Source organism: Chenopodium quinoa, unplaced genomic scaffold, assembly GCF_001683475.1.
Source record: "Chenopodium quinoa cultivar QQ74 unplaced genomic scaffold, ASM168347v1, whole genome shotgun sequence".
Lineage (NCBI taxonomy): Eukaryota > Viridiplantae > Streptophyta > Magnoliopsida > Caryophyllales > Amaranthaceae > Chenopodium > Chenopodium quinoa.
The window spans coordinates 9,341,748-9,413,836 of NW_018744239.1; the positions used below are offsets into that span (position 1 = coordinate 9,341,748).

Consider the following 72,089-nt stretch of genomic DNA (forward strand, 5'->3'; position numbering starts at 1 on the left):
TTACAAGGAGAAGACCAAGAAGTGGCACAACAAGAATATCGTACCAAGAGAGTTCGCACCGGGAGATAAGGTTCTACTCTTTAACTCTAGACTTAAGCTCTTCCCAGGGAAGCTAAAATCTAGGTGGTTGGGTGCCTTTACTGTCACTAAGGTGATTAAATTTGGTTCGGTTGAGCTATTAAATGACAAGGGTGAAGAATTCAAGGTCAATTGTCAACAATTGAAGGTGTATCATGAAGGAACTACCAATGGAGTGGTGGATGAAATCCACCTAACTCCACTCTCATCTTAGAGCTAAGGTACAAAAGGTCGTTCGGGACCTTCATAAACCAGCGCTTTGCGGGAGGCAACCCGTACTTTATGCTTTCTAAACTAGCTTTTATTTTTATTTTTTTGTAGAGAGGTGAAGAGAGTGCAAATTTTACATGTGTGAAGTAAGTTGTGCAAGTTTTGATCATGAAGTAGGGAGATTTAAAGAGAAAAAGTCGAAGAAAATTACAAGTTTGGACTGGGTAGTGGCCCGATCGGGCAGAACTCGCCTGGTCGGGCGAGCAAGTGTAGCTGAGAAAAATCAATTTTCTCGCCTAATCGAGCGAGGCTGCCCGACCGGGCGCGTATGCGAACGAAAATTGAGATGCAGTTTAGCCCGATCGGGCACGAAAGAAGAGGAAAAAGGCGAGCAAAGAGTCGCTCGATCGTGGGACACTACCCGACCGGGCGCGCAAGCACTCGAAAGAAAATCAAGGTCACTCGCCCGATCCGGCAAAGGTGCCCAATCGGGCACATTTTTGGAGAAATCAAACTAACTCAAAAGAAATCTCAGGCGAACCATCGAGCAAATGTTCTCACATTGAGTTCACGCCCGATCGAGCGGAGCTTGCCTAACCGGGCGCGTAACCAAAGTTCTAAAAAGCTGGAAATTCGTCCAATCGGACGCGCCTTTTATCCGGGCATTTCAACCCTCTTTTCTTCTTGTTTATTTCACTTTCTTCTTTCTTTCATATTTTATCTTCACTTTCTCTCAGCTCTCTAAACTCCATTTTCAAATCTTCAAACTTCATCTTCCAATCAAGATCTCTTCTAATTTTCTCATCAAGCCTCAAAAATTTTACCATATTTAGAATCGTCTCACCTTCCTCTACATTTCCCACCTAATTTATCTTTGTTTTCTCAATCTTTTAGGAAACCCTAAAGATAGAAAATCCCAAGTTCATTAAAAACTAACTTTCAAATGAGTTCTAAGAGATCAAGAGGACAAAGAGTATAGCAATCAAGGCAACCAACAGCACCAATGGTTGACTCGGAGCTTCAAATCAGAGGGTGAGAGCAGGTGGTGGTTACTAGCTACGAGAAAAAGCAAAGGATGCTCAATCTCATCACTAGGCAGGTAATCGCTACCCGTTTTGCTCATCATCGTACTTTGATTACTATGGGAATTGATAAACGAGAAATTGCTTATGGGAATTGGCATGACTAGTTTCTTTGATATGCATTGAGACACTTATGATTATCTAACGGTAGAGTTTATTTCTACTTTTAGTTTAATAAAATCAAAATCAAATGTTTTTCATGTTCAATTTCGTTTGCTAAATAATGATGTGAGATTGTCTTTAAAAGATTTTGGTAAGTTGTTTAAGTTAAAAGCCGATAGACCACCCACTCCACCTAGGGAATTTAACGGTGAGGTTTACATGGCCCTTACGGGGGAAATTTTAGAAAGCCTCCAACATGCCAAAGCCACCATTATGCACCACCCCGTGCCAAAGTTTTGGCAACGTTTTGTAGGCCTCGCAATCTTTGGGAGGCATGAGCCGGCTAATCTTAGGGGGGATGAACTAGCCTCCTATTTGTACTCCGAGTGTGGGAAGCTTAACATCCCATTAAAGACGGCCCAACATTTTCAACGTAGTGCTAAGGCATCTGAAACACCGATGGTGAGAACCCCTATTTACTACGGTGGGTTAGTGACCCACATTGCGGTTAAATTGTTGGGATTTGAGCCTAATAACCATAAGAGGATGGATGGGAGTACCTTGATGGACCTAAGCTACTTAAGAGGGCTTAATTGGGTTCAACCTACACATAGTGTAAGTCAACTAAATGAGTTATGGTGGATAGTCCATAGAGAACCAAGTAGGAGAGACCGAGCTTTCAAATTGCCCAACCTCGCTATGACTAAGTTTGATAGGGGTAAGACATCTTATACCTATGTTATTGGCAATGACGGGGAAGCTCACGAAGCTCCTCAAACTCCACCACAATTCCATCCTCAACCTCCACCTCAATTTGAACCCTAACCCCAACCTTACATGCAAGACATCCCCTCATCTTTTCATGACTATAACATTGATCCAAATGCACCATATGACTTTTTGGCTTTTAGGGGCCAACTTAATAGGATTGAGAGAGGGCAAGGAAGGGTGGAGGGAATAGTTCAATCCTTGATACACGAGTGGGGTCACTTGATAGGAGGGTTGGATATGTTGAGCAAAACCTAGGGAGGGGTTTATATCCCATGTATGATGATTATGCACGTCGAGGTGCTATTCCCCCCGAAGCTATGCTTCCCGGTTGGTTTCAACCTCCTCAAGGAGGAAACACCGGCCCTAGTGTTTATGGTTCTTATATGGACTACTCTTCAATCCATGGCTATGGGGCCGATGTTCCTTTTGGAGGGTTAGGTGGGAATGTGGATCCTAACTATTTTGCAGGTAGTTCGGGTCATGGAGGTGCTGGTTCTAGCCATGGAGGTGGTGGTGGCTACGCTAGGATGGATCCGGATGATGATAATGATGAGTAGCTACTCGTAGCTACACTCCCAAGTCAATGAGGGCATTGCATGATTTGGCTTGGGGGAGATGGTTTTGTATTGTTGGGTTTCGTAGTGACCCACACTACGCAGAAAGAAACCCGCCAAGACCCGCCCCCATGATAAATGCAATTAACAAGCAAAACATAATTAAACACAAGAAAGGATAAAAGATTATACCTTTGACGCGTGCTTCGCTCAACAATGAGCTCTTACTTGAACCCCGAAAATACAAGGTCTCCAACGGGATCGTACCCTCGAACCCGACCCGAGCGTCCTAAGTCTCAAAGGTTAGTCGAGACCTGGACAAATAAAACTATGAGTTTTACGAATCAAGGTTTACTCAAATCAAGAGTTGCCTTTTAATTCCACTCAAGGTTGTGTTTTCCAAATACCCAAACTTTGGTATTTATAGGGAAATGAACCCTTGAACTTCATTTCCCAAACAATGTAGGAGAATGAATAATTTTGATAATTACTTTAATTCCAAATTAAATTAATAATTAAATCAATCACAATGCAACAAGTGTCAAGGAGAGAGAGAGAGTTAGGTAAGGACCAAAGGCTTGGGGTGACCATTGCCTTGATCCCCAAGCCATTGCTCCAAGCAATGGTCCCCTCATCCAAAACCGGCATAGGAGGGATGTTGGGCTGGCAGCCAGCTAGGCACGCCAGCTAGTGCTGCCAGCTAGCACTAGCTAGCAAGCCCCGCATCACCCTAGCCAGCATATGCGTGTTGTGCTGGGCGATGCTTGTGCTTCTGCTGCGTGCTAGTGCTAGTGCTAGGCGCTGCTAGCTGCCAGCGCTGGCCCTTGCCTCTCTCTCCATAGCACACGTACACGCAGGGCAGTCGCACTCATAACCTCCTCGCACTCCCAGTCCCACGCACAAGCACAGGCCCTCTCGCACAGCCAGCACACCCAGGCCAGCTAGCCCCTCACGCACGCAAGGCCTGGCATGCGTGCTGCTAGCGAGCTACGCATGCTGGGCTTGGAGTTGGGCGATGGTGCACACGCACACGTACAGAGCGAGGCTCGTGCTGATACTGCGATGGTACTAGGCACACACGCACACACACATATGCAAGTGCCCAGCACTGCGATGGCTGTGGTTGGTGCGTGTGGCCTGTGATGGCTTGCGATGAACCCTAGGAACATTCACACGCACACACGCATAGGCCTAGCCATGCGATAGTGCTGTGCATGGTACGTGTGGCCTACGATGGTGCTTCCATGCCATGCGAAAGCGGCGATGGGCTGCCTTGTGCACCTAGCACGCATGGCGCGCCTAGCACACCATGGTGCGCCTAGGCTTGTGATTGAAAGGAATGGTGTCCTTCCAACAAGTGTATTCTTCCGATAGAGGATTCAGAATTATTACAAAGTTAATTCTTAAGTAAGATCAAGTGATCGGAATGCCTAGGTGGAGGCCGCTTCCGATCAGTAATATCAAGGTACAATTGATATTACAGCTTAATCTTAACTGAACCCTTCGGGTCAAACCCAATCGAATCACCGATCTAAGATGATGAATTCATCCAAAAGGATTTAATGACTCGACAGAGTTATATGAACACAGACGTCGGATATCGAGTCTAGGGCGTCAAGGCCGAGCGTCACAAAATCACAAGCGACAAGTACGAGCGTAGCCGTAGCACCACAATGGTCTAACCATGTGGATTCTAGGCTAGTTAGAGCTAGCATGCACCTATCATGGCTAGGCGTAAGCCTAAGCACACTAGGTGTGCTAGGCGCACCATCGCAACCCATCGAACCATCGCAGCACAAGCACAGCACCATCGCATGGCTATGCCAATGCGTGTGTGCGTATGCTTATGCCTTAGCCTATTGCATCATCATAGCAAGCATGCCTGCGCACATGCGTGCCTTCGACATGGCACTGCATCGCAGCATGCGTGCCTGGGTGTTAGGCACCATTGCAGGCCCCTCGCACAAGCACAGCACCATGGTAGGCCTTGTGTGCGTGTGCGTGTGCGTGGAAGGCATCGCAGCAGCAGCAGCATGCGAGTATATGCGAGTCTGGTGCGTGTGGCTGGCGAGGCAAGGTGGCCAGCATGCGTCGCTTGCTATCAACACGCATGTTGGCTATGCGAGCATGTGCGAGATAGGGTAGGCAGCAGCACCACGCATGCATGTGCCTAAGTGTGTCCGATGCCCTGGCAGCAGCGCCCAGCGCCCAGCACAAGGCGTGGCTCGCTAGCAGCACGCAAGTGCTGGGAGGGCTGGGTGATGCGTGCTGTGCGTGCGATGGAGGTGCTGAGCAGCAAGGCAGTGCTAACTGGCACCGCTAGCTGGCAGCCAACCAGCCCTCCTTGAGCCGGTTTTGTGCTTGCTTGTGGGGACCAATCAAGGGCCTTGGGGAGCAAGGCAAATGGTTCCCCCACCTAGCCTTTGCCATCACTCATTAGCATGTGATTGTGCCACTTGTCGCAATGTGATTAAGTTGATTATTTATTTAATTTGGAATTAAATAAATTGTTGATTTTACCAACTCTCCCACATTGATGGGAGATTGAAAATCAAGGATGCTCTTCCCTATAAATACCAAAGGCATGGGTATTGGGAAGATACAACCTTGAGTGAAATTAAAAAGGCAACTCTTGTAATTAGAGTAAACCTTTGATTCGTAAAACTCATAGTTTTGTTTGTCCGGGTCTTAACTAACAAGACTTGGGGCGCTCAAGTCGGGTCCGTCGGAGATCTCGTAGTTTCGGGATTTTGAAGTAAGAGCTCTTCGGGAGCGAAGCACGCAACAAAGGTATAATTCTTGTTCTTAGTCTTGCTTAATTATGTTTATTATGCCTGTTAATTGCTTTAATTAAGGGGCGGATCTTGGGAAGTTTCCTTCCGCGTAGTGTCGGGTCACTACGAAACCCTACAGCGATGATCTAGCCTAGCCTAGCTACGGCTATGCTCGTACTTGTTTCTTGTGATTTTGCGAAGCTTGGTCTTGACACCCTAGGCTCGATATCTGAGGTCTATATTCGTAAAACTTCGTCGAATCATTAAATCCTTCGGATTAATTCGTCGTCTCGGATCGATTGTTCGATTGGTTTCAACCCGAAGGGTTCAGTTAAGATTAAGATGTAATATTAATTGTACCTTTATATTACTGATCGGAAGCGACCTCCACCTAGGCATTCCGATCACTTAACCTTACTAAAAAATTAGCTCTGTAATAATTCTGAACCCTCTATCAGAATAATACACTTGTTGGAAGGACACCATTCCTTTCAATCTCCCACTTGTCCTTCAGGACAAGTGTGCATATGGTGTATAGCCCATTTCCTATGTCGCTTAATGTCTCTTCGTGAACTATAAGGTAAGATTCATCGTCATCCTTATTACGTTCAGAAGTGTTTCTCGATCTCCGAGTTCGACTGTCAATAAGCAGATGATTTCTAAAATCTATCTGAGCACGGCCATGCATTTTCACAGTCTCGCTCATCGAGCGGCCTTGTAAACAACAAAGACACATTCCCTATTGTTAATAGGGGGACATTCCCAGTCTTGCATTGTAAGTTTCTCTTACTAAGAGGACCTAATCTCCTGAGTGTTCCCGTTATGATCCCCAGTTACGGCAGACGTTAGGCAACATCAAAGAGACTAGTTCTAAAACAAGAAAACTTCACAATACTCATGGTCAAGGAAACGAGTTCCGATAGCTATAATGAGAAATGTACTTATGACCATTTTGAATCTCTTAAAGTACTCTCATAGGTCGATCCAGTGCAGTTCCAAACTTGCACTTGTGCAAATGATTTATGACCATCATGTCCTTGCAGCATAAGAAACGGTGCGGTAAATCATACTACATACTAATCTCTGGTGGTCATCAATCGTCCATCAGTTAGATGACCTCGATTAGGGATAATTTTCGATTTAAATATTCTATGTTCACTTAACAGGTGTTTCTTTATCCAAGACATGGTCTTGATACCCTGTTTTGAACATTTCCATAAATCGAATGGACTCATTATTTAATTCTATACCACAATTAAATAGCAATGGAGTGAATGATAATTTTGCACAAAATTAACTACTCCATTAATGAATGGTTTCAATACAGTGTCTTACATTAAAACAACCAGTTTAATTAAAACACATGTACTGGGAATTTCAAAGCCGGTCTCCCACGTGCTTGATTGCCATTGCCTCAACGTGCTTGTTGTGTTTCACTTGAGGCAAAGGATTATTCAAAGGATCGGCTACATTATCATATGTGTCAATCTTGCAAATTCATATTTCACCCTCGGATTTCCGTTCCCTTATCATGTGAAATCGCCTTTGGACATATTTGACCTTCTGGTGCTCTCTAGGCTCTCTAGCCTGAGCGATAGCTCCATTGTTGTCACAATAGAGATCTATCAGACCCTTAATGAAGGGTACAACACCAAGTTCACTGACGAACTTCCGAATCCAAACAGCCTCCTTAGCAGCTTCTGAAGTAGCCAAGTATTCGGCTTCAGTTGTAGAGTCTGCAGTTGTGCTCTGCTTGGCACTCTTCTAGGTAAATGCTCCTCCATTTAGGAAAACTATGTACCCTAAATGTGACTTGAAGTCGTCTCTGTTAGTCTGGAAGCTAGCGTCGGTGTAACCTTCAAAAACCAGATCTTTATGGCCACCATAAACCAGGAATTTATCCTTGTTCCTTTTCAGGTACTTCAGGATATTCTTGGTCGCAGTCCAATGCGCCTCTCTTGGGTTTGATTGGTATTGGCTCGTAGCACTCAAGGCATACGATACATCTGGCCTTGTACATATCATGGCATACATGATCGACCCAATTAGCAAAGCATATGGAATCTGATCCATTCTCTCTCGCTCAACAGGTGCCTGTGGACACTATTTCTTGCTGAGAGTTACGCCATGGGACATGGGTAGATGCCCTCTCTTGGTATACTCCATGTTGAATCGTGCCAGTACTTTATCAATATAAGTACTCTGGCTCAATACAATCATCCTCTTAAATCTATCCATGTAGTTCTTGATGCCTAATATGTACTGTGCCTCTCCTAAGTCCTTCATTGTAAAGCACTTTCCCAAATAGCCCTTTACGGACTCCAGTAATTTTGTGTTGTTTCCAATGAGTAGTATGTCATCGACATATAGGACTAGGAATGCGATGTCACTCCCACAGACCTTTTTGTATACACAAGATTCATCTGGATTCTGGATAAAACCAAACTTGCTAATGGCTTCATCAAATCGCAAATTCCAACTCCTGCTGGCTTGCTTTAGTCCATAAATGGACTTCTTAAGCTTGCAAACATTTCCAGCGTTGCTCGGATTGACAAAACCTTCTGGCTGTGTCATGTACACAGTTTCTTCCAAAATCCCATTTAGGAAGGCGGTTTTGACATCCATTTTCCATATTTCATAATCGTAATATGCATCAATCGCTAGAATAATCCGGACAGAATTTCGCATTGCAACCGGTGAAAAAGTTTCATCATAGTCAATCCCGTGGACTTGTCTATAACCTTTTGCCACCATTCTAGCCTTGTATATCGATACATTTCCATCCTTGTCTGTCTTCCATTTGAAGATCCATTTACAACCAATGGGTGTGTAACCCTCGGACAAATTCACCAAGTCTCAGACTTGATTTTCAGACATGGAGTCCATCTCGGATTTCATGGCTTCTTGCCATTTAGCAGAGTCGGGGCTCGTCATAGCTTGCTTGTTTGTCGCTGGCTCATCTCCATCCATAACTAGGATGTCCTGATCATCGGTTAAGACAATACCAAGGTATCTGTCTGGTTGAGATCTTTGTCGTTGCGACCTACAAAGGGTAATGGGTTGAGCATTTACATTGTCTGTTTGATTCTGACCAATCTTCCCAGCTGCTTCCAAAGCACTTAGATTGTCAGTTTTATCAGGTTGACATTGTTGCTCGTCCTCTTGAACTTCGTCGAGTTCGATTTTCCTCCCACTTATCATTTTGGAAAGGTGTTCCTTCTCCAAAAAGACACCATCACGAGCAACAAACACTTTGTTCTCGGATTTATTGTAGAAGTAATACCCTTTGGTTTCTCTTGGATATCCCACAAAGAAATACTTATCCAATTTGGGGTGAAGTTTATCCGAAATTAATCGCTTGACATATGCTTCACATCCCCAAATCTTGAGAAAAGACAACCTAGGAGGTTTCTTAGTCCATAATTCATATGGAGTCTTTTCAACGGCTTTTGACGAAGCGCGGTTCAGTGTTAGTGCCGCGGTTTGTGGCGCGTGTCCCCAGAAAAAGATAGGAAGTTTACCAAGACCCATCATTGATCGAACCATGTCTAACAAGGTTCGATTCCTCTGTTCGGACACTCCGTTCCATTGAGAAGTTCCGGGAGGCGTCAACTCTGAAAGAATACCATTTTCTTTCAAGTGATCGTCGAATTCATGGCTCAAATATTCTCCACCTCGATCCGATCAAAGTGCTTTAATTTTCTTGCCAAGTTGATTCTCAACTTCTTTCTGGAATTCTTTGAATCTATCAAAGGTTTCATATTTATTCGACATTAAGTAGATATAGCCATATCTACTAATGTTTGTTAACGAATTTGAATTCTTAGATGTCTTAGTTATTGGTATCATCGTTTGTCTAATCATATGTAAAAACATGCAATTTCCATTGAACATATATTTGCAAGACAATTTTGAAACAACTATTGTCAAAGTCTTACATGCAAAATAATTAGGTGTCCAACACCATAGATTATAGTATGTTCAAAAGCATGATGAAAAACTAAGATTAGTTTAATTACATGTCATAGACAAAATAGTGCATGCAAGCACGACCGAAAAACCATCTTCGTCGTCTACTTGTCCATGCACCAACACTTGATAAGCTTCTCACTTGGTCCCTGAAAAGGCAACATAAAGTGAGTCATACTTGGTATCTAATACCTATGATAAGCTTAATTCACAAGTGTTTAGGAAGATACCTGAGGCAGATGCTCCATTCCTCTCCTCTTCTTCCTTGAAGAACTTGCATTCTCTTTTGTAGTGGCCTTGCCCACCACAATAGAAGCAACGCATCTTCTCCTTGACCTTCTTGAACTCCCTTCTCCTTGCTCTTAAGGGCCTCTCGGTCATTCCACATGCGGTGGCTCGGCTGAGTAGTTGCACCACCTCCATTAAGGAGCGTGTCTCCTTTCCTGCAGCTATATGTACTCTAAGTGCATCATAGCCCGAGTGGAGCGAAGCAAGCAAGATATGTTTGAAGAGCCTACTCATTCCAAGCAAATGAGGTCGGAGGGGCATGCCGGGTCTCAATTTGGCATTGTAGACCTTGGTCCAAAGCCGACACCTTTCCTTAGCAAGATATCCCACGTTTGGTGGATTTATCCTCATGTTTGAGAGTGACCTAGTCAAGTCAAACACGAGTCCATCAAAGTTGCCATTGTCACTCTTGGTGACTCTTACATTGACACACGAGTGAGGTCACTTGATAGGAGGGTTGGGTATGTTGAGCGAAACCTAGGGAGGGGTTTATATCCCATGTATGATGATTATGCACGCCGAGGTGCTATTCCCCCCAAAGCTATGCTTCCTGGTTGGTTTCAACCTCCCCAAGGAGGAAACACCGGCCCTAGTGTTTATGGTTCTTATGTGGACTACTCTTCAATCCATGGCTATGGGGCCGATGTTCCTTTTGGAGGGTTAGGTGGGAATGTGGATCCTAACTATTTTGCAGGTAGTTCGGGTCATGGAGGTGCCGGTTCTAGCCATGGAGGTGGTGGTGGCTACGCTAGGATGGATCCGGATGATGATAATGATGAGTAGCTACTCGTAGCTACACTCCCAAGTCAATGAGGGCATTGCTTGATTTGGCTTGGGGGAGATGGTTTTGTATTGTTGGGTTTCGTAGTGACCCACACTACGCGGAAAGAAACCCGCCAAGACCCGCCTCCATAATAAATGCAATTAACAAGCAAAACATAATTAAAGACAAGAAAGGATAAAAGATTATACCTTTGACGCGTGCTTCGCTCAACAATGAGCTCTTACTTGAACCCCGAAAATACGAGGTCTCCAACAGGACCGTACCCTCGAACCCGAGCTGAGCGTCCTAAGTCCTGAAGGTTAGTCGAGACCCAGACAAATAAAACTATGAGTTATACGAATCAAGGTTTACTCAAATCAAGAGTTGCCTTTTAATTCCACTCAAGGTTGTGTTTCCCAAATACTTAAACTTTGGTATTTATAGGGAAATGAACCCTTGAAATTCATTTCCCACCCAATGTAGGAGAATGAATAATTTTGATAATAATTTAATTCCAAAATAAATTAATAATCAAATCAATCACAATGCAACAAGTGTCAAGGAGAGAGAGAGTTAGGTAAGGACCAATGGCTTGGGGGGACCATTGCCTTGATCCCCAAGCCATTGCTCCAAGCAATGGTCCCCTCATCCAAAACCGGCATAGGAGGGATGCTGGGCTGGCAGCCAGCCAGCAAGCCCCGCATTACCCCAGCCAGCATATGCGTGCTGTGCTTGGCGATGCTTGTGCTGTTGTTGCGTGCTAGTGCTAGTGCTAGGCGCTGCTAGCTGCCAGCGCTAGCCCATGCCTCTCTCGCCATCGCACACGCACATGCAGGGCAGTCGCACTCATAGCCCCTCGCACTCCTATTCCCACGCACATGCACAGGCCCTCTCGCACAGCCAGCACACCCAGGCCATCTAGCCCCTCACGCATGCAAGGCCTGGCATGCGTGCTGCTAGCGAGCCACGCATGCTGGGCTTGGTGCTGGGCGATGGTGCACACGCACACGCACAGAGCGAGGCTCGTGCTGCTGCTGCGATGGTGCGAGGCATACACGCACACGCACATACGTAAATGCCCAGCACTACGATGGTTGTGCTTGGTGCGTGTGGCCTACGATAGCTTGCGATGGCCCCTAGCACACGCACACACGCATAGGCTTAGCCATGCGATAGTGTTGTGCATGGTACGTGAGGCCTGCGATGGTGCTGCCATGCCATGCGAAGGCTGCGATGGGCTGCCTTGTGCACCTAGCACGCATGGCGCGCCTAACACACCATGGTGCGCCTAGCACACACATGGTGCGCCTAGGCTTGCAATGATCTAGCCTAGCCTAGTTACGACTATGCTCGTACTTGTTGCCTGTGATTTTGCGTCGCTTGATCTCGACGCCCTAGGCTCGATATCCGACCTCTATATTCGTAAAACTCCGTCGACTCATTAAATCCTTTGGATTAATTCGTCGTCTCGGATCAGTTGTTCGATTGGGTTCGACCCGAAGGGTTCAGTTAAGATTAAGGTGTAACATTAATTGTACCTTAATATTACTTTCGAAAGCGGCCTCCACCTAGGCATTCCGATCACTTGACCTTACTGAAGAATTAGCTCTGTAATAATTCTAAACCCTCTATCAGAATAATACACTTGTTGGAAGGACACCATTCCTTTCATGTATATATGGTATTCTTTCTCTCTTCTCTCTTTTATTGCTTTCTTAGGATTAGATTTTATTGCTTTCGTAAAAAAAAATGCAAAAATATGTTCCAATGACAAGATAAATCATGCTTCCCCGTACCCCTTGATGAAAATTGTTTGGAAAATTGTTTTGACTCTTGGTTATTGATGATAAACATTGTGGATTAGTTGGTCATGATTTGATGTTTGATTGCCTTGAAATAACATGCGTCAATTTTGCCAAACTACTTGTGAATATAGTGCTTGACTAGTTGATTTGGTAAGGAATGTGTGTTAGTTCCTGGTATATCAATGAAGTTGAGTATTGGTCTTTAACTATGAGTAATGTTTGTATTATTCACAATTATGCACAATGAGGAAGACGAAGGCGTTTCTTCTTTTAGGTGGCTTTCAGATGAAATTAGATACATTTGTTCCCTTCTTTCTACACATGTTGTTGCTTGTGCCCTTTTATTGTTTATCTAGTCACATTACAAGCCTATTTAAGCCTCATTGGTTACTAGTCCCAATCTTGGCTTGGGGGAGCTATTAGTTAGTGACATGAGGGAGTTGTAGTCTGCACATAATTTGCACAATGTGGTAAGAGGAGTAATTTGTTCTCTTGATATTGTGATTGGAAATAAATGAGAAATTGTTGTTCAAAGTTGAAAAATTCCAATGTGAGATAAAAAGGAAAAAATATAGCAAAGGGAAAAAAAATGATTGTTTCAAAGTTCAAGTGTTTTAATTAAAGGTTGCTCTAGAAAAAAATAATGAAAAAAATGAGAAAGAAAAAAATCAAGTTTGAAAAAAAAAAAGAGTTCAAAGTTTGTTTGATTACTCAAGTTTGTTTGATTACTCAAGTTTTATAATATCTTATTTGTATGAGTGAAATTGTAAGTGTGGAAATTTTGTAAAATATTGGATTGGTTGTTTAGTGATTTTTTTTTAGTTGAGTTATGATGGAGATGATTGTTCATTATTTATTTTTTACCTTGGTTAATTAGGGCTTGGCTTTCTTAAGCATGACTTTACTCTCACATTTTCCCAAATTTTTCCTACCCTTTACCTAAGCCTTACATTACAAGCTTTGAAGACCTTCTGGCCTTTACATAGAGTCGTGTGAATGTGAAAGTAGTTGTTTACCAATGCGAATAATGATTTGATATATTCCGAGTCGACTACTAGGTTGAGTGTATGTCTTTTAAACACACGAGTGGGTAAGTTGGGAGGGCATTGTTCACATTTAAAGGGGTTAGGATGGAGAGCGATCGAGTACATCTTTTACTCACCACATAAATGAGAGTTGAGTGTGTGAGCACTAGTCTTGAAATCTATATGCTCTTGTGGTTTGCTCTATTTGACAATTGTTAGGGAAGATTGGTAATTGGATGGATTTGAGTGATTGATTTTGATGCATGTTTGTTGGATTTGCCTTGAGTTGTATTATGGTTTTGAAATGGATTTGGGGTGAAGTTTTGATTTGTTTGATTCATTTCTTTTCTTAGGGACAATCAAGAGTTTGGCTTGGGGGAGTTTGATATATGTTTTTATATGCTATTTTATCCCCCATCCTACGTTCATTTTTATGCATATTTAAGCTTTGCGGGGCTATTTTTAGTACAAATGTGTGGTTTCGAGTGTTTTGTAGAGTTGGCATTTGTTTTGTAGGAATATCCCCGATTTTTTGGTGATTTCTATGGTCTTCCAGCCACTACGAGATATCGAAGCTATGATCACATTCATGACCGTCGTTTATAGCCCAAGACCGATTATTTCGGTGACTAAGGGCTTGGTCCGTGGAATTGGTCCAAGTAATGGACCAAGGAAGAGGAATTGGGCCATAAGTAATTGAAGCCCAAAAGAAGAAAAGATAAGGAAACTCGGCCTAGAAAAAGACCGAGCCCAATCGGGTGGATGCCCAGAAAGGCGGTGTGAAGAAAAAGTTAGATCCGATCGGGCGCGTGTTTCTCCAGAGGCGTTTAGGATTCGTGTTTTGAGTTAATTTTGGGTTTAGTATTTAAACTCTTTTTGTAAGCTTTATTGGGTACGTTTTTTTAGATTACAGTTTTCATTCTTAAGCTTTTAGAGAGATTTTAGTGAGAGATTATTGTTGAACTCAAGTTTTCCCCTTTTAGTGCAATTTCATATTTCCTTCATTCAGTATTATTTCTAATCTCCTTTATTGCTTTATTTATCGCTTTGATTTTAATTGCTTTGCTATTTTTGTGCTTTGATTTCAATCATGTCTTTTATATATGCTTTGATTAGTATAGATTTAAATATCTGTGAGTAATCGATCTCAAGGGTTCTTGGGGGATGTATAATTAATATGAAGGAATGAATTGTTTTTATTGATTATTGATATTTGCATGATAATTTCTTATTGAATTGTTTTAATTTTTTACAATTAGATTATGAATCGAGCAAATTTGATTTGATTATAAAAGTATAGCAATTTTAAATATATGAATCGAGCAGATGTTAATTTGGTTTAAAGGCTATTTTCAATAGGAACTTAGATTTAGTAAATTGCGAGAGCCTGTAAGATCTAGTTGATTAATAAATTGCGAGAGCCTGTTAATCATGTTATGTTTGCAATATTAATCGTTAATTGTTATGTTTTATCCCGGAGAATTAATTATTGCTGAACCTGTGATCCTAGGCTTTTTATTATTGATTTCTTCCTTAGTTTAATTCATACAAACCCTTATTTGTTTCTTGATAATTTAGATTATAATAATTAATTAGGAATAGAAGAACGTTGTTTCCCTGTGGATTTGACCCTACTTCCCTATCTATTTTAGTTAGTGGTTTTAGGAATTACTTTTGATTTGGTGATACGACTTTAGCCTGTCAACGTGGCACGCCACGTCACCCCTGTGAGGGGCAAATGATTTGGGTAAAAATACCCAGGCCACGTGGCCCAATCAGAAGGGGACACGTGTCTCCCCAAGAGAGGTCCAAAAAGGATCAATCACCAGTTGACATGTGGCACTCCCAATCAATAGGGAAAAAGGCGGCTTTCAAAGTCCCAAATCCCGAGAACATCGTAAAAATAGCGCAGCCCATTTACCTAGGTTGATGACCTAGAAAAGGTGGCACTGATTCCCATGACCCTATAAATAGGGAGATTTACCCAATTTGGGGACACGTTCATTTATTACAACACAATCAATTCTCTCAAATCAGATAAAACACGTGATCTCGGAATCCGAGAGGATCTACATTTACTTTCCGCAGTTTTTACAATCCTACGACTTTTACTAACTTGATCGTCGGAGGCGGAACTCCGCACAACCGAAGCTTCCGTTTGTTTGCAGGTACAGGCGAAGGGAATCTAGTCTTGGTGACGTAACTCTCCCACAGGACACATAAAAAAACCCCGAAACAACTCTCAAGAATGTGCTCAAAAGGCGTGCGTGATACCCAAGGTTGCAATTAGAAATCCTAAAAAAACACTTTTACTCATTTAGCATATGAAACTCATTTAGCATATGAATTTGGACACAACAACGCAATTCCCAAGATTGTGCGCAACACCTCGACACTATAATCCACAACACCATGCGCATCAATATTCAACCTTACACGCAATTTGTTAAGTACGGGTTGAGCAAACCTTAACCCTAGTTCCTTGCTGATAAAAAGATCCCTCATGCACCCCGAGTCGGATGTTCAAAATTTCGTGAACTAAGAATTCAGAAAACATAATTTTTCTCTTTTTCTACCCTACTTAACTTAACAAAAAACTTTCGAGCAATCCTTTCCTCTCTCTTTCTATATTTCTTCTCTACCTTTCAATTACTTCTGCAACCTATATTTCTCTCTCTTCACACCCACATGGATTTGATTTATTTTTTGAAAAATTACAACATGTCATGGTAATTATACATACCCGATAGTGATTCATGTGTTTACAATCCTTATCCACCCAAGCGATTTGAATCATAATTAAATCATTTCTTGGTAGAATAGGTAGACTCGGACCGATTCTAACAGTGATTTTATCGATTCTACTCTTGCAAAAAAGTTTGATTTTCCAAAGCACATAACATTGATTCCGAAGTTGAAATTGAGCTTATAATATATCGTTGGAAACCTCTTGAAGTCTTCTTGTAAACCCAATTAGAAGAAGATTATTATATTATGTAGATTTTATGATATAGCCAAAATGTGTAAGGATTGAATTTAGTATTTTGCTCATGTCGTATTTAATATTAATCGAAATTAAGCTTAAAAAATACCAATTTAAAAATCTTTTGAAATTATATCCAACCATTTGAATTGAATTTCATGGATATATAGAATAATTGATTCATTAGTTTTATGAGCTTAGATTTGGGCATATAAAAAAAAAATACTTTGTAACATAAGTTTGTTGTGGTTGTCATTCTTTAATTATCTCTTTGAATTGAACTAATTTGATACCTAGTTTTCCATTATCATTGGATTTTATATTAGAGCAAACAAATCTAAGTCTCAAAGACATAATTTTTTTCATAATTTACCATTGATTGTCTTGAACACTAGTGATAGAACTATTAGGTTATATGCACCAATATTCTATGACTTTATAGTGTATTTTTTTAGCGATATGCATGTGGAAATACTTTAAAACTATTTTAAGTTTGTATTCTCAATAATATGTTAAAAACATCATAAATTTTTATCATTCTCATTGCTTGAAAATTATATATTTAGTCATTTAGTAACATTTTCAAACCCAAATTTTCAATTTCGTAGAATCGTACGATTCGATTTTACCAATTCAATTCTATGCTTCTCACAGGTTCAAGTTAGAATCCTAATTCTGAGATACTATGTGTTTGAATGGTGAAAAAAATAGGGTTTGAGGTTGTGTTGTTTTGGAAGAAAAATGGTTAAGATTTGCAAAAGAAAAGGGGGGGAAGACAAGAAGAATTGAAGGTAAGAGAAAGGAGCGAAGGAAAAGTAATTGTTTATATATATATATAAATATATATATATATATATATAAAGTAAATAAACTGAAACCATTGTTAAGGAAGTAATCTAAAATAAACCATGGTTAACCAAGCAAGCTTAAAGTTAGATTATTAATAATCAAAACGGTTGAATTAATGTTTTTATCATTAGTCACAGTTGAGAATTGTTATAAGTAGAGAGCTACCAATGATTGCTAACAATGATAAAAAGTCAATATTACAAGATTAGTAATGACAATTTCTAATGTTTTTCATTTAAAGTCAAATTAATTGTGTATAAATAATTGCATAATTAAGTACTCACTTTTTAATTTATCATTTATTTTAATTGGGTCGTTACTTAACGCATGAAATTGGTTCCTAGTTCTCTCTTTGGAGTTGGTTTTCGTTAGAATTCGATTATATCTATAACTCAAACGTTAGGTTATCCAATCTATAATTTTAATTCATAAGGAACTTTGTTAAATCTTCTAAATACTCAAATTTGTAATTTTGAGCAAATTACTAATAAAAATAAATTCGGGAGGTTATATGTGTTCTCTATATTTATTTATTTTTAAATTAGAGATACTATGTGTTTGAATGGTGAAAAAAATAGGGTTTGAGGTTGGGTTGTTTTGGAAGAAAAATGGTTAAGATTTGCAAAAGAAAAGGGGGGAAGACAAGAAGAATTGAAGGTAAGAGAAAGGAGCGAAGGAAAAGTAATTGTTTATATATATATATATATATATATATATATATATATATATATATATATATATATATATATATATATATATATATATATATATATATATAAAGTAAATAAACTGAAACCATTGTTAAGGAAGTAATCTAAAATAAACCATGGTTAACCAAGCAAGCTTAAAGTTAGATTATTAATAATCAAAACGGTTGAATTAATGTTTTTATCATTAGTCACAGTTGAGAATTGTTATAAGTAGAGAGCTACCAATGATTGCTAACAATGATAAAAAGTCAATATTACAAGATTAGTAATGACAATTTCTAATGTTTGTCATTTAAAGTCAAATTAATTGTGTATAAATAATTGCATAATTAAGTACTCACTTTTTAATTTATCATTTATTTTAATTGGGTCGTTACTTAACGCATGAAATTGGTTCCTAGTTCTCTCTTTAGAGTTGGTTTTCGTTAGAATTCGATTATATCTATAACTCAAACGTTAGGTTATCCAATCTATAATTTTAATTCATAAGGAACTTTGTTAAATCTTCTAAATACTCAAGTTTGTAATTTTGAGCAAATTACTAATAAAAATAAATTCGGGAGGTTATATGTGTTCTCTATATTTATTTATTTTTAAATTAGGTGGGATTTGATTGGCCATGCGCTAAAACAACAAAACAATCATCTTAAGGGTCTCTCCATATCTTAGTGTACCTAATAGGGGTGAAAAAAAATTCCTAGCACCCAAAATTGGAACTAAAACTAATAGAATCCGCCTAGTCCAAAACAGAATCTAAATTAGACTTGATGGTTCTAATTCCAGGTAATAAAATTGAGAACTAATTGCAATTGTTTCTTCCAAAAGGAAAAATAATATTTTTGAGAGTTATTTGGCTCTCAAATTTTTTGGACCCGATTACTTGGCATACATTAATATATATGTCTTTAAATAAAACAAAAATATGTTGTATCTAGTTCATAAAATCGAAAAGGCATTAATAAACCTAGAAATAAATAGTTCAATGCATATAAAAATATGAGTATAAAGATCAACCGAAAAATTTAATGGACCAAAATAAATAGGAAAAATTGTCAAAAATAATCCTAACTTTACTCCGTCCGACCAAAATAATCCCAACTTTTGATTATTTTTTAGTAATCCCAACTTTATACTTCATCAGCCCAAAACAATCCCAAATGACCGATAACCCGTTAAACAGGTAATTTTTTTTAAAGGTTTAATTTTATTTTTATAAGAAAAATAGTTAATATTAATATTATTATCAACTACTTAATTTTTTTTTTTTTTTAAAAAAAAAAAAACACACCACATCCACCCAGCACCACCCCAAGCTCTCCCCTCTGGCTGGCGCCACCCCCTCCCCCCTCCTCTCGCCCGCACCAGACCCAGTGAACTACGATCGACCCCGTACCTACCTTCACCTGGCCGTCAATCCCACCCCCTTACGATTGAAATACCCAGATGGAATCATCGATTGATTTCCAGGCCAATAACATTGTTCGGTTTAGGGGTTCGCTAGTTCTCGTTCTACATGGGGCTGCCAGAAGAAGGGTTTCATTTGGCGAAAGAGATGACGGGGATTGCGATGACTGTGGTGGTGGCGCTTGTTCCGCTAGCTGAGCTTCATGATTAAGGAGAGAGAAATTTGAGATTGATTTGACCCATTGGGATTTAGGATTGAAGAGCTTCGTGATTTGGTAAGCATCACCATTTTTTATTGCATCTAAAGTAGAGAGGAGAGAGAAAGTGAAGGTTGAAGATGAGAGAGTAGACTAACTAGCTAGGGTGCTTGGAAGGCGGCCGACGCTTGGGAGGCAGGGAATTGGTTGGATTGGGCTGGGTATGTGTGGCGGTATGGGTGGATGGTGTTTTTTTTTTTTTTTTTTTCTTTTTTCTTTCATTTTTTTTAATTTTTTTTTAAAAAATTTCTTTTTTTTAACCAATCGTAGGATGACACGTGTCCGATAACTTGTAATAACAAGTTCAATGACCAGTTAGGACTGATTTGGGCAGATGGTTTATAAAGTTAGGATTATTAAAAAGTTAAAATTATTTTGGGCGGATAGAACAAAGTTGGGATTATTCTCGGCATTTTTTCCAAATAAATATTAGCATTGTATTATTTTTCAACAACTATACATATAACATGTTAACCTTACCCGGAACCAGTAAATGGTAATACCAAGTTCGGCTCCAAAATTTTAGGAACAAGTTGAACTGGTCAATGTTGATTTCGAATTTTAGGAACCAATCCCAACCAATTCGGTGTCCAATTTCTAAAATTATGATTGGGTACTCGATTTTCTCACCCCTAATATCTAATGTTTAACTCATAAAATGATACACTAAATGAATACTTATGACATTGTGAAAGGTATTATACATATTCCTTAAAAAGAAATAAAAAAATTTAAGAAAATGCACTATTACCCGAGGCTAGGCAAGAGTAAGATCTCTCTCTCTCTTTCTCTCTTTATTTTTTTTATTATTGTTTTTTTAATATTTCCTTCCTTTTCTTCTTTTTCTTTCATTTTCTCTCCTCTTCCCCCTATTTCTCTATCTTCAGCGGAGAAGAAGAAGAAGACACAAATGCTCTGGTCTTAATTTTCTTACTACCTCCATTTTATATTTTTTGCAACTTTGGCATATTTTATATCTCATAAATAATACCCTAAAGTTGCAAAAAATATGAAATGGAGGTAGTAATATTTTGCCTTTGAATTTAACCATCACAACTCCAAAACTACATTTTTCATACAGTAATTAAATTTGACCTTCATAGGTAGACTTGGCAATCGGGTCTTGGGTTGTGTACGGGTTGAATTTTAGGTTAGTTAAAGTTCAGGTCAACAAATAATCTATTTGGGTCGGGTCAGTTATTTTGGGTTTCGAGTCAATAGATAACCGGGTCGGGTTGGGTATCGGGTCGAGACTTTAGGTCAAGTTCGGATCGAGCCATGTTCAGATTGGGACAAGTTCGGGTCGTTTCTTTTAGGGTTGAGACATTGGTCAAGGTCGGATTGGTTAATTAATAATTATCAATTTTTTTTTTTTTTTGAGGAAATATAATTGGTAGTGTCAATATCATTGTTATTGTTGTCATCATTAATACAATAAAATTGTTATTATATTTGTTGTTCTTATAATAATTATAATACGGAGTATTAAATATAAAAAATATGTTCCTAATCGAGTGGAACTTTTTATGAATAATAACTAAAAAAATCTTATATATATACTATGTTTGTTGGTTTATTTTCAATCTTTTCACCCATTATTATAATAATTACACATTACAAAATATGCAAATTACACACTTACACGTTACAAAATAAATTATATACAAAAAGAAAGTCGAATTGGTTTAGGCTATTTTCAATTAAGATTGCAAATTACACACTTACACATTACAAAATATGCAACATGTTGATATGTCGTTGGTTTAATTTTTTCAATTATTTATATTGAAAGTTTTTTTTTACAAAAATATTATTTAAAGAAAAACAAACCAACCCTGCTCCACCCCTTCCTTACCCCCGATTTCTCCTTCCCTAGCAGCCTGAGTCCCACCCCTTCCTTCCTTTTCCCCGATAGCCACCCACACCCCCTCACGAACCCAGCCCCATTGCGAACGCAATTCCCCCACTCATACAGTGACTTGAAATGTGTGGTGCTCGAGTGTGGGGGTTTATCGAGTAGGAGTGGGGGTGGTTATGGTTATCTAGGGTGGGATGAGGTAATTTGAGTTAAGGGGATTTCGGTTAGGGGATTTTCGGGGTGTGGTGTGGGTTTTTGGGGAGGTAATTATGGTGCTGTAGTGGGGGTTTTTGGGGTAAGGTGGGGTTTTTGAAGAGGCAAAAGCTAGTTTTTGAGGAAGGGGTGGTTCAGGTGGTGGGGTGTCCATGGCAGGGTTGCATTTCAGGAGGCTAGTAGGTTTTCGAGGTGTTGGTGGTGTACTGGTGGCCATGGTGGGAGGAGGAAAACTAGGAAAAAAAATAATTTAACTGGTTAAGCATGTTATAGGTCAAAAGTACTGTTAAATAAAATCTATGTCAAATGTGGGATTGTTTTGGAATAAATCAAATGTTATATTATTTTTTGAAATCCGAGCAAAGGTGGGATTATTTATTCCAATTTTTCCTAAGTTTTATTCATTTGCATTTCACACAGTATTGTACAAATTTGACAATTATTGTTTATAATTTTGTTTTATACTACCTCCGCTTCCTATTACTCGCAACAATTATAAAAAATGGATGCTTCACACTACTCGCAACAAAGTATTTTTTTTCCTTTTTTAGTAAGTTTTTTGTGTGATTTTACAAAATTACCCTTACCTTTTTTATAACACCCTATTTAAACTACTGATTTTATCTTATTAACTTAAACCCTAACATTGATTAACTTAACCATTTCCACGAAATCATTCCCCTTCCATCTGATGCTAGGTGGTGGTGGTGGTGGTGGTAGGTGGTTTCGATGATGCTGGGTGGTGGTGGTGGTTGGTTTCGGTGCTGCTGGTGAAGGATTTATGTCTTCGTCAAGTGCAATTACTAGATATATCAAGGATCACTGTTATGGAGACAATTAGTTCATTCTTTTGGGTCGTCATTGTCTGTTGCTAGATATGATAAATGATCTTTGGGCTAGTCAAATAGTCCAAAGCCCAATAGAATGGATCCTATGAGGTCACACACAAGGGTATTGGATTGAACAAGTATGAGGCCCATTAATGGGACTCATGAGGTAATGACAAACCATGTAAGGAGTTGGGTTAGAGTAGTTAGAATTAAGTTAAGAGTTTAGGGTTCACATGGACTCTAATTATAGATGTGATATATACATAAAGTCCTTGCCTAGGTTTTGAGGAGACATCACAATTAATCATACAGTCAATTGTGAAGCAAGGCAACCAAACTCCCTAACACCATTCTCTCTCTCACGCACGCCCCTCCCTTCTCTCCCATCCGTACGGCCGCCCCTCCTTGGTGGCGCGTGGTGTTCGTGGTGGTTGTTTGTGGTTAGTTCGTTCCCCTCCTCTCTGTTGAAGGTTGATTGAAAGGGTTAGATCACAACTAACTAGCATTAGTGGAGGTTCAATTTGTGCTCGTGGACCAAGTAGAGGAATCACGTTTAGGGTTCTAATTCTCCTATTGTTCTTGCTCGATCACACGTGGAATCACGCTTCAAAGGTTAATTATATGTCATTTATGTGTTGTGCATAGATTTTGGTTATTAGATGCTTATGAATATGATTCATGAAATTCCGCTTAGAGTATCTAAAGTCCTACAGTGGTATTAGTTAGCCTTATGCATGTACACATATTGATATTAATTATTTGTTGTCCACAAATTTTAATTCAATTAAGAGTGAGAATAATTTAATTATGGGTCAATTATTATTTTAATTGTTGATTTAACATATAGAATCATTAAAGTGTTTAATTTTGCTCAATTTTAGCCTAGAATATGACCGTTTTTTCCCCCTTTAGATGCGAAATATTCGACCCCCCCCCCAACCCTAATTTTGAAAAATCCGAAACCCTAAATTTTGATTCGTGTTTTAGTTTTTGAATAATTTCTAATAGTTTATGTTTCATGAATTTAATTTATTTGATCTCATGTATAAATTGTGAATTTTGCATGATCAAATTATTTAATTTTAATGTAAAATTGAATAGGGAATTAATTTCACGAAGAACCCTAAATTTTGAGATTGAATGTGATTTGATTTTGAAATTAATTGGACCAATTTAATTTAATTTAATTTAATTATAACAAGTGTTGTTTAATTAAAATTAAAACTCAATAAAAAAACATTATTTTGGGGCTATTTTTGGGCGGCAGCTGCGGCTGGGTGGCGCAGCCACGGTGGCTGCCGCCGGTGGTGGTCCAAATGGGAGGGCTAGGGGTGGGCAGCAGGTCCGGTCAGGGGGCAGTAGGTCCAATCAAAGGTGGCAGCAACAGCAGCACCGTCCAATCAAAGGTGCTGCTGTTGCGAGTCGCTGCTTGCAGCGTACACCTCACGATGTACGACCACCGTGGCTGGCTTCGACTAGCCACACCACGGTGGCTGGCGCATTATTTCTCATACACACACACACACACACACACACACACACACATATATATATATATATATATATATATATATATATATATATATATATGTATATATGTATATATGTATACATGTATATGTATATACATGTATATACATATGTATATGTATATATACATATACATATATATATATATATATGTATATATATGTATATACATATATGTATATATATATGTATAGGGTCGGATCCGGTGAGAACCATCTTCTATGTGAGAACACATCCTATACGTGAGAACCAATCTCAGCCATCAAATTATATTCAATCCAACGCATGTGATTAATCACATAAAACTCCTAAAATCACACGTAACTGTCATCTCTCTCCACCTAGCTAACTAACTTCTCTCTCCACCACGAGCTTCATCAATGGCGCCTAATCAGTAACGCTGTTTCTCATTGCTTTAAATTGTAGGGTTTCGTAGTGACCCGACACTACGCGGAAGGAAACCCCCCAAGACCCGCCCCTTAATTAAAGCAATTAACAAGCATAATGAACTTAATCAAGCAAGACTAAGAACAAGAATTATACCTTTGTTGCGTGCTTCGCTCCCGAAGAGCTCTTACTTCAAAATCCCGAAACTACGAGATCTCCGACGGATCGTACCCTCGACCCGACCCGACCGTCCCAAGTCTTGAAGGTTAGTCAAGACCCGGAAAAAACAAAACTATGAGTTTTACGAATCAAAGGTTTACTCTAATTACAAGAGTTGCCTTTTTAATTCCACTCAAGGTTGTTTTTTTCCCAATACCATGCCTTTGGTATTTATAGGGAAATGCACCCTTGAACTTCATTTCCCAACCAATGTGGGAGAATGAATAATTTTGATAATTAATTTATTTCCAAAATAAATTATTAATTAAATTCAATCACAATGCAACAAGTGTCAAGGGGAGAGAGAAGGTTAGGTGAGGACCATGAATAGGTGGGGGGGGGGGGGGATCATTTCCTTGCTCCCCAAGGCTTTGCCCAAGCCTTGGTCCCCACCCCTCACAAAACCGCCCTAAGCAAGGGGCTGCTGCTAGCTAGCACGCCAGCTAGCAGTGCTAGCTAACCCAGCCAGCAGCCTCGCATCCCAGCCAGGCAGTGCATGCTTGGTGTTGGGCGATGCTTGGCGCTGGTGCGTGCTGGTGCTGGTGCTAGCCCTCGCCTCTCTCGCACATGCTCGCATAGCCATCATGCGTGCTGCTAGCGAGCCACGCATGCTGGCCCCTTGCCTCGCCAGCCACACGTCCCACCCTCGCACTACGCATCAGCCTTGCACCCCACACACATGCGCTACACGCTTTGCTAGCCCTACTAGTGCGCCTACGCACGCAAGGGCCTAGCATGCGTGCTGGGCGATGCTGCCAGGCACCCTCGCACTAGCATACATCAGCCAGTGCCTAGCACTGCTATACTTGGTGCGAGGCACACGCACACGTACACACACATGCACATGCGCCAGTGCTTAGCACTGCGATGGCTGTGCTTGGTGCGTGTGAGGCGCTTCCATGCGCACCTAGGCATCCAGGCAAGCACGTTGTTGTGTTGCGATGGTGCGCCTAGGCTGCGATGGTCAGCGATGGTGCCTAGGCATCATGCTAGGGCTGCGATAGCGCCTAGGCATGATGCTAGGGCTGCGATGGTAAGCGACGGTGTGCCTAGGCTGCGATGGTGCGCCTAGCACACCTAGTGTGCTTAGGCTTACGCCTAGCCATGCTAGGTGCATGCTAGCTCGAACTAGCCTAGCATCCACATGGTTAGACCATTTTGGTGCTACGGCTATGCTCGTACTTGTCGCTTGTGATTTTGCGACGCTCGGCCTCGACGCCCTAGGATCGATATTCGACGTCTGTATTCGTAAAACTATGTCGACTCATTAAATCCTTTCGGATTAATTCGTCGTCTCGGATCGGTGATTCGATTGGGTTCGACACGAAGGGTTCAGTTAAGATTAAGCTGTAATATCAATTGTACCTTGATATTACTGATCGGAAGCGGCCTCCACCTAGGAATTCTAATCACTTGATCTTACTGAAGAATTAACTCTGCAATAATTCTGAACCCTCTATCAGAAGAATACACTTGTTGGAAGGACACCATTCTGTTTCGGGGTTTTCTGATGTCCTGCGGGAGAGTTACAATTCCGAGACTGGAACCGGACGCCTGTACCTGCAAAATAATGGAGACTCCTGAGAGCTCCGCCTCCAACGGTCAAGTTAGTACCTGATTAAGGAGTAATTAATACGGAAATTAAAGTAATAAGATCTCTCTAGGTGAGAGTGTTTAATGTAGGTAATCTGCTTTGTTAGCGAGATTAGCCGGTTATTAGTGTTCCGTAATGTTTCTGTTCTGTTCCGTTCTTCAGGTGAGATTAGTTGCTTGATCAATTGCTCTCTCAATTGCTTGATTGCTTGATCCCCTTTAATGAGGATTAATTAAGTATTTATAGTCTTGAGAAGCGTGCCACTCTCTAGGTTTAGGGTAAACCTAGGGCTGACCGGGCCTCTAGACAGGATTGGGCCTTGTTGGCCGGTTTTCCCATTTGGCATGGGTGGACACGTGGCGTGCCTCGATTGGTCCGTAGAGGACGTATCTGTGATTGACACGTGGCAGGCTCCTATTGGCCTACGTGAAGGACACGTGGCGGAACCTGGTTGGTCCACTTGTCAGACGGTGATTGGTGGATAAAAATCCCCTAATCATTTGCCCCTCACAGGTGGCACGTGACTGGTCACGTGTCGCCTGTGACAGGTGTCGCACGGTGACAGGCGACGGCCCGCTACAGGTGTCACCTTGCAAACGGCCGAGAGATTTTCCCGCCCAAATTTTGAATTTGGAAGCGACCCTTCGCCTTCTCACTTTGCCTATATAAGGAAGTGCTGACTTCGGTCATTTTCACATTTGAGAACTTTGCGAGAACATTCGGACCCCTGAACTTGCTCTGACATTTCAGACCTTTTCTGCCTACCGCCTGTTCTGACAAGCCGACTGCACCGGATTTCCAGAACTTCATCAACCGTCACTCGTTCAGGTAACTCAGTTCTCTTACTCTTAATTTTCTTTTTGTTTTTTGAAATGGCACCACGGAAGCACACGACACGACCTAAGTTAGTGATCAGCCGGTCACCGGGGACGGCTGAATCTAGGACTAGGAGTGCCGCCTGCCCTTTTCTGGACCCATCTTTGCCCTTTATACAAAGTCCGACTGTATCTGTGTCTATGCAGAACGTGATGGCCAGAACAAAAAAGACTGCTATGATCTCAAACTCGGACGGCTCCTCCCAAAGGGTGCTCATTAGTGAAACATCTGACCAGGCGCCAGATGTAGAAGTGAAACGAGGCGGCTTCCAAGCCGACAGTTCTGAGAGAGGGGCCAAGGTGGTCCCTTCCCATTTTACCGTTATGTCTAATTTTCCTCCTGCTCCTTCTAAGGGAGAGGAGGCGGGCCCCTCTGGGAGAGGGGAGGAGTCGTCCTATTCGGACTCGTCAGAGGACGAGTCCGAGTCCAGCTCTTCTGGCCACACTTCTCCAGGCTCAGAAGAAAGAAACAGCCGCCTACAAGAGGCGAGGCTTTCTCATGCAGTTGAGAAGGGGGACAATTGGGCGGAGCCGTCCGCCTCTTACAGAGAGGAAAACACCCCCTACTACTGCATGGTACCCCGGGGCCGGATCGCAACCATGTAAGACAAAGTGGAGAGCTTTATTGCTAACCACAGAATGGGCCCGGAATTTTTACTGTTCGTGCCGGATCCAGAAGACACTGTCGTCTGGCCGGCTGGTACCAGCTATGATGACGGCTGCTTTGGCTGCTATGTGGCGGCCATCAAAGCTGGACTGCGCTTCCCATTACATCCGGCTGTTCAGCGGATTTTAGATGGGTATGATTTGGGGTTATGGCAGTTAGCCCCCAACTCTTGGGTAAACGTACTCGGCTATGTGGCCGGGTGCGAAATGTACGGGGTGGAGCCAAGCTTTGAGGCTTTCGCCCACATGAACTATCTCAGCCGGACCCCTAAGTCGGGAGGTACCGGCTGGTATCAATTAACAAGCCATAGGGGTTACCTCATGACGAGAGGTAAGGCGAACAAATGGAAGGATTGGCTGAACACCTTCCTTATCATCGAGGGTTCAGACACGGAGCTGAACAAACGCTTTAACAAGTGGAATAGGGATCCGCCTCTTCTCGCAGGCGGCCGCAGCATGCCGCCTGTTCCCCCAAAGGCTAAAAAAGAGATCCTAGACAAAGGACTCTTCAAAGTAGAGACTAGGGTGAACTCTACTTCAGGGGTACGAGAGCAAGTACCCCTAAACTGCGTCCCGAGCTTCAAGTGGCTCTATGACGAGTACTTTTTGGCCGCCTGTGGCCTCAGCAATCGGTGCTCTAGAGGTAGCCGGCCTGTCAAATACTCTGTTTTTTCACGCTTTGTTTACTTGGGATCTTTACTAACTTTGCTGTTCATTTTTTGCAGCTGACGCCATGAGTAAAATAACAGCATCCAAGACTGCGGCGGCCATGTTGCGGGCCTCTCTCATGCAACAGTCTTGTGCCGACTCCCCCAACAAGGGGGCACCCTTGGTAGGCTTCGAAAACTTCCTCTTTTAGGAGTTGTCTTATGCATATACTAACTCTTTTTATTTTCAGTCTGGCACTCCAAGAGCTTCTTCCTCGCAACAGCCGGACCCCAAGGCCCGGAGGACGACTGTTGCAAGCTCTCCTGGGTCTTCCAGGAAAACAGTGGCGGCTGAGAAGCAGCCGGCCACTTCTTCTAAAACCCCGGTAGGGCCGCCTAGAAGTATGGACAATTACTTGTAAAAACTTTTACACTTGCTTCCTTCTTGACTAGGTCTAACTTGCTTTTTTACGCTTGATGCAGCCGACCCTCAGGGGCTTGACTTGGTTGAGGTAGCCAAGTCCATGATCAAAGTAGTTCCTCCATCTGAAAGGGAGGCGGTCAGGGGTGCCGGCACCCTTGACCTTGATGGGATTGCAGGGGTCCTTGCTGAGGTATACTTTTTTGAGTATTTGAATTCCAGGACGCCTGTTATCTTTTTTGTTTGGAAACTGACGCCTGTTTTCTTTTTGTACTTAGGCCCTGCTCCGAGTTAACAGCCTTCGCAAGCCGCTTGATCGGAAAAACAAAGAGGTAAAGGCTGCAAAAGCTATGGCCGCCTCCAACTGTGATAAGGCAATGTTTCAAATTGCCCAAAATGAAGTACTGACCATTGATATTCTTTATTATCAGGCGCAGGCTACCGCCGCTGTTCGGGCTCAGTTAGAGGCGGCCCAGAAGAAGAATGACGAGCTGGAGGCGACCGTCACAAATCTTAAGGCCGAGCTGAAACCTCTTCGCCAAAAAATGCACTCTTACGAAGCCATGGAGAAATCTTTGGCCAACGTAAAAGAACGCCTGGTGAGCCAAGAGAAGAGTCTTATCCAATAGCTCTCGGAAAAGGCCGAGCAAGAGAAGAAAGAGCTCGTCCGGGAGATGGTGGAAGACTCCGCTCAAATCCAGCGCATGACCTGGGGCCGCCTGTTCCCCAATGCCGACTTTGCCTCATGGGAAAGAACGTACCGCCAGTGTTCGGAAACATATAATCAAGAGATCCCGGCGGCTGCTGAAGAAGAGGTGTTGGGAGATGCGTTGGAGGAGGAGGAAGAGCCGGTTGTGGCGCTTGTGCCACTTGGGGGTAAGGCATCAAAAGAGGATGCAGCTGAAGCCGAGTCCAGCAAGAAGAGTGCTGACCAGGCGGCAGCTGCTAATACTGAACTGCCCCCTTCTTAAGCTTAATGTATTTTTTCCACGGCCTGCGTGCCGTTTGCTTTGTATTTACCCGGCCAGGGGGCCGGGGCTTTGAATATTTTGCTGGTCTTTAATGACCGGCTTATTTTTAATCAAATTTTTGTTTTGATTCAAATTTGTCTAAGTATTCCATATCTAATATCCCATTGTTCACTAGACCGACTGTTTTACATGGCCGAACGTTGCAGACAGGTACAAATAGTAAGTACGCCGCCTATGCCCCTGGACGACTGGTTGTCTGTTTCCAGGATAGACGATCAGTCGGCCATTTATTCAATCGGTATTCGAACTATTTATTCAATCGGTCTGACCAAGTAAATAGTATTACCTAGTCGCCAAGGAATTAAGTAAGTAGGATAACAAGCGGCGGGTACCGGTTGTTTCCCTTTATTGCCAATGTTGGCTTTTAACTCGTAATTTGTTAACCTAGCAAGAGTAGTGGTTGAGAGTCCCTGTTTGTTAAAAACAGGCGGACGACTCATACCTTTTAGTCTCCATACTAAGTTTGAGTGACTATTAAGTTAACAGGAGTTACTTAGTCTTCGTCACACTCTAGATTGAATAGTAGAGGTACCAGGCGGCGGAGGCCGGCTGATCCTCTTGATTTGCCAATGTTTGTTGGCTATTAACTCAATAGGTTACCTAGTAGGAATAGGGGTTTGAGTGCCCTTGTTTGTTTAAAACAGGCGGACGACTCAAACCTTTTAGGTTCCATACCAAATTTGAAGGAGTGACTATGAGTTAACGTTGGAGTTACTCAGTCGCCGTCACTTTTGTTTGAGAAGTAGAGGTACCAGGCGGCGTAGGCCGGCTAGACCCCTTGATTCGCCAATGTTTTTTGGCTATTAACTCAATAGGTACCCCCTGCATTTATCCCAAGTAATACAGGCGGTCATCTGACTCAGATGTCAACTGCTACCACTGGTTTGGTTAGTGATAGAGTTATCCTTGTCTCAAAAACGGCTACGTGGTTGCCCTTGGGGACAGTCGTATAGGTGCCGTGTAATTAGTTTATAGAACAATGTTCCACCCAAAAGGGAGCTGCTCTCTGCGACGAATTTCATCCGGAGGGATGCCGTCGGACGCCTGCTATGATGTTGGGACAGGTCGTATTAGTTTTGTAGATTTGATCAGGTGGCTTGGCGCCTGGTCTGATCATTCGGCCGGTGGCCTTGATAAGTTCTTGGTGAACGTAGGTGCTAAGTAAAAGAAGGGTAGCCGCCTGTTAGGCACAGGGTCGGCCAGGCCCTAATCTTTTTAGCTAAGTATTGTGAGTAAAATACTCAATGGAGAGTAGCCGACTGTAAAGGAACAGACGGCATGCCCCTCTGAAGATAGAGTGAAAAACTCAATGGAGAGTAGCCGACTGTAAAGGTACAGACGACATGCCCCTCTGAAGATAGAGTGAAAAAACTCAATGGAGAGTAGCCGACTGTAAAGGTACAGACGGCATGCCCCTCGTAATACAAAATTGAATAGTAAGTGCAAACTTTATTAAGTAGCTCTTTACTTTACATCATTCAGAAGAAATATTTTTTAAGGTTATCTACATTCCAAGTTCGAGGCAACGGTTGTCCGTCTGGTGTTTCCAGACGGTAGGTACCGTCCCTGACTTCCTCATAGATTCGGTAGGGTCCTTCCCAGTTGGGAGTTAGTTTGCCAGACTCATTAGCCCTACCAACTGCTTCCATTTTTCTAAGTACAAAGTCCCCTACTTTGAGTGGACGCCTGTGTACTTTTTTGTTGTATGATCTAGTCATTCTCAGGCGATAGATCTCATGGCGCAAAACAGCATTGCCCCTCTTTTCAGGAAGTGAGTCTAATGCCAGGCGCATGGCTTCCCAGTTTGCCTCTTCGTCATATAGCATTACTCGAAGAGTCGGCTCGTAGTGTTCTATTGGAAGAACAGCTTCAGCACCGTAAGTTAGGAGGAATGGAGTTTCTCCAGTCGCCCCTTTTTCAGTCGTCCTAATGGCCCAGAGAACATGTGGTAGTTCATCCGCCCATAGGCCGCCTGCTCGTTCAATCTTTTTCTTGAGACCGTCTGAGATGATTTTATTAAAGGCTTCTACCTGGCCGTTTGCTTGTGGACGGCCGACAGATGCAAAGTAGTGTGCAATTCCTTGGTCTCCCAACCAGCTTTTGAGAACAGGCGTCTCAAATTGGGGACCATTATCAAAAACCATAGACATGGGAACCCCAAACCGAGTGATGACATTTTTCCAAATGAATGAAATTACATCTTTCGTCTTGATTCCCTTTACAGCCTCCGCCTCTACCCATTTAGTGAAGTAGTCAACGGCAACAAGTATGTACCTTCTGCCGCCTGTAGCAGGCGTATATGGACCCAGAATGTCCATGCCCCACTTAGCAAACGGTAGTGGGCTGTGAATGGTAGTGAGGTCAGTAGCCGGACGGTGAATTAATTTGCCAAACCTTTGGCACTTGTCACATTTTTTCACCATCTCCATTGCATCTGCTTCCAAAGTAGGCCAAAAGTAGCCCTGCCGCCTTGCCCTTTGAGCAAGCATCCTACCACCTATATGAGAAGCACAGTAACCAGAGTGAAGATCATCTAGTATCTCTCGTCCCTTTTCAGGAGTAACACACTTTAAGAAGGGTTGAAGGTACCCCCTCTTGTGAAGTTCTCCCTTAATCATTTCAAAACAGGTGGCTCGTTTTTTCAGTGCTGCCGCCTGTTGAGGATCATCCGGCAGTGTACCGTTTGTCAGATATGCCCTGATTGAATCCATCACGGTTGAGCTTCTGTCTAGGATTCCAATAGGGTTTTCCTCGATGCTTCTCTTCTCCATTACTTCCCAAAAAACAGTTCGAGGAGTATCGGAGGAGGCGGATGATGCTACTTTTGACAGTGTCCGCCTGGTTGTTTTCTGATCTCGGCACTTGGATCAGATGGAAATCCTCAAGGGAGTCGACTGCTTGTCGGACCGCCTGTAAATACTTGATCATGGCCGGATGGGTTGCTTCGTATTCGCCATTGTACTGACTCACTATCAATTGTGAATCAGAACAGGCGTCTATTTTTCTTGCCCATGCCGCCTTGCACATGCGGATCCCGGCTAGTAAAGCTTCATATTCTGCCTCATTGTTTGAAGCCTGAAAACTGAAGCGCAGAGCATACTCGAACCTGTCGCCCTCTGGAGATTGACATACGATGCCTGCTCCACAACCATTTGAAGTAGAGCTTCCGTCCACATATACCTTCCAGACTTGGTCTGGAACTTGAGAGTCAGGGGGACGAGTCATCTCAACAATAAAGTCAGCAAAGGCTTGCCCCTTCACTGCTTTTCTAGGCTCGAAAGTAACTTTGAGGCTCTGTATTTCTATGGCCCATTTGATCATTCGTCCTGACGACTCCATGATGGTAAGGGGCCGCTTGATTGGTTGGTCTGTATACACGACGACTGCATGTGCCAAAAAGTAGGGCTTTAATTTTTTAACAGCCATGAAGAGTGCAAGACCAAATTTCTCCACTAAGGGATACCTCAACTCGGCATTTTTCAGTACGTGACTGACAAAGTAGACCGGGAGCTGACAGCCGTCCCTTTCAGCAAGGAGCACAGCGCTTAACGCATGATCAGAGACGGCCAGGTACATGTAGAGATCCTCTTTGGGCAAAGGGCTGACCAGCCTCTGCAAGGAATGCAAGTGAACTTTTAATTTCTAGAAGGCGGCCTCAGCATCCGGCCCCCATTCAAACCTTGCCTTTTTCTTAATTGCCTGGAAAAAGTATAGGCATTTGTCGCCTGATCGGCTTAGGAATCTCCCCAAGGCCGCCAGACAACCTGTTAACTTCTGAACCTCTCGGATGGTACGAGGCGACTGCATGTCAATGCCAAATTTCTCCACTAAGGGATACCTCAACTCGGCATTTTTCAGTACGTGACTGACAAAGTAGACCGGGAGCTGACAGCCGTCCCTTTCAGCAAGGAGCACAGCGCTTAACGCATGATCAGAGACGGCCAGGTACATGTAGAGATCCTCTTTGGGCAAAGGGCTGACCAGCCTCTGCAAGGAATGCAAGTGAACTTTTAATTTCTGGAAGGCGGCCTCAGCATCCGACCCCCATTCAAACCTTGCCTTTTTCTTAATTGCCTGGAAAAAGTATAGGCATTTGTCGCCTGATCGGCTTAGGAATCTCCCCAAGGCCGCCAGACAACCTGTTAACTTCTGAACCTCTCGGATGGTACGAGGCGACTGCATGTCAATGACCGCCTGCACCTTCTCAGGGTTCGCCTCTATTCCTCTCTGATTGATAAGGAATCCGAGAAATTTCCCAGACTCAACTCCAAATACACATTTCTTGGGATTGAGCATGACATGGTGCCGCCTGAGTGTGGCGAAAGTTTCTCAGAGGTCCGTCAGATTATCTTTCTGAAGTTTAGTCTTAACAATCATATCATCAATATATGCCTCGACGTTTCTCCCAATCTGATCAAAGAACACAGTGTTTATCATTCGTTGGAAGGTAGCCGGGGCATTCTTAAGACCAAACGGCATGACCGTGTAACAGTATAACCCCTGATCAGTGACGAAGGCCGTCTTCTCCTGATCTTTCTTCCATAAGGGAATTTGATGGAAACCAGAATAGGCGTCCATGAAACTCATCAAGGCATGGCCGGCTGTTGAGTCGACCAGGTTGTCAAATTTAGGCAGAGGGTAACTGTCTTTGGGGCACGCCTTGTTTAAGTCTGTGTAGTCTACACACATTCGCCAGGTGCCATTCGGCTTTTTAACAAGTACCACATTTGCAACCCAGTCTGGGAAGTAACATTGCCGAATGAACCCTGCATCAAGTAATTTTTTAACTTCGGCGGCTGCCGCCTGACTTCTTTCTTCGCCATGGTTCCGCTTCTTTTGCCGTACCGACTTCTTTTTCGGATCCACAGCGAGTTTATGTACTGCCAGATCAGGACTAATGCCTGGCATTTCATGGACTTCAAATGCAAAGATGTCCTTGTATTCTTTCAATAGGTTGTGAAAGTCGTCACCAAGGTTTCTCAGAGCAGTCGTCCCAACTTTGACTGTTCGGTCAGGACGTGAGTCGTCTAAGATCAGGTCCGCATGCTCACCAGCCGGCTGAGGGCGGAACTCATCCGGCCGCTCCTCTGCCAATGATTGCTATTTTCTTGCTTTTCTTGCGGACTCTGTCTGGGACGCCTTTCTCTTTTTGGCGCCTGCTTCTTGAACAGGCGCACTCTCCTTGACATTGTCAAGGTCTGTTTTTTCACCACTTGATCCAGTGGCCATAACAGTGGGCTTGACATCCGAGAGATAGCACTCTCGGGCCATCCTCTGATCTCCCCTTAGGGAGCCGACTGTTCCATTATCCCTCTCAAACTTGAGCAGCATAAGAGACGGGATTATAACAGCCTTGGAATTATTCAGGGTTGGTCGACCCAGAATCATGTTGTAGGCCGAGAGTTCCTCTACTACTAGGAACCGGACTACCATGTGTCGTCCTTCCCCTTTTTCGCCCAGGCGAATGGGTAAATCTACTCGTCCTAGTGGGTGGACGACTCCTCCTCCAAACCCTATTAAAGGGTGGGAGGCCGGATGTATGCAATCCGTCTGATATTTCAGTTTTGACAGACATTTGCTGCTGATGAGATCTGAGGAGCTCCCGGTATCTATGAGGATTCGGCCAACTCTCTGGTTGGCCACTTTACATTCAATAACGAGAGGGTTGTCATGCGGCCCCCTTACCCCTCCTAGATCCTCTTCAGTGATGACAATCTCAGGAAATGTATATTTGGACGGCCGTTCTTGGTGAACGGAATTTACATCTAACCGCCTTATATTATCTTTGTTGCCCCTAATAGTGGGGCCGCCTCCTGAGAAGCCGCCTGCAATGGTGTAGACGACTGCATCATCTGTATCGGAGCTGTCGGCCTGTTGATTCTTTTTGGCCGACTGCTTTTTTGAGGAACTGTTCCCCGTAGATTTCTTGACATAAGTGTCAAGATCACCTTGCTCAGCCAGGCGGTCTAGGTACCGCATGAGACTGATGCAATCATTGGTGTGATGACCAACGTCATCATGATAAGCACAGATTTTATCTTGGTTCCGGTTGTTTGCAGAACCCTTCATGGGGACCGGCTTCTCAATTGAGATCCGTCCCTTTATTTCTTTTAGGATAAACTGGTTATCCTTGTTAAACACATACTTTGGGGAGTATGGTTTGAATTCTTTTTTCTTTTTCTGGGCCGGCTCTTTAGAGGAATCAGCCGCCCAGACCTCTTTTCTTTTCTCATCTTTGTTAGACGACTGTTTCTGTCGTCCTTCTCTTTTGTCGAACCTTTTCCCGTCCGACTGTTTTATCGTACACAGATCAGTCGCCTGTATATAGGCTTCTGCTTCAATCAAGGCCTCTTGAAGAGTCGCCACCCTTTTTCGAACTAAATCAAATTTGAAGGTAGACCCGTCTTTGAGACCTCTAAAAAAGTCAGTATAAGCTACCTCATCCGGTAACCCTTGAATCTGTATTCTCATCAGGTTGAACCGCCTGATGTAAGAACGAAGCCCCTCCTTCTCGCCCTGCTGAATTGTTCCCAAATCAAGGGTCGTTTTCTTCGCAGGGATGTTCATGGCGAAGTTGGAGGCAAATAAGTAAGCAAGCGTCCTGAAGCTGTTTACACAACCAGTCGGCAGGTTGCCGAACCATTGCTGTGCGATTCCCTTGAGAGTCGCTGGGAAACACTTGCACCAAGTGGGATCATCCAACCCTTGAAGGTACATCAGGTTGGTGAATGCCATCAGATGGTCTTCTGGGTTAGTAGTGCCGTCATAGGCGCCTACTAGTACATTTTTTACTTTGGCCGGCTGAGCGGCTTCAGTAATTTCCTTGGAGAAGGCCGACGGCTGTTCACCAAGTCTAAGCAACCGTAGCTGCCAGTCCATAGGTTGGACGTTTTTGCTGCAGGTCCACCAAATGGAGGTGGCTGCATAAAATACTGTTGTTGCGGAACAAATGGTAAGTTTGGTACCGCCTGGGCACTATGAAAGCCGGACTGACGGGAGGTGCCGCCTGACTGACTCTCATGGTACGACTGAGTATGCCTCATCGAGGCATTTCGCAAACTGTCTTGAAAATTTGAAGTAGAAGCCGACTCTGACAATCGGTCACTCTTCTTCTGCTCTAGCAGTAGCCGAGCATCTGTGAACGTTTGCTTTGACCCGTCCGCCTGAATATGACGAACCGGTTTCCTATTTCCTGTAGGATAACGGAATTTTGTGAAATCAAGGGCAGGTGGCTCCCGCTTCCTAGATTTAGGATGAGGAGTCGCCTCTCGCCCTTGAACTGGCTTCCTCTTCTGTGAAGTGGAAGGTTTCTTGGCCGACTGCTCCTTGACTGAAGCAGGCGGCTTCTTGTTGATCAACTCTTGGATCTCTCCCTTGAAGTCCCTCATGAAGGTCATGAGTTCGTTCCTTGTGATGGGAGCAGACCCATCAGTCGGCTGTTGCCGAGCAGGAGGTGCGCCTGCTGGCTCACTTCCTGTTTGAAGATGCTCCCGTTCCCTCCTTTCGGTATGACGGGTACGTCGGGCCCTTAGGGTCCCGTCTGGAGCTGTATGAGTTTCAACTTCAAATTCACTTTCGGTGTCATGGTCCGACTGAACTTGAGGGTCGTTTAGGGGACGCCTCTCTTCAGGAGTCGGTACAGAGTTGGATGCCATCTCTGAAGTACTCTCCCCACAGACGACGCCAAATGTTTCGGGGTTTTCTGATGTCCTGCGGGAGAGTTACAATTCCGAGACTGGAACCGGACGCCTGTACCTGCAAAATAACGGAGACTCCTGAGAGCTCCGCCTCCAACGGTCAAGTTAGTACCTGATTAAGGAGTAATTAATACGGAAATTAAAGTAATAAGATCTCTCTAGGTGAGAGTGTTTAATGTAGGTAATCTGCTTTGTTAGCGAGATTAGCCGGTTATTAGTGTTCCGTAATGTTTCTGTTCTGTTCCGTTCTTCAGGTGAGATTAGTTGCTTGATCAATTGCTCTCTCAATTGCTTGATTGCTTGATCCCCTTTAATGAGGATTAATTAAGTATTTATAGTCTTGAGAAGCGTGCCACTCTCTAGGTTTAGGGTAAACCTAGGGCTGACCGGGCCTCTAGACAGGATTGGGCCTTGTTGGCCGGTTTTCCTATTTGGCATGGGTGGACACGTGGCGTGCCTCGATTGGTCCGTAGAGGACGTATCTGTGATTGACACGTGGCAGGCTCCTATTGGCCTACGTGAAGGACACGTGGCGGAACCTGGTTGGTCCACTTGTCAGACGGTGATTGGTGGATAAAAATCCCCTAATCACATTCCTTTCACAAATTGCTTCATCAATTGCTTCATCAAAGTAATCATAAGCAAGTTCACACCGACCTTGCTCGCCTTGCGCTATATTACTAATCGCGATTGTAATCGCTACTACAAATCAAATTCGCCAGGTTATTGAATTGCATGTTAATTAGATGATAATTTTAAATTTTTTGGTTTGTTCTGTTCTTATTAATTTGCATATTTAATTGCATCAATCACCAAGTTATTGAATTGCATGTTAATTGCATGATGATTTTTTATTTTTGAGGTTTGTTATGTTCTCATTGAATTGCTTGTTTAATTGCATCAATTATGGATTTGATTGAATTTACTTCTTTGAAATTTTTTGAATTAAATCAATAATTTAGGTTTGATTAATTTGATAGAAATTGGAAATTTGCAATCAAATTTAAAATGAGCAAATGAATTGAAAATGATCAAACCTAAATATTTGTAATAATATAAAAAACATATAATGAGCAAACATAATTAAATTGAGCAAATCCAAAAAAAATGAGCAAATATAAAAAGGAGCAAATGAGCAAAATAAGTTGGTAATGGTGGTGGTGGTGGTGGTAGGGTGTAGGGGACAGGGGCGACAGCGAGGGAGTGAGAGTGAGACAGGTTGTGGTGGTGATATTGGTGGTGGTAAGGTCCAGGGACAGGGGCGGAGGAAGCAGATAGAGTTTTGTGGTGGTGGTGATTGTACAGTGTAAGATAAAGGGTGAGAAATGGGATTCAGCTCATTAACATGAGTTGCAGAAGCAGTGAAAGTGAAAGAGGTAGATGTAGCTAATGAGCAAATATTTAGTTGCTCATTTATCAAATGAGAAAGTGGTTGTGCTTCTTAGATTGAGCACTTCTGTGTGCTGTGATAATCTGAAATTACTGTGTGTGTGTGTGTGTGTAAGTGAGTGTAAGAGTGCATGTGTTAGAGTGTGTGTGTGTGTCTAAGAATGTATGGTTTTTGTAGGCAAATATGCTATACTGAATGCTATATATGCTAGGTTTTGCAAATCATAGTGAAGGGTAGCATTATCAAGTTTTACTCCTTTTCAAGTCATCTAGTTTATACTATCAAAGCATTGAGTTCCTTGGTTTTTTTGCCTGCACACAAGCCCCACCCCCCTTCTTATTTTTCTGTTTCCTGTACACCAACCACACTCCCTTCTTACACTTCCTTATACATACCTATTCCCCCCTCCCCCTCATCTTTCTGTTTGCAATTCTGATTTTTGAATCTGATTTCAGATCTATTTTAGATTCTGAAATTATTTTGTGTGTGTGTGTGTGTGTGTGTGTGTGTGTATGTGTGTGTGAGTAAGTGTAAGAGTTATGCTGTAAGTAGTAATTAGTATGGTTAAAAACATGATTCAGCAACACATATGAGATTTTTAATGAGCTTCCTTAAACTATTTTATGGAATTGTTACTAACCTGTTATTTCTATTATATTTAATGTCAGAAATGATGAGCAACAACGAAGAACTTGACAGACATTCTAGTACCATCACAAATGTGGCAACTACTCCTACAATAGTAGTTTCTCCTAAAATAGCACCTTTGCTCACTCCTGGAGGAACAAAAGAATGGCTTCCAATATGCCCCAATGAGTTGAAACCAGCTATAGGGATGAAGTTTAATAATATTGAAGAGGGCCTTGAATTTTATAAAAGTTACGCATTTGCTGCTGGATTCAACACAAGAAAGTCTACAACTAAAAGACAAAGAAGAAGCAAAAAATTGAAATCACATTATATCTTATGCAATAAGGAAGGATACAAAGAGAAAAGAAAGGCTACCGTTGAAAAACATTTAAATAACAAGGAAGGAGAAAGTAATGAAGAAAAAGCTTCAATCAAAAGGAAGAGACTCGTTACTCATGTTGGGTGCAAGGCACATATTGTCATAAAGCATTGTGATGATAACAAATTCATAGTGTCACAATTTCATGAGGGACATACTCATGCACTTTATACGCCTAGTTGCAATCTCTTCCAAAAAGAAGGAAGGAAAATGAACATATTGCACAAGAAAATAATTGTGAATAATTCTAAGGTAACACTTTCAAAGTCTATTATGTTTCATGAATTCTCTATATGTTCTAATAAAAGTTGTTTGCTCATTTGACAAATGATCAAATAATTATTTGCTCATTTGACAAATGATCAAATAATTATTTGCTCATTTGAAAAATGAGCATTGAATTGTTTGTTCATTTCAAAAATGAGCATTAAATTGTTTGCTTATTTGACAAACTGTTTTGTTCTTTAAATAGGTGAATATTGGTCCCGTTACAACTTTCCGAATGATGAAGGAAATTGTTGGAGGATATGATAACATTGGTGCATCTAAGTAAGATTTCAAAAATTTTCACAGAGATTTAAAAGCATACATTCAAGGAAGCGATGCTCAAATGTTTGGGATAATTTTACCAATAAAAAGCTAATGTGGAGTGCTTTTTTCTTTGATTTTGAGATGGATGAAAATTATTGCCTTTGTAGAGCATTGTGGGCAGACCCCCTTTGTAAAAAGAGTTATGCTCTATTTGGTGATATGGTATCCTTTGATACTACATACCAAACCAATAGGTAATATATAATAATCACAATTCATTTCTATGTTATAACTATGGCTTAACTTAATGACTTTTTTTTTATATGAACTTAGTATAATTGTTTGCTTACTTCAATGTGAAAAGTAAATATCCCCATAAGTCTAATTTTCTTTGATAAGAGTATGTTTATGGACATTGAATTGCATGTTCATTTGACAAATGAGCATTGAATTATTTTGTCATTTGACAAATGAGCAAAGAATTGTTTGCTTATTTCACAAATGAGCATTGAGTTATTTTCTCATTTGTCAAATGAGCATTGAGTTATTTGCTCATTTGACAAATGAGCATTCAATTATTTGCTCATTTGACAAAAGAGCAAAGAATTGTTTGTTTATTTCACAAATGAGCATTGAGTTATTTGCTCATTTAAAATTTAATCTGTATGTATAAACAGGTACAACATGGTGTTTATTCCATTTACAGGGGTTGACCATCATAAGAGTTGCATTACTTTTGCTTCTGGTTTCATAGCAAAGCAAGATATTGTGTCATTTGAGTGGTTGTTCATATCATTTCTCAAGGCAATGGGTGGGAATGAACCTAATTGTATAATCACGGATCAGGATCCAACAATTAAAATTACTGTTAAAAGTGTGTTTAAGAAGACTGAACATCGGTTCTGTATGTGGCACATAATGAAAAAGTGACCAGATAAGGTGGAGAAATCAATCATGCAAGAAGAAATTGGTTTCCTAAAAAAAATATGTGCTTGCGTTTGGCATCTTGAAATTGAACCCGCTGAGTTTGAAGAAAGGTGGAACAAGGTGATGGTTGAATACCACTTGGAAGAACATGAGTGGTTAGTTTATATGTACAAGATAAGGGACAAGTGGATTTTGGCGTATTTTAGAGATGTGTTCCTTGGAGGAATAATGCATACAACATTAAGATCCGAAAGTGAAAACAACTTTTTCTGCTCCTTTATCAATCCTCATGTGTCACTTGTTGAGTTTTACTTAAGATATGTAGCTGCAATTGATGCTTAAAGACACACTCAAGGTCGGAATGATAATGATTCAAAGCACAAATATCATGAGTGCAAAACACCACTAGGGATAGAAAAGCATGCCTCACATTTATATACTAACTCTGTCTTTTATGAATTTCAATATGAGGTTGAAATTTCTTGTTTTTCTTGTGGTTTTGATGAATTGAATAAAGAAAATGGATTGGAAGTTGCAAAAGTAAGTGAAGGAAATCGGATTAGAACATTTGATGTTGTGTTTAATCCAACTAACGATGACACCACATGTTCTTGCAAGCTATTTTATAGACAAGGAATTCCATGTAGACATATGATTTGGGTTTGAAAAGCAAAAGGGTTTGAAACCATTCCTAAGCAGTATATGCTACACAGATGGACTACTATGGCACTAAAGAAACCAATTTTTGACTTGGGTGGAAACCTGTTGGAGCAATGTGCTAATTTAATTAACAAGAAAAAATTGTTAAATGATTTATGGTCAGAGATACACACTTGTGTAAGTTTGGCAGAAGGCAAAGATGAAGATATTTAAGACCTTTTGATAAATCTTCAAGGAATAAGAAAGGATTTAGAGGCTAAGAGGATTGCAAGAAATAATGAAACAACAGCTGGAAGTGCAAACAACAAAGGACAAGACATTGAGCTATTGATTGGAGCTAGTGTGCCAACTAAAATAATTGTCAAACCTCTAAAAATTTCAAAGAATAAGGGGACTGGAGTTCATGTATCAAATGAAGAGACTTCAAAAAAGAAAGGAGTTGAGATTGATGTGCCAAATGTTGAAACAAGAGGTAGAAGTGCAAAAAGGCTGTAGGGAGAAAAAGAAAAGTTTGTAGAACAAAACCAGAAAAAGAAGAGATTATGTAGAGGTTGTGGTGAATTGAGTCATCATGATATAGAACTTGTCTAGAAAAAGTGTAATGATAACTTTATATAAATATAAGATTTAATATTTTTATATAAATTCCTAACTGTAGGCCGTACTTGTTATTTCTTTATTTGTTTTCTGTTCTTGTCATTGTGTGCATCTATTTGTCACTCTGTCAGTACGCTTTGATCTATTAGACTGAAAGACTTTGTAGGAGAAAGAAGTTTGGGAAGAATAAGATCAAAAATACCACCAATGGCCAAAAGATGTTGAGGGATTTGTTATAATAATCATGCTTCGAAATGCAATTGAGCTTAAATTTGAAGTTTAATATTTTTAGCACATCCCCTCATATAGAAATTTTGTGTTTTTAATGTTGTTGAAATGAGCAAATAGTTAATTGCTCATTTGTCAAATGAGCAAACATTTCTTTAATCATACATTAAATCAACAACCATTTCTTTGCTCATTTGTGAAATGATATACACTTTATAAATAATTAGTTACTCATTTGGAAAATAAGGAAACACTTCTTTGATCATTTAGGAAATGAGCAATCACTTTTTTGCTCATTTAGCAAATGAGCAAATAGTTAGTTGCTCATTTGTCAAATGAGCAAATAGTTAGTTGCTCATTTGTCAAATGAGGAAATAGTTAGTTGCTCATTTGTCAAATGAATAAATAGTTAGTTGCTCATTTGTCAAATGAGCAAATAGGTAGTTGCTCATTTATCAAATGAGAAAATAATTAGTTACTCATTTGTAAGATAAGAAAACATTTATTTGATCATTTGGCAAATGAACAATTAATTTTTTGCTCATTTAGAAAATGAGCAAATAGTTAGTTGCTCATTTGTCAAATGAGCAAATACTTAGTTGCTAATTTAACAAATGAGCAACAACTTAGTTAATAAGATCAACTTTTAGAAAATGTTTTCCATTACATTGACATACCAAAGTTATAACAACAAAATAAACAAAAACACATTTGTTAAATTTGATCATTTGTCCCATTGATAACATCATAAAAAATAATACTTCTATTGTTCTATACAAATCCTTAGAACATTCTACCAATTGATCAACTTCAGTCTTCAATTTTCTCCGTTGAATGCTCTTGGATTGCTGCCCCTAGCTTTCTTCAGTTGTAAGGCTAGGTTCCTCAACCTTTTTTTTCTTTTGAACAATTTCTTTAACATATTTAACAGTATTTACTTCACTTACAATAATTGCGAAGCAATACTTCAAACGAAGTTTTTCAATGATTATGACCTGCAAAGAGAAAAAATGATGCAATAGTTCAGGGTAAGTATAGGAAAGCAATAGTTTAGAAGTTGCAGAAGGTCATCTTAGAAAGCAAAATTTTGATTCAACTAGTAGCAAAATATAATTAAAATGAAAATAGAATTAAAATGAGCAAAATAGAATTCAAATGAACTTATAAGAGGCGAGACAAGAAGTAAGTTCTTACACGGAATCGAAGTTTGTCACTGATACAGCCCAGACAAACAGTGCATCTTCACTAGGTATGATGGCAGTTGCTAGTGAATATTGCTCATGTCAGTTGCTAGGTATGTTCTCTATTATCATCACATATTTCAGAAATACGTAGAAAAAAAAGATGGAATCTATTTCTGAAATATGGAATCTATCCCTCAGTATCTATATACTCCTAATTCTGTTTTGTGATGGCTTCAGTGTCACTTCCTGCAGAATCATGTCATGTGACTTTTTTTAAACAAGTGATTAGACTAAGCATTAATAAATTATTTTATCACCAACTAGACTAGTATTTGAAGAGCAAACAAGAAAACAAGAATAGATGTAGAACAAGGGACGAACATTGTGCTGTAACGCATAACGGAATCATCTGTTTAAACCGTCAATTTGCTTCTCTAATTTTGATTCGACTAATGTTGTAACTTATCTAACATGAACTTATAAGATCTTAACTTAAGTATTTGCTCATTTGAATCATTGAATCACAAGACAAAAAAGGTATCAATGTATATGCTCATTTGACAAATGAGCAAATAATTATTTGCTCATTTGACAAATAAGCAAATAATTAAGTATTTTAGTAAGGAACACGGCCTGTAAGTTGCAACAACAAGCATGAAATGTGAAAGACTTACATTATTTTTCTTTAAACCTGAATTCCACTTTTGCAAACCCATATATGTTTCCATATGCCTCATCATTGCAACTCCACAATGCAAATGATCATCATCTGAAGACTTCCAGAGTAAATCAATCACTTCAGAATCCATAGACTTGATCTCTTTCGACAAAACAACACTTTGTATAGTTCCTTGACCATCCATGAAATATGAAAATGCGCTTTTCTGAAAATGAACAAAAAAATTAAAATAAGAATAAAAACAGGCTGAACAAATATAGTCAGAACAAATATATGCAGAACAAGACCAAGATAAACAACTAAACTCTAACCATTTTTCTAAAATAATCTAACAAAATCTTGAGCCATACCAGGTTTTTAAGAAATTTCTTGTTTTCTGTAGAGCCTTCACTATAATCAATAACCTCCATTGTATCACGCATTGTGGTGATGTTAAAACATACCAAAAAATAATGATCTTTTTCAAATACTGGGAAAAAGAAAAGCTCAATATCTTTCTTTGGGATGACTGATTTGCTGAATTCCAACTCCCCAATAACATAAAACATTTTATTCCTTTGTAGAGCACAATCAGTTTCATATTGAAAAAGGCATTCCTAAAAAACTACATAAAGAAAATACATAAATAAGATGAATACAAATGAAAAGAGTAAATATGAAATGAGCAAAGTGAATATGAAATGAGAATAGTCATATAAAATTAGTAAATTGAAATTTTTTTAACAAATAAGCACGGAAGGTTTTGCTCATTTGACAAATGAGCAAAAAATTAACTGCTCTTTTGACAAATGAGCAAAAAATAAATATTTATTTTCAATGAATGAGCAAGAATAGTTTGACAAATGAGCAAAGAACTAATATTAGTTTTTGGAAATACAAACTACATCTACATTAAAATATAAAAAATCATATGAATTGATCAAAGTAAATATGAACAAAATAAAACAAAATAAAATGAAAGAGTTGAACTTACACTTGTAGTAAGACTGAAAAAGATATGTCCAGTAGAATTGGTATTTCTATATTGCTCATTATAATTCAGAACAGTAGACCATGCATTAATGATTTTGCCATGAATTTTGTTCTGATTTTTTAGCATTTCAAGTTGAAATATCATTACTTCAGTACTAGTATCACCCTCACATAAAAACGTTGGATCACTACATATAAGATTTAGGAAAGTTAATATAATTTCAATCGAAGGTATTTAAAATGAGAATACAGAGCTGGACTCGTTTTAAGAAAGAAACATAAGGTGAATTTCCAATTTCCAAAGGATTACTTCAAAATGCAAGAGGCTACTGAAATTTCCATCACCCTTTAGTCTGAAATGTATCTCTTAAAATAGGTCTAACTCAGTATTTCTAAATAAGAAAATATTGCTCATTTTGAAAATGAGCAAAATTTAGATAAGTCAAGATAAACAATTATATGAATTCAATAAATACTTTCAAACGATTTTTCTTCTCATGAAAAACTGAATCCATAATAACTTTCTGAACCGTTGTTAATGGTGTGTAAATGTTGATAATCCGAGACTTAAAAGGAGATCTAATCTGCAACAATGGTTACACTCTACGCTTCTTCTTTGGAATAGAACTCTCCTTTTCAGTATCTTCTTTTCTCTTATGCACAATTGGATCTTCTTGAGCATTCAGAGCATCAACATTTAGAGCATCAGCAACAGTAGCAACAACTAATATAGAAGCTATTGCAGAAGCTCCAACTTGTGCACTAACTGGAGCAACTACAGGTTCATCAGTAGGTGCAAACCTAGGGGACTTCTCCTGAGAATTAGTTTCTTGAGAAGAGATTCCTAAACTGAATGTAGGAGTTCCAAATCCTTTGGCAACTAAATTTCTTAAACTATATCTAAACATATGTTCAGCAGCCCTAGGTTCTAAGACAACGGATGGAGATCCAACATCTGCGATACCAGTTGCTATGTGAACACATTCAGCAGCAATCTTAGTAACATCAATGGGTTCTAATTCATTTAGATGATCAACCCTTGCATTGATTGTAGATTCAGCATGCTTGTCGTTGCCTGAAATCTTTGAAAACCTATCCTAGGCTTCAATTACTGCCGGATCTTGCCAATACTGTTCATCTTGGAATGAAAGAGGATTATCTTCAGTCAAAGTTTTGGAGCTCATCTTATGCTCATCACAAATGCTCAAGGCATCTTCCTTCAACTTTTGTATCTTCTTATTGTTTGGAAAATACTTGATGGCAACTTCATGTTTTTGATTGAAATCCATGTATGCCAAGACTAGGTTTGTAGATGTTGTTGCAAGCTCCATAAAGCATTTCTGTATTAAAAAAAAAAAAAAAAAATACATAATAAGATGAATATAAATGAAAAGAGTAAATATGAAATGAGCAAAGTGAATATGAAATGAGCAAAGTGGATATGAAATGAGAAAAGTAATATAAAAATGAGCAAATTGAACTTTGTATGAGCACCGAAGTTTTGGCTCATTTGATAAATGAGCAAAAATTTAGTTGCTCATTTGACAAATGAGCAATAAATTAATTGCTCATTTGACAAATGAGTAATAAATTAATTGCTCATTTGACAAATGAGTAATAAATTAATTGCTCATTTAGGATATCCATTGAAGCTATTGTAAGATCCATAAGGCGTTTCTAGAAAAAACATAAAATGAGCAAATTGAATATCAAATGATCAAAATCATAATGACCAAAATTGATTCAGATTCTGATTTAAAATCATAAGGCGTTACTCTGCACTTTGTACCAGTGAACAAAAGATATAAGGCTAAGGTTGTTGCTATTGGGTATCAAAAAGTGGAAGGGTAGGATTTTAGTCATACTTTCACTGCTGTTACAAAGCTAGCTACTATTGGTTTGGTTTGTTATAAGTAAAGTCATATGAAAATTAGCAAATTGAACTTTATATAGGCACTGAAGTTTTTACTCATTTGAAAAATTCTTGGTAACTAGACAAATAAAATTGAGAGACAGAAATATAGCAATATCATATTATCATGAGCGGGAACACAGCATGGCAGGCAGCTTTACATGGATTATAGGGATGATTACAAGTAACTGAATATATGATATCACTAGTGACAGGGCATGAAATGATCAAACAGATCAAGGGGGGAGAGCTGATTTGTAATAAATCAGGAACAAATCAAGCAGGAACAAAACATGGCAGGAACAACACCACATATAAACTAATCACAGTCTACTTAATGATAGTGTACATTGAAGATATTTGAAATGGTAGTCAGACATAACAAACTATTGCCAAATTTATCATGTTGATCTTGAAACTCACAGTAGAATAGTCAAACAAATTTCACAAGCGACAAAAACATTTCTTTATGTAGTCAGAGAGGTCCATTGAAGCTTCTTGCAAGATCCATAAGAATTAATATTGGATTCCAGAAAACTCATATAATACCTTCTTTGGATCTTGTTCAGTTTCTTCGTTTTTTGTACCAATTTGATCAGATTGTTCCTAAAATCTAGCCAAAAAAAAAAAAGTAAGAACAAGTTGAAATCAAATATCCTAATTATTTGCTCATTTGACAAATAAGCAAAGTGGATATGAAATAAGCAAATATTTTTTTACTGATTTAGGAGGTCCATTGATGTGCTATAAAGAGCACCACATTGCATCATTTTCCTAAAGGCAAGATTTGTTCCCATTCAATTCTACAAGCAATGCCGAAGGCATAGAAAAGCTAAGTATTGGTTACAAGTGAAATACCATTTTTGGTTGTTTGCTGCCACAAGGACCAACAAGCTTCAAATTTTTATCAAAAAAGTCCAAGCCTCCCCTTAAAAATTTCCAATTTCTCACGACTAGACAACATATTGGTTGTCCAACCTTTGAGAACTGGAGTTTTTCGTTTGACTCTAACTTCCTCAATGACAAACTGATCAACATATAAAAGCTACAAACAAGTAAGATAGAAAAAATTAGTACATTAAAATTAAAGAAATAACAATTAATACATAAAAAATTAAATAAACTTAGAAAAGACCAGCCCCACCCCCTACTGCCACCTACCCACACATTTTAGTTCAGTAGCTGATCACAATTTTGATTTCAGAAACTGATTTCAAAATCTGATTTCTGAATCTAATTTTAGAATCTGATTTAAGATTCTATTACAGGATGTGAGTGTGTGTGTGTATGTGTACACTAGGCGAAAATTGCTAATCAGCATCGGTTCAAAACCCCCATTTCGCACTGGTTTTGAACCGGTTCTGATTTGAGGGATGCCAAATCCCAAGACTTTTCGCACCGGTTCAAAACCGGTGTGAAAAGTCCCCAAAAATATTAAAAAAAAAACTTTTAGCACCGGTTCTTGCTTTGAACCGGTGCGAAAAGTGGCCAAAAAAATTAAAAAAATACTTTTAGCACCGGTTCTGTTCCAAAACTGGTGCCAAAATGCCCAAAAAAAATATTTTTTTTTTTGCATTTTTTTCATTTAAATTGTACCAAATACTTATATATAATCATAATATACATAAAACACATATATTTTCTTCAATAACTTGTAATATTACACTTTAAAAAACAAAAAAAAAAAAAAAAAAAAAAAAAAAAAAAAACTACAGTGTGCTGCCCTATCAAAAAAATAAATAAATAGATAAATAAATAAAATGAAGTGAGACATAATATAATCCATGGCACTAGAGATAGCACTGTCGATATAAATACGTATGGAATCCTTCTCCTCCCTCTTATGGGTATACAATCTGATATAATTCTACAAACAAGAGAAAACCACAAGCATCAACAACTGAAAGAACAAATATACAGAATGCTCTATTACCCTCATTATGTGAAGCAACAAAGGAAGGTACTACTTAGTAGTTAATGCAAATCTACATGGTAAAATTATACCACATTGTTACTTTAGCAAATATACAGAATGCTTCAGTTGTTACTATATTTGTTCCATGCGGATTTGTATTACTACTAAGTAATAACTTCCCCTATTGCTTCACATAATGACATTTGAGGGATACAAATCCGCATGGTAAAATTAAACTACATTATTACAATAATGATAGAAAAATTAAATATCTTGATGACATGCCAGGAAAACACCACTATTCTATCAACAAATATTCAGAGACAGCATGTAAAGAAGATTACAACAAGTAGCTTGTGAGAGCACAGGGAGTAGTTATAATATTATTAACAATAAACATGTAAAGAAGATTGCAGCAACAATAACCTACCTCAGGTGCGAGATAACAAAGCCTTCTTCCCCCAGTATCAAAGAAAAATGAGAAATCAGATGGACCAATTCCAAGAAGTAACCAGCACATTCTCACACTTAATATCACCTCCAAAATGAAAAACCAAACACCAAATTATACACAATGCAAACCCATAAAAGACAAAACACAAAATTACCAGAGTGCAGTCACTTACCATGACAAATATCATGCTCGTGACTCTGCTTCAATGCACACAAAAGCTGAAAGCAAGAATTTGAGATGCCAAAGTAATCAATCAATCCAATTCTAAAAGGACATACAAAGTTGTAGAGTAGGAAAAAACTACATGAAAACCTGAAAGCAAGCCATTTCTTCTCAATTAGGCTAAGAAAAGGCCTTGTACCAAGCCGATCATGGAGATTATTGAAGAAATATTGCCTGAGCAGATAAGCTGCCTTGTCGGTTTCCAGCCAAAACTGCTCACACCCAGTTCAATACCATCAATATTAGAACTTCCCATATTGTCAAAAGATAAAGGAAAGAAACAAAAAAAAACTCAAAAAATACATTACACAGCCAGCCAAAAAGAAAGTTCAATCCCAACAATCGAGAGCACCCACAACTCCACAAGATCAACTCAAGTTCCTCAATAGTACCAACATAACCAGTAGAGAAGAATTCTCATACTGTTCCAAACAATGCCAGCAACCCAAAACACCGCTTCCTCAATCGCAAATCCCCACATAATCAAAATATAGAAACCCCTTCCCTACCACCAATACCCTCCCCAAAAAAACCAAAATCTTGCAGCAACCTAGTCGAAATTCCACTAACACCAGAAATACCCACATAGAAAAACTTCATATTTCCAGAATTTGACAAAAAACAGCTCAATTGCATAAGAATAATCATTGTTTTCCAAATCAATGGTCAGAATTTTAATACAATTAACAAGTTGAAGGATCAAAATTTTCAAATAATATCAGCTATATAGTTCAATTCCTCAAAATAAACACACAAATTAACAGAAATCACACTTTAATTCCACCAAAAACAAAAACTCAAGATCTAGCACTAGTAAAAAAAATGAATTAGGCAACGTACCTTTGGCACCGGTTCTTGAAAACCGGTGGCAAAGGAAATGGGCGGGATATGCTTAATAACATTTGGCACTGGTTCCTCTTAAACCGGTGCCAACTCAACTATTTGGCACCGGTTCAAAGTGGTGCCAATTACAAAACAAAAAAAAAAAAAAAAAAACAGAAAAGGGATTTGGCACCGGTTCTAAACAAAACCGATGCCAACTACTTAAAAAAAACGGCAGAAAAGGGGTTAATGATAGCTTTCTTCTTCTTTCTTTTTCCCCTGCTTTCCCTCTTCTTCGTACGTTCTGCTCTTCTCCTTATGCACTCCATTGAAGCAGCTGGCATTTTTGCATCCCTCTCCATCTCGTTTTCCCTCCCATTTTCGCATCTCTTGCTCATCCCTCTCCTTCTCGTTTTCCCTCCCATTTTTGCATCTCCTGCTTTCCCTCTTCGTTTTTGCATCTCCTTCTGCACTCCATTGAAGCAGGTCTCTCTCTCCATTGAAGTGGTTTACGCGCATTCTCACTCCATTGAAGCAGCACCTACATTGAACCAAGCCTGGCCTCCGTTGAACTCACGCCATTGAACGTGCTCTATATTCTCCATTGAGGCCGATTCTAAGCTTTCTCACTTCCATTGAACAAGCTTCGAGGTAAGGTATTTCTTGTGGTTGTGCGAATTCATTGATTTTCTTTCGCGATCTAGGGTTTTTCATTGATTTTCTGTTCAATTTAGTAATTTCAGGGTTATGATAATATAGGGTTTGTAGTGTAATTTGCATCTGTTCAAGACTGCTTTGTAGTGTAATTTGCATATGCTCTTTTTCTTTATGAATTGGTTCAAGAGCAGATTTGTTGAATTCTGCTAATGTTAGTTGCTTGTTTCTACAAAGGCTTTTGGGTGCCATGGCGTAGTTGCTGCCATGTGACATTCTGGTAGAATGTTAGGACATTTGCTCGAGACCGAGACTATAGTTGAGGTGTTTCTCATGCTAATTTTTTGTATTTATAAGTGTTGGAATACAAATTTTGTATAAATTCTTTCTTGTATGGTGAGTTTTATTAAGATCAATGCATAACCCCAGACTTTTGTTTTTTGTTTTTGTTTTTTGTTTTAAATTTTTATAGATTCATATGTGAATTGAAGCACAAGTTTATAAGCTTGAAGACTACACATTTAGCTTAAGTGAGAAGTTAGAAACAATACATCCATTGTACTTGCTATATTGGTATGAATTATACACTTTACTAATAAGCTATATTTCTTTCTCTTTATTGTTTTAATAAAAGTTTTTTCATGCTATTACGACTTGTGTATTATTTAATGACAAATAAATACAATAATATATGAAATGCTTGCATCATCATATGCCTAGATACCCGTTCAAGGCTTTCTCATTAGGCAAAAGTCTTGAATAGTCCCCGGTTATGACTGTACTTGAACATTTACTCTCACTTAGGTGGTGAATGTATGTCTTTTTTTCGATTTTAAGGAACATCTTGGCTTACCATTTCCTCACCATGTTCTCTGGGTACATATGTGGGTAAGTTATTACCTACATTGTGTACTTGGAGAACTGGGGGAAATGCTGCCGGTTTTTCCTTAAAATTGGAAAGTCGACATACATTCACTAGTGAGATTACACGTTCAAGGATGGGTTAGGTTGGAGTGATAAGGACCCTTTGGAAGCATATATGCATTTTTGTATCTATATGAATGTTATATGCATGGTGTGTGTTTGAATTTGATTTACATATATAATAGATGTAGCAATTAATATGTTGCCATGTTTAGAGACAATTTACTTAATGGAGAAGGATCGTGGCTAAATGTATGGTAGACGTGATACATTGGAATTCTTTGATGGGGTTCAAGAGTTTTGCGAGAGGGCTTCATCTTATCAGCGCAGAATGGGTGTCGATTGGCTCTATTGTCCTTGTGTTGATTGTAATAATGTGAAGGTAGTCAATATTGTTGATATCATTAGAGATCATGTAGTTTGTCGTGGGTTTAGGCTTAAATACCATGTGTGGATTTGGCACGGTGAAGAAGGAGAGTACAGTGGGGATATTGATGGGAATGATGTGCATGATGATAGAAGCAATGACATTTGTGTGGACGAGGAATACAGGAATGATGAACATATTATTGATAATGGTGATGAGGATGGATTTGAGAATGATCAGGTGGATGAGGTCGGGATGAAGGGGTGGATGAGATGATGCGTGGTGTTGAAGGTGACGTGTTTGAGTCATATCGGAGGCTTCTAAAAAGCCTTTGTATCCTGGGTGCAAAAAATACTTCAAACTATCATCCGTGCTAACACTTTTTAACATTAAGTCAAAGCATGGGTGGACGGACAGTAGTTTTACTTCTTTGTTGACCGCGTTAAGTGAGATGTTGCCCGACGGGAATGAAATTCCTAAATCTTACTATTACGCAAAGAAGCTCATGTGTCCATTTGGTTTGGAGTATAAGAAGATACACGCATGTCCTAATGATTATATTCTTTATCGAAATGAATATGAACAATTGGAGGAGTGTCCACGATGCAAGAAGTCGCGCTTCAAGCGCATGAGTTGCAATGTTGGTACAAAGGGACCTCTTACTAAGGTGTTGTGGTATCTTCCCATTATTCCAAGGTTTAAGCGTCTATTCTCAACACCAAAAGACGCTATAAACTTGAGGTCGCATGCAGAGGGAAAAAAGAAAAACAGAATGCTGAAGCATCCAGCCAACTCCCCGTAATGGAAGAACATTGATATGCAGTTTGGGGAATTTGGTGATGAAGTCAGAAATTTAAGGCTTGGTTTGTGCACGGACGGGATGAATCCATTTGGCACTCTTAGTACCCAACACAGCACATGGCCGGTACTTTTGGTGATCTACAATTTGCCTCCTTGGTTGGGAAGCGTATCGAAGGATGATTGGGAAGCTTTCGTTCTTCAAAAAAGTAAAAAGGAAGCAATTGTAAGTTTAAGTAAATCTAATGAGACAATTGTATAATATATTAACTCTTTTTAAGGTAATGATACTAACATGTCTAATTATGTAGGAACTGAGGGAGCAAAATTCCAAAAATGCATTGCAGAGACAATACACCCATCGTATGGGGCCTAAAACATTTGGTGAATGAAGGGAAACGTGGGTGAAGGAGAGAGTATACCCCACTGCGCTTCGAGGGTCCTCCAAAGAAGCCTCTGATTCCACGACCACTACGTTGATGAGTCGTGCTGGCGATTTCATTTGTTCTCTGCATTCGCGTGACAAGAAAACCGGAAAATGGGTCATCAACGCTCCGGAAACCAAAGAAATGGCAGATAAACTCGTAAGCAACTATGAACTAGTGAACTTTATGAAGCTTTAGCATAAATATCACTTTACAAAAACATTAACTATATTCATGTTGTCTTTTTGTTTTTGCTACAGCTTGAGCATACTAAAGAACTGGTTGAAGGCAAGCTCGTCCCAACAGTAGATAAGGACCCTTTCACCTTGGCTTTGGGAAAGCCCTACCATCCAGGACGGGTATTAGGTGCGGGAGGGACCTTGCTAGGATGGGAAAAGGTGATTGGTCCAGAATATACCAAATCAGGAAGATCCCGAGCAAGTGTGAACTCACCGGTTGACTTGGATGCCATGGTGGCATCAATTAAGGAACAAGTGCGCAACGAGATGCGAGAAGAATTCAATGCTTGGGCAAAGCAACTGAACTTGCCGGGCTTGCCTTTCCCCTCGACTACACCGGTTGATTCATGTAGTCATCCACAAGGACAAGGAGAAGATGAGATACATGGAGACGATGATGAGGTAGTTTCATATCTATTAGTTTTGGCATATTGAGTTACGTGAGATCTAACGTGGCATTATTAACTTACCATTGCATGCTCGTACTCCTACACATGCAGACTCGAGGGAGCTTCATAATCCAACACCGGTTGACTTTCCAGATTTACAGGTAATTTGTTTAGTTCTTTGTAAATGTTCTTCATTTCTTCATTTTTGTCGTGTTTCTTCGTTTCTGTATTACTTGCATAACAATTGATCGGGAAAGGAGATGTCCGGGGTGATAGTATTAATTCTGTCAAGTTTCTGTGCTGCTTCTGTCTGTTGTTTATGTGCTATTTTTGTCGTGTTTCTGTGTTGTCATGCTATGATGCTGCTGTTTCTGTCATACTTTTTCTGTTTCTGTTTCACAGACCATTGTCATGTTGTTCCTATCATGTTGTTTATGTGCTTGCTGCCTGCCTGTTTCTGTGCTTGCTATTTCTGTCATGCTGTTTTTGTGCTTGTTGTCTGCTTGTTTCTGTGCTTGTTGCCTGCCTGCTGTCATGGTTGTTGTGATGCTGTTGTCTGCCTGCTGTGATGCTCTTGTCTGTCTGCCTGCTGTGATGCTGTTGTTTGCCTGTTGTGAGATGTGTTGTGTTGTTTCTGTGTTGTGTTGTTTCTTTGCTGTGTTGCTGATGTTTCTGTGCTGTGAGCTGTGTCTGTTGTTTCTGTGTTTCCTATGAGCTATGTTACATGTTGTGCCTGCTGTGAGCTGTGTTGTGCTTTTTTTGTGCTGTGTTGCTGTTGTTTCTGTGTTGTGAGCTGTGTCTGCTGTTTCTCTGTTGCCTGTGAGCTGTGCTGCCTGCTGTGTCTGCTGTTAGTTGTGTCTGCCTACTGTAAGCTATGAGTTGTGTCTGCCTGCTGTCTGCTTCTGATCTGCTGTGAGTTGTTGTTGTTTCTGCCTACTGTTGTGTCTGTGATGAGCTATTGCTGTGAGCTGTGTCTGCTGTGAGTTGTTGCTGTGTTGCTGGGAGCATATTGCACAACAAATTTACCCAAAAGCAAGGCAAAAGTACAGCAAAAATACACGACACAGAGGCTGTTTTTACAGCAGCTATGATTCCTTTATTAGAGGTTGTTACATGCTTAAAACTCAAGCAAAATACATCATTAACAACTTAAAAATAAACCCTAATGATACCTTAACATAATCATAAAATCGGTTTTGTTTTCGATTTTGTTTTCGGTTTTGTTTTCGGTGTGGGCGTTGTTTATAATCGCTTTGGAAGTGTTAATTTCTTCTTCCAAATTACTGCAGGAAGAGACCCGTTGTGCACTTCTACACCCGGGGCTATCAAACAGTGGACCTTTGCAGTTGGTTGCGTATGCTAGTGCACAACCGACCAATGGTACGGTCCATTCGCGACCGCTTAGGCCACAACATTACTCGGTCGGGATCAATTCTGTGGTTGCGGGGTTCGAGTACATCCGAGTACCGGTGCCCGTAGAGGAGGATGGGATTACTACACTCTGGGAAGTGAAAGGTAGCTTTGTGCAATGGCCATGTGATTGGGTAAGGTTGATCAACGAGGTAAGATTTTGGGTTCACTCTTTACTCTATGCCCGGTTGTCTTCCCAAGAGTTGGATGGATTTATTTTCTAACCAATTACGTGATTTGCTTTATCAGATTTCGAAGAAAAGCCAAACTTCAAAGAGAAGGAGGGTGGAGCAGCCTAAAAGCATTTATCAACCAGTGCCAAAGAAGAGGAGTGAACAACGGTCGGAGAGTGAAAAAGCGTCGAAGAAGAACTCTTCGAGAGGTTCAGCTATGCAAGCTACTCCACTTGTTGCAAACACGGTCCTTCAATACTAGAATCTCCACTACTAGAATCTTAGGCAACCACCCTGACGTGTTGTACAATGTTGAACGGAGTATCAAGGAATCAGTGCGTGCGGGAGACAAGTTCATATTGGCCCCATGTTATGAGGAGTACGTCTAACCATGTCAAATTCATTTGTTTCCCCTGATTATATGTTGTACATGGCTAATAATTGATTTGTTTGTCTATTGTGAATTTATGTAGTTTGCATTGGACCCTGCTGGTGATTTGTGTTTCCAATAACACAATCTTCCTTTATGATTCAGCTCGATTGCCTCATCCAAAAAAACTCCTCGTGAAGTCCATACTGCAAAAGTAAATAAAGCTACCTAGTGTTGATTATCATTACCTAACTCATTTATTAGTCATAGTAATCAAATTTAACCTTACTTTTCTATAGTGTTATGAAGAAGATAAATTGTCGGGCTCCTCAAGGTCCCACATGGAAATCACCGATGGTAATGCCACATGATATTGTGATTTTCGTAATAAACAATGTGTAAAAAATTACTAATTTGCTATATATATATATATGCATGTTTGATTCATGTACTTTGTTCCTATGCTAGTGCGCACAACAAGATAACGGAGTTGATTGTGGCTTATACGTGATGAGATTCATGTTTGAGATAGTAAGTCGTTGTACAAACACACTACAGCTTAATGAGGTATGCCATTGACTTAGTTTATTTGCTCTTAACATGTGATTTGACAAGAAATGTAAGAAATAGGCCTTACTTGGGCCATTTTGGATGAAAATGCATCCTAAAACACTTGAATTGCTCCTTTCATGTGATTTCAAGCCCTAGACGCCTATAACTAAGTAGTAATGACATGTTATGAGAAAGAATGAGTTCATTTGACAAGAAATAGAGGAAATAGGTATCCTAGTAGTCAAATAGGCCTTACTTGGGTCATTTTGGATGAAAATGCGTCCTAAAACACTTGAATTGCTCCTTTCATGTGATTTCAAACCCTAGGCGCCTATAACTAAGTAATAATGACATGTTATGAGAAACAATGAGTTCATTTGACAAGAAATGTAGGAAACAGGCCTCCTAGTAGTCAAATAAGCCTTACTTGGGCCATTTTGGATGAAAATGCGTCCTAAAACACTTGAATTGCTCCTTTCATGTAATTTCAAGCCCTATCCGCCTATAACTAATAAGTAATGACATGTTATGAGAAAGAATGAGTTCATTTGACAAGAAATGTAGGAAATAGGCATCCTAGTAGTCAAATAGGCCTTACTTGGGCCATTTTGGATGAAAATGCATCCTAAAACACTTGAATTGCTCCTTTCATGTGATTTCAAGCCCTAGGCGCCTATAACTAAGTAATAATGACATGTTATGAGAAACAATGAGTTCATTTGATAAGAAATGTAGGAAATAGGCATCCTAGTAGTCAAATAGGCCTTACTTGGCCCAATTTGGATGAAAATGAACCCTAAAACACTTAAATTGCTCCTTTCTTGTGATTTCAAGTCTTAGCCGCCTATAACTAAGTAATAATGACATTTTATGAGAAAGAATGAGTTCATTTGACAAGAAATGTAGGAAATAGGCATCCTAGTAGTCAAATAGGCCTTACTTGGGCCATTTTAGATGAAAATGCGTCCTAAAACACTTGAATTGCTCCTTTCATATAATAAATTTTTGCCTAACTGAACTTGTAAATGTATTTTTACATGCATAACCTAAGTAATTAATTCCAACATACTTTTGCTTATTCAAAGAGGTCCGTTAACGAGCAAAGAATTTAATGAAGTTCGAGACATGTTGGCGTCCTTCATCACATTTAACTTGTAAATATAATTTCTATTTGAACTTGTTAACTACATTATTGATTAGTATTGTTTGTAATTATGACACTTTTTTTAAATTAGTATTGTTTGTAAATAGTATTGCATTTGGGATTATTAATTAATATCTATGTATTGTTACTATTTCAATTTAAAAATTATTATTATTATTATTAATTATAATAATAATAATAATAATTGTTATTGTTATATAATAATGGTAGAATTAATGCAGGATGTACAAGTTCTCATTATTATTATTAGTATTAGTATTAATATTATTATTTATTGCCGGAAAAGAAAAAAAAAACACAGTTAAAGGCATCGGTTCAAGCTTCAAACCGGTGCCTATTGTACTGAAAAAAAAAAATAAAAAAAAAACATGTTAAAGGCACCGGTTCAAGCTTCAAACCGGTGCCAATTGTACTGAAATTAAAAAAAAAAAAAAAAAACGCGCGCCATGGGTGATTGGCACCGGTTAACCGGTGACAAAGAGTGTATTTAGCACCGGTTAACCGGTGCCAAATCTTTAAATAGCCACCGGTTTTGAACCGGTGCCAAATCTTCAGAGATTTGGCATCCCTCAAATACTCAACGGTTCAAAACCGGTGCCAAAGAGAGGGTTTGAACCGGTGCCTATTTGCCTTTTTCGCCTAGAGTAGGATCATATGACATTCGCAGCCTACATCAAATTGACAAAACTCAGACAAACAACTAATCTACTTAAATGAATGATAATTATTTAAGTCTTAGTATTTCATGTTTATTCTTTATAAATTTATTTATGGTCGTATATTTTTCATTGATTTATTTTTTTTTTAATGTAAAAAGTAGGATTAATTGAATTCAAAATATTTTAATTTGAATTAAATTTTAAGTCACAAAATAATGGTACAAATATATAAAAACAATGAATAAGTCATGAATTCATAGGGGGTTTTTTCATCCAAAAACTTCTCAAACTGTGTTACCTCAACGGACAAATCGGAGCAAATCACAATGAGAAGTTGTACGATGAAAGTGAGTCCTTTCATCATATGGATTATCCTATTGTAACTGTGTAACTAATCATCAACCCCTAACATAGTCAAAACTTCTGCCTAAAAGTCTCAACAACCATTTCACATGATTGGAATTTAATGGCAAATAGTGTTGACTAGAAATTAGGATGAAAATCTCATTTTTTGGACACACATTATTCATGTAAACAAACTTTATACCCCCATTATACAGAGCAAATTGTACTCACTTAAGGTTATATATACCCTATTAACCATCAAGTAAATCATTCTCAAATCACCATCATTATTGTTTAGGGGATTTTTCCCCTCCACGTGGACCGATCAGCACCTGCCACTTGTCATGCTCCAAGAGGTTCAGCATGGATCAATCGCGTCACGCCACGTGGCCCACTATCTGCCAACCCGGAAAACGGCAAACTGGGCCCAAATCCCGAGGCAAGCCCAATCAGTCCTAGGTTTACCATTTAACCTAGTATTGGGTACATAATTCGAGGCTATAAATACAGTAATTAGCCTTCATTAAACGGATTCAGATTTAATTAATCATCTCACTAAGAGAAGCTTAAACCCTCGTGCATACTACTTGCTAGACTAGACTTAGCATTAATTGCACACCTCGATCACTCCTCCCCTTAGAGAAACCAGATTACTTTTACTTTCCGCACCTTTTACTCCTTAAACACGTTCTAACTTGATCGTCGGAGGCGGAGCTCCCACCAACCGGAGTTTCTGTTATTTTACAGGTACAGGCGCACGGATCCAGTCCCGGAATTGTAACTCTCCCTCAGGACTTTAAAAAACCCCGAAACATTTTGGCGCCGTTTGTGGTGAGAGTACTTTCGAGATGGAATCACAGTCTGTACCGATTCTAAGTGAGAAGCATCCCATGGACGACCCCCTGGTTCAGACGGACCAGGATACTGACAATGAAATTGAAGTCGAGACTCATACGGCCTCTGACGGGACCTTAAGAGCTTGACGCACCCGTCCCACCGAAAGGAGAGAACGGGAGGACTGCCTGGCTGGATCTAGTAAACCAGCCGGCCAGCCGCTTGATCATCAACAGGCGGCCGAGGGATCTGCCCCCATCACTAAAAACGAACTCATGACTTTCATGAATAGTTTCAAGGGAGAGATCCAAGAGTTTATCAACAAAAGGGCGACCGTTCCACCAAAGGAATAGTCGGACAAAAGACCCTCCCAATCTGGGAGGAAGAAGCTTGTAAAGGATCGAGAGGCGACTCCTTACCCTAAGACTAGGGAGAGGGAGGTGTCAGTGATCGACCTAACTAAGTACCGCTTCCCCTCACCAGGAAGAGAAAGCCCATCCTTCATATTCAGCCGGACGGGTCAAAAAGAACATACTCTGATGCTCGAATGCTGCTCGAGCAGAAGAAGAATGACAGACTGCCAGAGTCAGCCTGTACGTTTGATTTTCAAGACAGTCTACATAATACCTCCCTGAGTTATTCTAAATCAAATTATGAGAGCCAGACGGCCGAAGCCTCCTCTCGTTCTGGTTCCCAAAAACATCATGTGACTCCGTATGTGCCTCCTCAACCATACGTTCTGCAGTCCCAATATTTCATGCAGCCTACTCTTTTTGGAGGACAAGCGGCAAGAAAATAATAGAGGCCGCCTAGCCGGCCAAAGTAAAAAATATGTTGGTAGGGGCATATGATGGCACTACCAAGCTTGAAGACCATTTGATGGCGTACACCAACCTTATGTACCCCAAAGGGTTGGATGATGCCACATGGTGCAGGTGTTCCCCGGCCACATTAAAAGGCGTCACCCAGCAATGGCTCGGCAACTTGCCGGCCGGGTGTATTAACAATTTCAAGACCCTCGCCTACTTGTTCACGTCAAATTTTGCAATGAACATTCCTGCTAAGAAGACCACCCTTGACCTGGGGGCCATACAGCTGGGAGAGAAGGAAGGATTGCGCTCCTAGATCAATAGGTTCAATCTGATGAGAATTCAGATACAAGGACTACCTGATGAAGTAGCTTATACAGAATTTTTCAAAGGTCTGAAGGACGGGTCGAACTTCAAATTCGACCTCGTCAGAAATAGGGTGACCACCCTCCAAGAAGCAATGATGGAGTCGGACGCCTACATTCAGGCGACCAACCTCTGCAATGTTGGAAAGCAGTCGGACCACAAGAAGTCCGACAAAAGAGAGAGCCGGCCAAAGCAGTCGGCAAATAAAGAAGAGAAAAAGAGAAAAGAAGTCTGGGCGGCCGACTCCTCTGAACAGCCATCCCAGAAGAAGAAAAAAGAATTTAACCCATACTCCCCCAAGTATGAGTTTAACAAGGATAGCTATGCCATCCTCAAGGAAATCAAGGACTGAATCTCAATTGAGAAGTCGGCTGCCATGAAGAGTTCCATCAACAATCGGAAAAAAGATAAATATTGTTATTACCATGAGGACATTGGTCATGACACCAATGAGTGCATCAGCCTCAAGTGCCTCTTCGACCGCCTGGCAGACAAAGGAGATCTCAACTCCTATGTCAAGAAATCAAAGGGTACCCAACACCCCAAATAGAAACAGGCGAATCGGAAGAGGGCGACACCTGCTGAAAGCTCCGATACTGACGAAGCGCTAGTCTATACAATAGCAGGCGGCTTCGCAGGCGGAGGCCTTACTATCCGGGGCAACAAGGACAACATCAGACGTCTAGATGTTAACTCCGTCGAACAGGGACGGACCCCTAAAAGTTCATTTCCAGAAGTTGTTATCACTGAGGAAGACTTAGGGGGAATCAGGGGCCGCATGACGACCCCATTGTAATTGAATGCAAGGTGGCCAACCAGGGGTTGGCTGGATTCTCATAGATACCGGGAGTTCATCTGATCTCATCAGGAACAAGTGCTTGACAAAGCTCAAGTACAAGCCCGACAACATACACCCGGTCTCCCATCCCTCAGTGGGATTTGGAAGAGGGGTTGTACACCTAGTTGGACGGGTGAATCTGCCTATCCGCTTGGGTGAGAAAGGAAAGGGCCGTCAGATGGTGGTCTGATTCTTGGTGGTCGAAGAACTGTTGGCCTATAACATGATCTTAGGGCGACCCACCCTGAATAATTCAAAAGTTGTTATCATTCCATCTTTCATGCTTCTCAAGTTTGAGAGAGATGATGGAACAGTCGGCTCCCTTAGGGGAGACCAGAAGATGGCCAGGGAGTGTTATCTCTCTGACATCAAACCCATTGTGGCGACAGCCGGCCCTAGTGGGGAGACTACAGACCTTGAGCAAGTCAAGTGAGTCGCGCCTGCCCCAACAGCAGCCAGCAAGGAAAGAAAGGCCATCCATCTGGAGGCCGAAAGAACAGAAAAACAATAGCAATCATTGGCCGGGGAGCGGTCAGATGAATTTTCCCTCAGCCGGCTAGTGAACAAGTCAAGAGAACTGTTAAGGTCAGGACGATTGCTTTTGCTGAACTTGGTGCTGAACTACACCAACTGCTAAGGGAATTCAAAGATGTATTTGCATTTGAAGTTCATGAGATGCCAGGCATAAGCCCGGATCTGGTTGTACATAAGCAGGTTGTGGATCCAAAAAATAAGTCGGTCAGGCAAAAAAAGAGGAACCATGGTGAAGAACGAAGCCAAGCGGCATCCACCGAGGTCAAGAAATTGCTGGACGCGGGATTCATTCGACAGTGTTACTTCCCAGACTGGGTAGCGAATGTAGTACTTGTCAAAAAGTTGAATGGGACCTGGCACATGTGTGTAGACTACACAGACTTGAACAAGACATGTCCCAAAGACTGTTACCCGCTCCCAAAGATCGACCACCTAGTCGACTCTACAACCGGCCATGCCTTGATGAGCTTCATGGACGCCTACTCAGGCTTCCATCAAATTGCCTTGTGGAAGAACGGTCAAGAGAAGACGGCATTTGTCACAGATCAGGGGTTGTTTTGCTATACTGTCATGTCGTTCGGACTAAAGAATGCACCTGCAACCTTTTAAAGAATGATAAATACGGTCTTCTTCAACCAGATTGGAAGGAATGTGGAGGCGTACATAGATGATATGATTGTTAAATCTAAAATCCAGACGGACTACCTAGCTGACCTCCAAGAAACATTCACCACACTCAGGCGGCACCAGGTCATGCTCAATCCCAAGATATGTGTTTTTGGTGTTGAGTCTGGGAAGTTCCTCGGATTTCTAATCAATCAAAGGGGGATAGAGGCTAACCCCGAGAAGGTACAGGAAGTCATAGACATGCAGTCGCCCCGCACTGTACGAGAAGTTCAAAGGCTTACAGGTTGCCTGGCGGCATTGGGGAGATTCCTCAATTGGTCGGGCGACAAGTGTCTTTACTTTTTTCAAGTTATCAAGAAGAAGACCATGTTTGAATGGGGGCCGGATACAAAGGCGGCCTTCCAAAAATTAAAACAAGTGCCAAGGCTGGCCAGCCCTCTATCCAAGGAAGTACTATACATGTATTTAGCAGTCTTTGACCATGCCCTTAGTGCCGTCCTTCTTGCTGAAAGGGACGGCTGCAAGCACCCGGTCTACTTCATCAGCCACGTCCTAAAGAACGCCGAGTTACGGTACCCTATGGTTGAGAAGTTTGGACTTGCCCTCTTCATGGCAGTTAAAAAATTGAAGCCCTATTTTCTGGCACATCCTGTTGTGGTCTACACCGACCAGCCAATCAAGCGGCCACTGACAACCATGGAGTCGTCAGGCCGAATGATCAAATAGGCCATTGAGATCCAAAGTCTAGAGATCACTTTTGAGCCAAGGAAACCGGTGAAGGGGCAAGCATTCGCTGACTTCATAGTGGAACTAACCAGGCCGACTGATCCAAAGAACTTTGAGCAAGTCTTGGAAAGTCTATGTGGACGGGAGCAATACAATGAATGGTTGTGGTGCAGGCGTCATATGTCAGTCCCCTGAAAGGGACAGGTACGAGTACGCACTACGGTTTAAGTTCCAAGCCTCAAACAATAAGGCGGAATATGAAGCTCAATTGGCGGGTATCCGCATGTGTAAGGCGGCCGGGGCAAGGAAGATAGCCGCATGTTCAGACTCACAATTGATTGTAAGCCAATATCATGGTGACTATGAAGCCAAACATCCGGCTATGATCAAGTACGTACAAGCGCTAAAATAGGAGGCCAAGACACTAGAAGAATTTCACTTAAATCAGGTGCCCAGGTCCGAGAATAATCAGGCGGACGCCCTCTCTAAACTGGCATCATCAGCTTCCTGCGACACACCTAGGACGGTTTTTTAGGAGGTAATGGATAAACTTGGCATTGAGGAGGACCCTATTGGGATCCTAGACAGAAGCTCCACCTGGATGGATGACATCCGGGCATATCTAACAGACGTCACCCTGCCGGCAAGTCACTCAGAAGCGGTCCTACTGAAAAACAGGCGTCCAACTTTGAAATTCATAAAGGGGAACTCTTCAAAAAGGGCTATCTCCAACCTCTCTTCAAATGTGACCCCAGAAAAGGGGCAAGAGATCTTAGAAGACTTGCTCTCGGGATACTGCACCGCCCATGTAGGCGGCAGGTCCCTAGCTCGTAGAACAAGGCGACAGGGATATTTATGGCCAACCCTGAAAGCAGACGCTATGGAGATGGTGAAAAAATGCGACAAGTGTCAAAGGTTTGGCAAGCTAATCCATCGTCCAGCCATTGATCTAACGGCCATACATAGCCCCTTACCATTTGCCAAGTTGGGCATGGACGTCTTGGGTCCGTATACACCCGCAACAGGCGGCCGGAGATACATCCTTGTAGCAGTCGACTACTTTACCAAATGGGTAGTGGCCGAGGATGTCAAAGGTATCAAGACCAAGGACGTTATCTCATTCATTTGGAGGAACGTCATTACACGATTTGGGGTGCCTATGTCAATGTTGTTTGATAATGGTCCTCAGTTCAAAACGCCTGTTCTCAAGAACTAGCTGGGGGATCAAGGAGATGCATACAACTTTGCATCAATTGGTCGACCCCAAGCAAACGGCCAGGTAGAAGCGTTCTACAAGATTATTTCTGACGGTATCAAGAAAAATATTGAAAAAGCAGGCGGCCTATGGGCAAACGAACTACCACATGTTCTCTGGGCCATAAGGACGACTAAAAAGGGTGACTGGGGAAACCCCATTCCTCCTGACCTATGGGGCAAAAGTTGTTCTACCCATTGAGCATTATGAGCCGACTCTTCGTGTAATGTTGTATGGCAAGGCGGCCAATTGGGAATCCATGCGCCTAGCATTGGACTCACTCCCTGAGCGTAGGGGCAACACAGCCCTACGCCATGAGATCTACTGTGTGAGAATGACCAGAGCTTATAACAAAAGAGTACACAAGAGTCCACTGAAAGTGGGAGACTTTGTACTACGGAAAATGGAAGCAGTCGATAGGGCTAATGAGTTGGGAAAGCTAACTCCAAACTGGGAAGGACCCTACCGAATCTATGAGGAGGTTAGAGATGGCACCTATCGCCTAGAAACACCAGACGGTCGGCTCCTACCTAGAACATGGAATGTAGACAATTTGAAGAAGTATTACTTCTGAATGATGTAATTGTACAAGGGTTATTAATAAAACTTGCAATTATTTCAATACTTTGACCTTTTATCAGAGGGGCATGCCGCCTGTACATTTACAGTCGGCTACTCTCCAATATGTATTTTACTCTTTCATTAGAGGGGCAAGTCGTCTGAACATATAGTCGGCTACTCTCCTATACCAAAGTAAGGTAACTTAGCATCTACGTTCACCATGAACTAAACAAGGCCTATGGTCGGATGATCAGCCCAGGCGTTAGGCCGACTGATCTTATCTAAAAATTAAACTAATACGACTTGTCCCAACAATACAGCAGGCGTCCGGCGGCATCCCTCCAGATGAGATTCGTCGCAGAGAGCAACTCCCTTTTGGGTGGAATAATGCTCTATAAACTGCAAACAAATGGACCCAAACGACTTTCCTCAAGGAGAACCCCGTACTCGTTTACAACTGAGACAAAGATAACCCTACTACTAACCGAACTTGTGGTGGTCAGCTCACATCTAAGTCAGATGACCGCCTGTCATTACTTGGGATAAATGCAGACGTTACCTTTTGAGTTAATAGCCAAGCAAAACTTGGCGAATCAAGGGGACCAGCTAGTCTACGCCGCCTGGTAACTCTACTACTCAAATCAGTGGCGGAGACTGAGTAGCCTCAAGGGAGACTCATAGTCACACAGTCTAGTTTGGAACCTAAAAGGAATAAGGACACTTGTTTTTTGGCAAACAAAGGTACTTGGCCACTATTCCAATTAGGTCCACTAATACAGGCGCAGTTGTACTGACCAGGCGCCTCGTCCACATGAACAAGCGGCCTGTCTCTACCAAACATCAACGCCGTGTAAAACTGCCGAAACATTTTGGCATAATTTGGGTTAATAGCCAACGAAACTTGGAGAATAAAGGAAGTCAAGCGGCCTCCGCTGCTTGACCCTCTTACTACTCAAACAAAAGATGTGGTGACTGGATAACCAGTCGCCCTCCCTAGAATGGAACTAAAAGAAAGGACCACCTGTTCTTAAAAATAGGCGGTCGTTCACTACTGTTCCCTCTAGACCTAATAAGGGAACGTCTGTAGCAAATACAGGCGGATCCCATCAAATCAGGTGTCCTGTTTACAGACGGCCTGTTTCCATCAAGCTTGGAAAACAATTAAAATAATAATAGGCACCTAACCACCTAGGTAGCGCCCTTATAAGACCAACGCCAGGTCTAATGAAATAGGACAACTGTTCCTCAACTAGGCGGCTACCCACAATGGCCCAAGGCTTAGGGAACCCTGCTAAGATCTTGGTACTTAGCCCCTCAACTACGCCTACTACAACCATTACTTAAAACCCTCAAGACGGCCGCCTGTGCCCAAGCGCAACCAATAGGCGACCTGGGTAATGTTCCTAAAATGATCCAAGTCTGGAAAGTCTGCTATTCCAATTTTTCAACGGAAGCCGACTAAACTCATGACCGACTGACTGATAAAGAAACAATCAGTCGGCCAGGGGCAACAATATCAGTCAGTCGGTTGCGACACCCACTAAGACGTCTTCTATACTTAGCAACATTCAAACATTCAAAAACATTCAAATGGAAAATTTTGATGCAAAAAGGATGACAACAAGCAAGAACAGTCGGCATGATAAATAAGCGGCTATTAAAGACATTCTACACTTGGCAAAGGGAAATAACAAAATTAAGATTGCTGGACAAGATGACTAAAATGTCGCCAAAATTCATTCATAAACAGCCGGCCAAGGAGGCCAGCAAAAATATTCATAGACCCCGACCCCTTGGTCGGGTAAAGAGATACAAAAAAAGAAGATGGCACGCTGGCCGAAGAAGAGTTTAAAAATAAGCAGCTTAAGCATTGGAGAGAGGGGTTTTAGTAACGGCAGTCGCCTGATCAGTTTCGGCAATGGGCGCCTGCTCCTCAAGCACACTCTCTTGGCTCATTAGCCGGCGCTTGTTCTTGGTTGGCGTCCGCCTCCTTTTTCTCAGTCTCCCCCTTGTTGACGTCCTCCTCCTCCTCTTCATCTTCATCCCCACCTTCAGAAGAGGAGTCGGCCGCCTCATCCTTCGCTTCATCCTCATCGTTCGCCTGCTTCATAATCTTGATGTTATATTCTTCAATGTAGGCGGCGAATTTGGACTCCCATTTCTCATAGTCTGAATCTGGGAAGAGGGCAGTCCAGGTCATCTTCATGATGGCCGAAGAGTCCTCCATCATATCCTGGCCAGGGCCATCTTTTCGGACTCAGCCTTAGCGCTGAGTTGCTTGGTCAAGGCCGCCTCCTGGTTGACAGGCGCTCCTTGAGCTTCTAGATCGACTTTTTAAGCTCTTCGACCGCATGATTTGCATGCTTTAGCGGCTGCAACTTGGGTTTTGAAGGTCCTTAACCGCCTTCTCCAGCTCCAAGTTTTCTTCTTGGCCGCCTCCAATTCGGTTTTGACCTGTAACGTGGCAGTCGCCTAATAATACAGAATGTCAGTTGTCAAAATCTCATTTTAGGCAATCTGAAACATTGCCCGGTCACAATCAGAGGCGACCATGGCCTTTGCAGCCTTTACCTCCTTGTTCTTTTCGTTGATGGGTCGGCGGAGACCATGAACACGAAGCAAGGACTGCGTATCAACAAAACAGGCGTCAAAATTTTCCAAGAAATAGGCGGCACTTAAATGCCAATGTTGCCCAATGTCGAAGAAAATTCATCAAGTTTACCTCAGAGAGTAGACCCATGATAGAGTCGGAGTCAAGGGTGCCGACTCCCCTGACTGATTCCCTGTCATCTGAGGGAACAGCCTTGACCATAGACTTAGCCATCTGGACCAAGTCCGGCTCTTGATGGCCGCCTACAATAGAAAACATGGAAAATTAGACAAGGGGAAAGCAACAGGCCGCCTATTCTAAGAAATATTGCAAATTTAAACCAATTATACCTCTTAGAGGCCGAGTGTTCCTAAGGACGGTTGTTTGTTTTGACCCACTTTGAGGGGTCCGCGCCTTCTTTTCAGTCAGATGTTTCCTGGTTGAACCAGGCGTACTCCCAGCCGTCTGTTTCCGAACCTTGGGGTTCGGTTGTTGGGAGGGAGAAGATCTGGGTGCACCATCCTGCGACAAGAAAAGGTTGTTAGTATGGAAAAAAAAAAGGGGGGGGGAACACAAAGAATTTTTAGAAGTGTGGAAAGCTCACCTTGGACTTCTCCTTTGAGGGAGAGTCGGTAATGGGCCGCTTCTGGCCAATAATAGCCGCGCGAAGAAGGGCGGCCGCCTTCTTAGAAGCAGAGATTTTGTTCATGGATTCACCTACAAAATGCATCACAGAGTTAGTAAAAATTTAAGCAAAACAAAAAATGTAAGAACATAAAAAGAGCCGACTACCTCTAGTGGTCCGTTCACTTAGGCCACAGGCGGCCAGGAAATACTCATCATACAACCAATTGTATTTGGGTATGCAGTTTAGGGGGATTAACTCTCGTACCCATGTAGCAGAGTTGGCCCTGATCTCTACTTTGAAGAGACCTTGATCAAGGATCTCCTCCTTGGCTTTACGAGGAACAGGCGGAAGTCCAGAGCCGCCTGCGAGGAGAGGTGGATCCCTGTTCCATCTATTGTACCTCTTGTTGAGAAGTTTGTTGGGGCTGGAAACAATGAAGAAGGTATTCCTCCAGTCCTTCCACTTGTTCTCCTTCCCTCTTGTCATCAAGTAGCCCTTATGGCTAGAAATCTGGTACCAGTCGGTACCGCTTGCTTTTGGGGTCCGACTCGGATAGTTCATTTGGGCGAACGCTGCGAAATTTGGTTCAACCCCATACATTTCACAGCCGGCCACAAAGACCAGAATGTTGGACCATGAGTTTGGGGCCAACTGCCACAGCCCCACCTGGTACCCATCCAGGATTTGTTGAACAGCCAGATGCAAGGGGAATCAGGACAGACTACTGTATCTTCAACATCCGACACTGTTAGAAAATAATCAGGACCCATCACATGGTCCGCCTAAAATGTCCCTAGTCTCTCGGACATGGCTTTAATCCTGCCTTTAGGGACATGGCAATAGTAGGGGGTGCTCAACTCCCTATGAGAAGCAGACGGCTCTGCCAGCCGTCCCCCTTTTCGATAGCATGAGAAGCCCTCGCCTCATGAAGACGAGAATGCCTTTCTTCTGAATCCGGGGAATGTCGGATGGATGAGCTGGACTCAGAGTCACTTGAGCTCTCAAAAGAGGTCGACTCCTCTTTCTCAGAAAGGATCGGCTCTAGTCCTGACATATCAACAAGCATATGAGTGGCCCCCTAAACCTCCTCAGATTCTCCCAAAATTGAATCAGTCGGAGTGCTTGGGGGACCAGGCGGCTGGTCAGAGAGCTCGCTCATTTGAACATAATATGAGGAGCCATCTGAATTTGTATATCTAGCGGTCCTCTTTGTTCTGGCCATAGTGTCCTGCACAGACACAGAGAGTCGGACTTGGAGCACAGGGCAGAGATTGGTCCAAAAAGGGGCAGGCGGCACTCCTAGTCCTAGATTCAGCCGTTCCCGGTGACCGACTAATCACTAACCTAGGTCGTACCGGGGGCTTTTGGGATACCATATCTTCAAAAGAAAAATGCAAAGAAATGAAAAAGTGCAAGAGCAAACGGTTACCTGAAGATTGGAAGTTCTTTGAGAAAGGAGATGGAAGTCTAAAGTAGCCGGTCTCCACAAACAGTCGGCTAGTGCAAACAGTCGGATGAATAATTGTCGTCCAGAAATTTCAGAGCTTAAGTTCAGAGGTTCTGAGTTCTCTTGCAAAGTTCACAAAATGTGAACAAAAGACTTGGTCAACATGCCCTTATATAGGGTTATTCGAGAATTTGAAATGTCACACCCTAAATTCAAAAATAGGCGGGAAAAAACAGACGGCCTACCACAAGTCGACACCTGTCCCAGGCGACGGCCTTGTTACGAGTCGACACCTGTCACAGGCATCACGTGACAAGTCACGTGACCCCTGTGAGGGGCAAATGTTTAGGGGATTTTTCCCTGCCACGTGGACCACTTAAGGGTTGCCACGTGTCATGCTCCAGGAGGTCCGGCATGGACCAATCGCGTCACGCCACGTGGCCCACTATCTACCAACCCGAAAAAACGGCCAACTGGGCCCGAATCCCGAGGCAAGCCCAATCAGTCCTAGGTTTACCATTTAACCTAGTATTTGGTACGTACTTCAAGGCTATAAATACAATAATTAGCCTTTATTAAACGGATTCTAATATAATTAATCATCTCACCAAGAGAAGCTAAACCCTCGTGCATACTACTTGCTAGACCAGACTTAGCATTAATTGCACACCTCGATCACTCATCCCCTTAGAGGAACCAGATCACTTTTACTTTCCGCACCTTTTACTCCTTAAACACGTTCTAACTTGATCGTCAGAAGCAGAGTTCCCACCAACCGGAGTTTCCGTTATATTGCAGGTACAGGCGCATGGATCCAGTCCCGGAATTGTAACTCTCCCGCGGGACATCAAAAAACCCCGAAACAATTATCATAACCATTAGCATAACAATCTTATAGCCATCAAGTACATCAAGGACAAATTACCAAAATTATAATAATCATTAATACAACAATCTTATAGCCATCAAGTAAATCATTCTCAAACACCAACATTATCATAATCATTGACACAACAATCTTATAGCAATCAAGTAAATCATTCTCAAATCACCAACACTATCATAATCATTAACACAACAATCTTATAGCCATCAAGTAAATCATTCTCAAATCACCAACATTATCATAATCATTAACACAACAATCTTATAGCCATCAAGTAAATCATTCTCGAATCACCAACATTATCATAATCATTAACACAACAATCTTATAGCCATCAAGTAAATCATTCTCAAATCACCAACATTATCATAACATTTAACGTAACAATCTTGTAGCCATCAATTAAATCATTATCAAATTACCA

General features: G+C 41.1%; 3 protein-coding genes, 1 long non-coding RNA gene and 1 pseudogene across 10 annotated transcripts in view; 2 read left to right on the top strand and 3 right to left on the bottom strand.

Moving 5' to 3' along the window:
- The first annotated feature begins 39,529 nt into the window (after positions 1 to 39,529).
- LOC110694567 (protein FAR1-RELATED SEQUENCE 5-like) lies at positions 39,530 to 40,813 on the top strand. The gene is made up of 2 exons (XM_021871739.1): positions 39,530 to 40,243; positions 40,464 to 40,813. The coding sequence occupies exons 1-2, from the start codon at positions 39,572 to 39,574 to the stop codon at positions 40,542 to 40,544; spliced, it is 753 nt and encodes a 250-aa protein (XP_021727431.1). The 5' UTR covers positions 39,530 to 39,571; the 3' UTR covers positions 40,545 to 40,813.
- A 3,889-nt stretch (positions 40,814 to 44,702) lies between these two features.
- LOC110694372 lies at positions 44,703 to 49,016 on the bottom strand. The gene is made up of 3 exons (XM_021871543.1): positions 48,540 to 49,016; positions 48,231 to 48,287; positions 44,703 to 45,002 (listed from the first exon to the last, which is right to left on the bottom strand). Exons 1-3 carry the CDS (start codon positions 48,717 to 48,719, stop codon positions 44,703 to 44,705), a joined length of 537 nt encoding a protein of 178 aa, XP_021727235.1. The 5' UTR covers positions 48,720 to 49,016.
- Positions 49,017 to 49,384: 368 nt separating this feature from the next.
- LOC110694470 lies at positions 49,385 to 52,483 on the bottom strand. The gene is made up of 4 exons (XR_002505874.1): positions 50,363 to 52,483; positions 50,223 to 50,268; positions 50,027 to 50,134; positions 49,385 to 49,548 (listed from the first exon to the last, which is right to left on the bottom strand). It is a non-coding gene; the product is annotated as an uncharacterized LOC110694470 (long non-coding RNA).
- A 15,263-nt stretch (positions 52,484 to 67,746) lies between these two features.
- The window catches only part of LOC110694469, a 9,799-nt gene continuing 5,456 nt past the window's right edge, over positions 67,747 to 72,089 (bottom strand). For all 7 annotated transcript variants that reach the window (XM_021871642.1, XM_021871641.1, XM_021871646.1 and 4 more), the window contains 5 exons: positions 69,309 to 69,421; positions 69,055 to 69,226; positions 68,837 to 68,967; positions 68,686 to 68,739; positions 67,747 to 68,586 (listed from right to left, as the gene is read on the bottom strand). In XM_021871642.1, the coding sequence (XP_021727334.1) occupies positions 68,449 to 68,586; positions 68,686 to 68,739; positions 68,837 to 68,967; positions 69,055 to 69,226; positions 69,309 to 69,413 (600 nt within the window). In that variant the 5' untranslated portion in view covers positions 69,414 to 69,421 and the 3' untranslated portion in view covers positions 67,747 to 68,448. The remainder of the gene's footprint in view (positions 68,587 to 68,685; positions 68,740 to 68,836; positions 68,968 to 69,054; positions 69,227 to 69,308; positions 69,422 to 72,089) is intronic.
- LOC110694373 overlaps positions 70,734 to 72,089 on the top strand; it is a 3,562-nt pseudogene continuing 2,206 nt past the window's right edge.

What these genes read in the sequence shown, in the direction of transcription:
- LOC110694567 (XM_021871739.1), top strand. Translation starts at nt 39,572, where the DNA reads ATGAGATTTTTAATGAGCTTCCTTAAACTATTTTATGGAATTGTTACT. An exon ending in TAATTGTGAATAATTCTAAG is followed by an intron (nt 40,244 to 40,463) that starts GTAACACTTTCA and finishes TTCTTTAAATAG; the next exon opens with GTGAATATTGGTCCCGTTAC.
- LOC110694372 (XM_021871543.1), bottom strand. Translation starts at nt 48,719, where the DNA reads ATGTTGATCAGTTTGTCATTGAGGAAGTTAGAGTCAAACGAAAAACTC. An exon ending in GCAGCAAACAACCAAAAATG is followed by an intron (nt 48,288 to 48,539) that starts GTATTTCACTTG and finishes GCTAGATTTTAG; the next exon opens with GAACAATCTGATCAAATTGG. An exon ending in CTGAACAAGATCCAAAGAAG is followed by an intron (nt 45,003 to 48,230) that starts GTATTATATGAG and finishes GTTCATTTTCAG; the next exon opens with AAAAGCGCATTTTCATATTT.